The sequence below is a fragment of the Eretmochelys imbricata genome, chromosome 12 (genome assembly GCF_965152235.1).
Source record: "Eretmochelys imbricata isolate rEreImb1 chromosome 12, rEreImb1.hap1, whole genome shotgun sequence".
Taxonomy (NCBI): domain Eukaryota; kingdom Metazoa; phylum Chordata; order Testudines; family Cheloniidae; genus Eretmochelys; species Eretmochelys imbricata.
Genome location: NC_135583.1, coordinates 22,105,808 through 22,177,896, shown reverse-complemented (window position 1 = coordinate 22,177,896; position 72,089 = coordinate 22,105,808).

Below are 72,089 nucleotides of genomic sequence, written 5' to 3'. Positions count from 1 at the left end.
CTGCCCTTAAACCATGCATAGATATGCCAAAATTGGATTTTGCATTTTGTTTTGTTACTTTAATACTGTTCTAGCAATGAGAATAGTTTGGATCTGAGCTTTGCATTTCCCTCACTCCATTCCAAATATTACCTGGAGTGATTCAACAAATGCAAACTGTAGCCACTCCATTGCATTTGTTAACACAGAGTTTCTTATTAGAAGACAATGTAACTTGTAAAAAAATAAGGATTTTTTTAATTTACATTCTGTTTTTAACACCCAATAAAGAAATGTTTGATACAAAAATAAGAAATCACAACATCTCTTTTTAATGGCAATTCTTCATTGCCTTTGGCTGAAGATGAACAGTAACTTGCCTCAAATTGCTCATATCCTGGAAGAATCCACAGAGGTGTGTGCAATATTGTATAAGTATTTTTGCATGGCTAGTACAGACATGTTTGAAGTCACAGTAATTAATCTAATCTTTTTTCTTTACCTGATTTCTGTTGTTGAGAGAATTACAGACATATTTTTAAAACACATTGAAACCCTCAGACGGAAGGTGCTGCATACATGAAAACAAGTATCATTATTTGTGATTTAAAAAAAAATGTTTGAGAAATCACACTTGGAAAAATGACTAGGAGAACTTGTGTGCAAGTAGCCATGAGAAGTCTCTTTATATTATCATTTCTAAGTAATAGGTTTTAGTGCAGCTGCCATCTTGAAATGCATTTATTTTATTTTAAATATCACAGTATTACCTGTTCAGCAATTTCCTTAGATTAATATTAAAAAAACTCCGACATTTTAAAATGTTGTTCTTTGCACAGGAAAAAAGTAGGCACTGCAAAGATATTTTTTCTTCGTCTAATGTTAGTATAATATTGGGCTAATGAAGTTCAGAAAAATATTTTTAGTACATACTCAGCTGCGTATGTGAGACTAATATTGGTCATCCCAATACCTGGAGTAGGGGAAAAGAACTTTTTTTTCCTCTTCTAGTCTGCTCTACTGACCTTTTGCTTAGCTTTTTGCTAATGTCATTTTCACTCTTGGTTGGGCTTTCTTGACAGTTAAGATGGCTTCTTTATGAAGATACTGAGATAAACTAGGGTCATGCATTCATTCACATTGCTAAAACCACTTAATCAGTTACTGCTTCTGTATAAAATACCCCTGATCTAATCAGGAAAACATCAAAATCCTGCAAAGTGCCCTTGTTAATCCTGTCACTTAGTACCTAGCCAGATTTTGAAAAATGTAATCTAATTAAAAAAAAAACTTAATCTTCTTTCAGAATTATTCACACAAATTAAAATGTATGTTTTGGCTGAAGATATAAATAATTCGCATATATTAGGAAACTAAGTGGAATGGTAACACACATTTAAAAACTGGATTGGAGCCTCCATTATTTTATTTACTACAAAACAAATATATATCTACATTTTATTATTGTTACTAACCCCCTACAAAACCTATACCAAAATTCTACTTTCAATAAATACCTACGAGGAGGTTGGGAAAGAGAAATTCTCAACTAAACCATCAAATATACACAGAAGAGTATAATCTCTGCATCCCAGCCTTTAGTTTTGATAAATCCAACATGGCCCATGGACTGCAAATCCTCCAGTTACAATAAATAATAAAAAAAAAAGAGCAGCCATAGAGCACAATAAACTTCTAAACAATTATTAAGAAATATATATAATATATTTATATATATATATATATTCCATTTTAGAAGTGGTTGCAGGAAAAAAGCAAAAATAGCAATGAACAAATGCCAACTGATCCTATTTTAACCCTAGCAGCATTTCAATAAAATGTAGACCTAATTTTGAATGGACTCTTTATTACTATATCACAGTTATAATATCAAAGTGCTCCTAAGGTGTAATTAAAGATTTACCTAGATTTATGAGACTTTATCATTATCAATAGGGTTAAAGAATGCCAAGGAGACCCATTGTGCAAGAATTTTGCTCAGCAGTTTCCATAGCAGTAAGGGCATTACAGAATTACTTTAGTGCTTTAGGAAAACTTGTCTGTTAGGCACTAATATGAGGGACATTATTAGAAAGGGAACACTCTGGACACGTTAGTCAGGCCACCTCTGTGTCTTATGCTCTTCCTTGAAAGGGAAAGAAGAGGGGCCAGGAAAAGGGCACTGTGAGGTAGAATTCTTAGGAGGTGTGAAATGGAATAGAAAAATAATAATTATAACAATCAAATAATAACAATTAGTAAAAATCCTGCAAACAGATGTTGTCAGTCCTCAGAGGGATCCTGACAGTCCAGCTCAGTGTGTTTCCTTAATAAAATTCCTGTCCATGGTAATGTATCAATGCCCTTCAGTCTAATATTACGTAACTGAACATTTGAAATGCTGATGCTGAACACTGCAGGTTCCCAGGCATTCTCCACTTTTATTTTAAGATTGCCAAGCATTTCCTGCTAACTAACTTACATGTGCCCTCCTGATGCAACCTAAACTTTGTTTGGAGTGAGAAGATGAGAGCCATTTTCACTGGCCTTTCACGACATCATTCTATCTCACCTTCCAGTTTAATCTTATGGTCAGATACGCTAAACTCACTTTGAATAGTAGCTTACTCCTCAAGCAATTCCACTGATTTTAATGGAACTACTGAGGCTGTAAGGTACAATTCATTGTTAGGAGTTCACAATCTAGCCCTTACCACGTCAACTGATCATAGCCACATTAATGCATTTAAGAAGTTATAGTATGGTTGGATTAGAAATGTGATTCCTGTATTAACGGTAAACACTTTGAGACTGGATAATGTATGAAATTATCTACTTTATTGTACATAGACCTCACTGGAAACATCTCCGCTCTCTTACACACAGAATCTACATAGCCCAACAGTTTATCGAGGGCAAAGGATGAAATTCCTATCTGAGTTTAATATAATACTAGATTCTGTACATGGACTGGAAGCACTAATTGGTTGTCTTGCCCTCTAATATTAGTCTTTTCCACTGTAGATCTTTGATCCTTTGGGCAAACACTTCAGTTTCTATTTGCTAAGGAAAGGTTCCATTCTCTGCATACATAGTATATGGATGCCTGCTTCTTGTCACTCTCACTGAGACAAGGTAAAAAACCTAATATTTGTTGCACATAATTTGCTTCTTTGTTACTACAACTTACATTCTGTCCTCTCCCCTCTTTGAGAATGTAGGATTCAGATTGCAATGGAAATATTAAGTCATGGAAAAAGATTCTCCTGAAAAAAGGCTGACTCCTTTTTTAGCTAGATAGACTGTTGCTTTGAGGAAGCAAGATGCGGGAGGCTGGTGGCATTGTAGAAAGCAATAACATTAATCTGCTGATTGGGTTGCTTTTCTGTAAGCAACTCATTTTTAGAATTGCTTTCAATAAAACCCTTGCTTGTGTGTGTGTGTGTGTGTGTGTACATATGTATGTGCATAAGTACATACAAAGAAACCTAGCTACTTAGCTATGTTAAAAGAATATTAAGGTTGTAAATCAAGCACTCAAAAATTTAAAAATGCCAGAATTTGTTACCCAAGCAATCTTAATTGTGCCCCCTTTGTGCATATCTATTATGATATAGCCTTTAACTATCTGATCATATTGTAGTTTTTTCCATAGGATTCCTGACTCGCTCAGTGCACAGAGTGGACCGTGTTCTGGTAATGCATTCGAGTTTGTACTGAATTATATTATTTCAGTTGTAGACCCCTACCTCATTTGCTTTAGAATTTGAAATGTGGGTGGAACACAAGGCAGGGAACTGCTGTAAGAGAGGGGATGATTTTGTGGTTAAGGCAGGTGAATTCCACACAGAAGAACTCATTTCTATCCTTACCTCTGCTACAGATGTAAATCACTTAATCCAAAGTTTTGGCAGGTGGCCATTAATTGTACATTCCTTATTTTCGGGGTGACCAACTTGAGACACCAACTTCCGATCTGCACCAGTCCTGAGCATTAACAGTGGCAACTGAAGTCAATTGGAGCTGCTTAGATATTCACCAGCATGGGCTGTAACACTGGATGATCTGAAGACATGAGCACACAGTGCGAGTCAGGAGGCCTTGATTTATAGCCCTGTCTGTGTCACTGCAGGGCCTGGGATAAGTCTCCCTGTCCCAGTTTCCCCATCTGTAAAATGGAGATAATAGTACTCTCAGATCTCACAGGGGAGGGGTGGAGATAATTCATTAATATCTGTGAGACATGCAGATTCTATGCTGATGAGTGCCACAGAAGAGACAAAGAGGAATGAAATAATTTTGTATTCAATGCAATAAAGAAAACAGGGGCCACACATTGAATGATGAGTATAAAAAGAAACACTGAACAGTTGGCTCATTCCCTGAGCACCATCCAACTTGTGCACCAAGTGAGGCACGGTTCACGTGGAAAAATAGCATTTAATTAAAAACTGTATAATTATGGTTTTGCACAAAAGGACAGAATTAAAGGTGGATGGGCATCCTAAACGATGGCATTTCCTAACTTTTAAGTGCTTTGCAGCCTAAATAATACTCTTTACCACTGTGTGTGTGTGTGTGTTTGTTTTTAAGGAAAAAGGTACAAACAAATTCTATTTTGTGCAACTGTAGCAACTCGCATCAAGAATAGGATTTGAACCTTGATCCCTCAGAACACAATTAACTGTTTGAGTTACAGAACTAGTTATGTTAGCTGGTACAGGAGAAGGCTATTGACTTGGAGGGGATGGGCTGCTGAGGCCAAGTGCTGATTCTGAGCTTAGCTCTCTTGCTTGACCCTTTCCCTCCTCCAGATATGTAGGGAGCTCTTTCCCTATGTGGGACCCCCAGAGGTGGGGGATGGGACACTGGGATCATATGCTGAGTCCAGAGGTATGGACTACATATCAGTAGTAGTCCTATTCTGCTCTTTCTTCCTCCCAGAGTTCCAGTCTTGTGTGTGTGCTGCTTCTGTTGCTGCTTTGGCAACGGCATGGCCCTGGCTCTTTAGAAGGTTTGTGTTCATTTATTTTGGCACGGTGCCAACATTTTTGCTGACAATACAAGTGATAGAAAGGAAACTGATTTTTTTTTGTTTGAAGTTTATAACGCAGCCAAACTTGAAAAGAATTTCATGAGGCAAAAAAGAAGATACTTCTGTAGGCCCAAGACTTTTCCCCTTGTCAAATGTCAAAGGATTGCTGCAAACAATTAATTTGTGAGAGCTTCCCAATTAAAATAAAAGTTGCACAAATCTTTTACAAATGAAAGTGTAAATATAACCTAAATACAGGGGTTACCACCAGCTCCCCTGGGATAGATACACACACAGCCAGGTTTCAAAGAAGAGAAGACTGGATTCTTGCAACTTAAAAATAAAGTCAGTACAATGTTTTGCTTCTTCAGTTACAAAACTCAGAGTTAAATAGAATGTGCATGCTGATACAATAAATAAAATCTTCAAGTATTTATAAACCCTCCTGGAAATATGTCTAGCCCCTCTAGCCCTTTAGAAGGCTGAAGACCTGAAATGACTCCAATAATAAAAAGCCAACTTGCAAAGTATTGTAAAGTATAAGGAGTAATGGGAGTATAGTCAGAAGAAAGTCCTGCAAAGACAAGTACAGAAGAGGAAAAAAATCATTTTGATTTTTTCTCTTTATATAATCACTCTAAATCCATGTGAGACGAATGTTTTACCATTTACAAGTATTATTTCACCATACCATGCCTTAAAGAAGAGATATACATCAAAACTTAAGCCATGTCTTTTCCTTCAGCAGCTCGAATTCAAACAGGACAGCTTTCCACAGTGTACAGCAGCTTCTAATACATTGTACTGTGAAGAGATAAAAGTCTTAAAATAACAATGTAACTAAACTAAATCCCGTCATTTGGTTTCTTTCACAGCTGCAAAATCATGGCAGCCCTGAATTGGCCACACAGCTGCTTCTACAAAAACCATTTAGTTACAACAATAATAAAATTCTCCTCTCTGCTAAGAAACCATATATATGAAAGAGAGAGAGTGTCTCACAATGTCATCTCCTTCACCCCTCTGTGAAATACTGTCCACTGCATGCATCTGAGGAAGTGAGCTGTAGTTCAAGAAAGCTTATGCTCAAATAAATTGGTTAGTCTCTAAGGTGCCACAAGTCCTCCTTTTCTTTTTGCGGACACAGACTAAGACGGCTGCTACTCTGAAACCTGTCTTTGACTTCTAAACTTAAACAGCAGCTCTTCGTAAGTAAGGGAAAACAGCAGCATGGCTGTGTATCTGCAAAAGGCTGGCTGGCTGGGTAACCATCATACAGGGTGAACTAAAATAGTACAAACCAGTCCTACTGAAAGCATCATTCCACACTGGAGAGTCAAAGAAACCCATCAAAATGGGCTGTAATCATGCTTGCTCTGTGCACCAACATGAAATGTCCTGGGGCATTTCCCCAGCACAGGGCACCTTACCAACAGCTGCCCCCACAGAAATCGCTTGGATCAGCAGGTGTTCCCAGGTGGATTGAGAACAGGTCTGAGGTGAGAGGGTAGCGCTGCAGCCAGAAAGCAGCACAGCTAGTGCTGTCCTGTTCCCCAGAAACCTTTTGGCTGTTGCAAAGCCCAGAGGTACCATGACACCCAGGATACGAGTTAGAAGAGCCCTTGCTTGTGGCATGGGCCAAACCAAACCCAGCCCTGGGATCAGAGAGGTGCAAGCAGCCCCCTTTCAGGCCATGTACTAACCCTGGTACAGGGGTGAATTAGGCCCTCCTAGAGGAAGTCTGCTCTCTGGTGCCTGATGACCTTACAAACAGTAGCAGATACCTGAGGGTTGAGGTTGTTCTAAAATAGATTCTGTACATTGCGGGAGTTGTTTGGGATCTGGAAGGTGAGAATGAGAACCGTGAACGTAATGCAGAAGGTGAGGAGAAGTCAGTGAAGTGATTCAAAGAGGAGCATGACCTGGGCAGAGGAGCTAGAGAGGTGGAGGATTTTAGCTGCAGAATTTTGTGTTAATTGTAGTAACAATGAAAGCATCCATGGTATTTCATAATAGTAATAGCACAGGGTGAAAACGAGGGCAGGCAGAACTAACCTACTGCTGTACTTCTCTGTTTCTTAAATGCTGATAAGTGTTTTTAATTCCATTCTATCCAGGTTAGTTATAAGCTCAGTGATATCAGACTGTAGCGAATCATGTGGCCAGCGCTGTCATCTCTCACCTTAATGAGCACTGAAAGCGAATAACTAGAAATTCTACTCCGTACTCTGCAGAGCAGTTCATTATATAAGTTCTACATATAGTTAAATTAGTAGCCTCGTTGACAAGAAGGTGACATAGCTCAACTTATTTTTTAAATTGCTTAACTTTATCACTCTATCAAACAGATTGTTCAAGTATTTATAGAGCAGTGTGCGACATCCAATGTGACCTGTAATTAAAGTAAAAATGGTCAAATAAAGTGACACAATCAAGTCGTTTAAAAATTAGTTGACCTCTGATTGTCATCAAACAAAGGTTCAGGCTTGACCCACTAAAGCTCATTTTGAATCTATTATATGTATTATATCAGATGCCTCATTAAAAGACATGCTTTTGCTGCTCTCCATTTACTAGCATGTTGTTGAGTCCCACCAAGGAGACATCAGACTTGTAAATATAGGAAGGACCTAGTCGCCATGAGACTCTAAGCCAAGAATCTGGACTTTCTAAACGTTTCTTGTTCCTTAAGGATGGACGCTAAACTTCAGTTTAACAGAATGTAGGGGGTTAGGTAAATACATTAAGGGCCTGATCCAAAGCCCTTTGTTATCCATGGAAAGACTTCCATTGGCTTTAATGGGGTTCCAGACTCTAAATGGATAGGGAAAGTCTGTCTATATGTGCATATCCCTACCTGCAAATCTGTATCTGTATCACTGAGGATTTTTGTGTATATGAGGCTTACCATTTTTTGGTAGAACCAGTTCACACACTGGTGGGTCAGTGTTGTCCTAAACTGCATGCCTGCCAAATAGCCACATCCTTGAGGCTGCAAGAGGAGTTGTTTAATTATGCAAAGTGATTTAGTAGAACATCAATATCACAATATTTGGACTAGCTGGTTTGGCTGGGCAAGCAACCCTAAGTAGCACACTGAATCACTTGGTTCTGGTTACTCCACTGGCAGAAAAGGCAAAGCAGAGTCAGAGGTTTTAACAGAGAAAGCAGATTGACCCTCTGCTAGCCTATTGGCCATAATCTTAGCCTCTAAAAAGGCATTTTTCTCACCTTTACCTGTGTTATAGGAAAACATCCTATAAACCCTGTTGTATGATTTATTGGTTGCATTTTCCAACCGGAAAAGTCTACTCTTGAAAGCCTCTCTTTCACACAGATTCACTCAATATCGGGGAATCCTACATTACAACAGAACTGTCTGTTCCACTGCAACTCTGTGAGGCTTGGCAGGCCAATGCAATAAAATCACCAGTCACCTGCTGGTCCTTCAGTATCTTTGGCAAAACTTTCCAAAGTTTTGGGAAGGGAAGTGAGAAATAGGTAGAGGAAATGAGGACAAATTCAGGTAATAAAGAGGCATCCATAAATTAGTGCTTCGGAACCTTATGAAAAATGTTAGTTATATGTTTATGTTCCCCATAAGTACCACAACTTAGGGAATGACTTGGGTCCAGAACATTCCCTCTGATAAGGTCTTGGGCTAATTAAACTGTTAGGAATCTGCTGACTAGCTAGACTTGTACTCCTTTCTCTGGCATAACTGTAGCTGGCCTGGCACAACCTGAATAGTTAGCACATGGAGGGAGGGATCTTTGGGGATGGGTGAGGCAGGGAAGAAGAGACGCCGTATACCCTTCTCCTTGCTGTGCACATCACAATAACAGATTTTGCCCGAAGGGCATCTTGACATACTACTGAAATTAATCGTACTGTGTGAAGTCTCTGCAGCCCTCCTCAGGGATTATTATATCCTGGCATGCAAGGGTTTTTGAAAGGATCTTTGCGCTGCTTTTGAGAAGGGGATAGTTTGAGTAGGGAAGAGCTTTCCATCACTGAGAGGTGGCATGGCAAATTGAATTCAACAGCTCACCTTAATTGAGTCAGATGGTGCCTGCCATGCACTAAAACTTCAAATTTGATCTGGTCAGCATGGCTGTGCACTGCAGAGGTAGTTTGATGTTGGATTTATCCTGCCATGGGAACTGTCTCCATCAGTGAAACAGTCTGCGAGTCTCATGGACTGCGGCAGCTTGGAACTCCAAACTCAAACAGGTAGCTGGGAAGAGGAGAGAGACGGGATCCTAGTAGTCAGCTGCTAGCTACTCTTCCTTCTACCCCTTTTCAAAAATTGGTTTTGTTATGTACAAATCCAGGCAGGGGTGGAATAGCAAATGCATGCATCAACCCCAGGTTGGTACACAATGTATTTTTGGGCTTGGCATGGCAAGGTCCCTTTTATGGTAAGTGAACTTTATAAAGTCAGCCTGCCTGGCTCCCTGTACAAGCATGTTAAAATTTTTAAAAGAAGAAGTTCAATGCTCCAGTGCGATTTAGCTGTACCTGTCTAAACTTCCTAAGCTTGACATGTCCGCATCAGAATATGACACATCCTCATCAGAATGATGTGTGAAGCCTGGGGCATTTCAGGCATGTTGTTTAACCACACTACAACAGTTAGCCTTAAAATGTTGTTTTAATATTTTAGTTTTCAGTACCATTCAGAGAATAGTATGCATACAATGGCTTTACACATAGGAAGAATGGCAAAGAATCCATGTCATGTTTCTAGCATCTATCCAGATAATCTAGAAGGAGCCAGATGACAGAAGGAAGAGAGAAGGATCATTTGGACAGGTTGATTTCACACACCCAGAACTCATTCTCTGCATGTGCAGTGTTAGTGTGCACAGGCATTAGTGCCCCAAAAATGTGCATGCGTGTGCATCCGTGCTTGGCTTAGCCCATGCACAAGTTGAGTCCCTGCTGAAAAGAACTTTTTAATTCTGAACCTGGAAAACAATGTGCATTAATGGTAAGATGAAGAAACTAAATGGTGGAGGGAAGGGAACTGACTGTTTGTCCATTACTTGAAGTGGAGCATTCAGGAGGATAAAAATGGTATTTCCCCCCTCCCTCTTTTGAGCTTTCACCTAGGACTTTCCATAGTGGGTCACTCCAGTAATCCATCTAGGTCAGTATTTTGCAGATAGGATTCTAATTCTGGACAAACTAGGAAGAGCAAGTGCCCAAAGAGAAATATATCCTAGTATATCTGGTCCTGAATGGTACCCCCCAGGAGTATCTGAGTGAGTCTGTAGCCATGAGATTTCCAATCCAGTTCAGTTGATCCAAGAAAATGGGATAATTCATATAGAAGGACATTTTCCCTTCACTTGATCCCATGCAGTTTTGCTTTAAAACTGCTCTGCAAAATTCTGCTTGCCTAATATCTCACCCTCAAAGATTGAGTATTTTTGTGTGAATCCTGAGGTTTCCCCTCCCTCTCTCCGAATGTCATCAGATATCATGGCAAAGGATCAAGGCCAGAAGAGTTGTGATAATATAGTCTGACCTCCTTTGTAACCCAGGCCTTAGAACAGAGGTGGGCGAGCTATGGTCCGCGGGCCACATCCAGCCAGAGGGAACCTCCTGCCTGGCCCCTGAGCTCCTGGCCCGGGAGGCTAGCCCCCGGCCCCTCCCCTGCTTTTCCCCCACAGCCTCAGCTCACTGAGCTGCTGGCGCAATGCTCTGGGCGGCAGGGCTGTGAGCCCTTGCTGGGCAGCGCAGCTGCAGAGCCCGGCCTGTCCTGGCGCTCTGGGCGGCGGGGCTATAGCGCCCCCACCCACCGGTGCTCCAGGAAGCACGGTAAGGGGGCAGGATAAGGGGGTGTTGGATAGAGGGCTGGGGAGTTTGGGGTGGTGGTGAGGGGGCAGGGATGTGGATAGGGGTCAGGTGGTCAGAGGGTGGGGACCAAGGCGTTGAATGGGGGCAGGGGTCCTGGGCTGGCAGTCAGGAAAGAGAGGAGGGGTTGGATGGGGCGGCGGGGGAAGTCAGGGGCGGGGGGTCCGGAGGCAGTCAGGAGACAGGGAAGGGTGGATGGGGCAGAGGTCCTGGGGGGGCCGTCAGGGGACAGGGAACGGGGGGGGTATTCGATGGGGCAGGAGTCCCAGGGGGGCCGCCAGGGGGTGAGAAGCACGGTGGGGTGGATGGGGCAGGGACCGAGCCATGCCTGGCTGTTTGGGGAGGCACAGCCTCCCCTAACCAGCCCTCCATACAATTTCAGAAACTGAATGTGGCCCTCAGGCCAAAACGTTTGCCCGCCCCTGCCTTAGAACTTCCCCAGAATAATTCCTAGAGCAGAACTGTTAGAAAAACATCCAATCTTGTTTTAAAATTGTGGGTGAACAGCTTTGGAGTTTGGGCTAGTCTATGTTCATGATGATTTTTCAGGGCTTCTCTTGAAACATCAGCATGGAACAGAAGTTCACAAAGAGTATTTCTGCTTTTTTTAACAAACTGTTCGATAGCATATGTACCACTTACTCTAGCATATGCTAACTTCAGTGTTCTTAAATGATTAGCAGAGTAAATAGACATATATAATGGGAATGATCTGTCAGCAGATAAGTTACTGGTGTCCTGAGGCTGCAGCCAGGTACATACTGTTCTCACTTTTTTTCATCCATGTCTGCCTTTGTTGTTGCTTTTGTTTGTTTTGTTTTGTATTGTAATGTTGAAAAATAAAATCTCTAAATGTCACAATAACCATTCTAACCTGTATTTTTGCCCTCACAAACTGTACAGCCTAATAGTATCCAACTGTAAGGTGGCATTACATATATGAAAAGTAAAAGGATTTCATGAGCTACAAAATATATAGCACAGTAACTACAGGAGCCCAATTCTAAGAGGATGGTATTCTAGTAAGCTATGGTACATCCAAATGTTTGTATGTGAGTGCAGTTGGACTGGGCTGCTGCAGAATTGGAGTGGTGAGCAGGAGTCCTGGAGCTGGTGTGGATGGAGAAGCAGAGCCCACGTGTGCTTGGTTCTGCAGATCCCAGGGATACATGTGGCACATGGGCAAATGGCAGGTCTGAGGTCTAATCCCCTGCTATTTCTATGAAGTAAACCCTGCTTCCCCAATGGAAGAATTTAAAGAAGACTCTGTAAGGAGAATCTTGCAGAGTTCTCTGCCATGTTCCCCTTCCGTAATCTTTTCTACAGGGGTGGAGGCAACCCCAGTGTTAGAGTTAGAGGTTCTGGCCTCGTCCAAACCACTGGAGCGATGATACTGAAGTCCTAATGTTAAAACATATTGGGAACAGTTATTAGCACAGTATACCAAAGCCACATCTCACTATGTAAACTGGCTACACCAAGTGAACTAATGGATGTGAACATAGCAGAAACCACAAAAATAAGCTGCACTTGGAAAATATATTACTCTCCCAAAACTTGTGTTGCTTCCATTAATACTTGCATTAATAGGAGTTCTATGCCTGCACAGGAGGTCTATATGTTCATTGTTTGTGAAGGGTTTACTTTGCTCTGTGCAAATTTAGCTCTAAGTTTCATCAGAAAAATTCAGCTCAGACAGCAATGCCCAACCCTCCTTCCCACCCTCGAAGAATTCCATTTCTGAAGGTGGGTTTGCAGAGTCTGAGATATTTTGCAGGTGGGCCTCTGAGATCTTAGGCATAACTCTTCATATACAACTGTTATTCTTAGTTACTGCTCTATGGACAGCTTTCCTGAGAGACATAATCTAAACAGTTTCCCTTAATCCAATCATTCTATCTAAAATATTGTAAAAACATCCATGACAGCTCTAGATAGATTATTTTAGATACAGTAGGTAAACTTAGTTGTTTTTAACTGATACATGGGACATATTTCTTCACAGTTTTGATAACCTTTATGCACATAGCAGTTAACAGCTGAAAACCATTTTTTTCCTTAAAGTGTATCATCAAAATACAAAACCCATGCAGTAGGACAAAGGCATTAGGGACCAAGGCTTCTTGTTACTCTCTGCATGAAGCTGACCTTGTCTGTATTCTATAATGGAAGTTTTCTACATCATTCCAGCTTTGGGTCTCTCCTGAGCAAATGCTGCCAATCACAAACAATTGTGCCAAATGGTATACCAGCTTTGTTATGTAGACAAATGTCCACTATGGACAAAAAAGAGATCATCAACCCTAACCCTAATAGGATTTAGAATTTGTTTTCTTTCTGGAGGAAAGGCAAGTACATAAGCCTTCAGGGTGCTTTTGTTTTCACAGCAGCCTTTGGTGGATTTAGTAGGGATTTTGTATACTGCCAAAAATAAAAGAAATGAGGATGTTTTATGGGTTCTTCAGAGTTTTGCGGACGCATTGGCCCAAGTCCTGTGCACAATACTTAACTCCCATAGACTTTGGTGGAAGTTTGCCTGGGTAAAGTCCTCAAGTTATAGCCCAATAGGTTTGCTTGATCTTTATTTTGACTTAATATAGCATTTCTGTATCTTTATTTTCTTGTTTGTATTAGTTCTGTGTTAATGAAAAAAATGTGAGGGGGACTGGCTGGCTTAAGGGGTTGGTTATGGTATACAGAGCCTTTCACAAATTTAAATCTCAAGTTTAAATCCTGCTCACATCTCTAGTAACTGATGGGACATTTTCAATTCTATGGTGAAGATGAGGAAACCTTTATTAACCTCCTGCGTGGCCACAGCATAAGATTTCAACAATTATTTCTACAGCAGTTGGACAGACTCAGGATGTCACTTTTGCCCCGCCACTCTACCTTTCTCCCTTATCACTTCATCAGCTGCAGATCATCAGAATACTCTGCTGATCTGTGACAACTAAGCCAGTGAGAGAGACAGCATTTAGCAGCTAGTGGTTGTGGGCAATCTCTGAAGTCCCGAAGTTGATACGTAGTGTTCTTCTTCATTCAGAACCCTTTGGGCTTCCTCAGCTTCCCAGGAGTCAACATCAAAACAGGTCCTTTCAAAACGAAAAGTAAACCCTGATTTCTCAATGCAGGAAGTAATGTTTGATCCATTACCTTCAATCCTATCCTCAAAATCGTAACCAGTGTCCAATCAACGATATCAGCTGAGCCAGGTGTCAGGAGGGATGGTCCCATGTTTGACATGGTGGTTATTAAATCTGGTGTTAGTACACAGGAATCATCACTCATCTGAGCACTGGCTATTCTAGTCTAGTCTGGTCAGATTCTTATACCATGTTTATCACGGTGGTATCATAGTACTGATGTCACCCACAAGGTTCAGGCTGTATAATTTAAAAATAATCCAACTATTTTTTTTTCAAATATTTGAAATCCTCCCCCCTGCCCTCCAAAACCAACATTGTTTCAAAACAAGGGCCAAACTCCACTTCTAGTTGTAGTATGGGCAGTGCCCGCAGAATTCAAGAGAGGCTTTGGCCACTTATGTTTGGGCAGGATTCTGGCTGATTTCTTTTTCTTTTTCAAGACCAGCTGCCTAATATGTAAGTAATCCTTACAGAAAAGGGTTTAGAATGGAAATATTGGCAAATACTTAACTATATACTGGTGCTACCAGGGTGAGTTAGAACTTTCTCTTCTGAACTACAGGCTCCTTTCCAAAGCCAGGGTAAATACATTTCATATACCCTCTTTTTTTTAAAACATTTGAAGTAGTTCTGAGAGTGGAAGGCTAATGGCATTGACTAATGCCAAGTATAATGCAGATAGTTGATGTCTCCATAGAACTTTCCCAACATAACACAGTGCAGATCTGTAATAATGGTGGTGTCCCAACAGCTCTTAACCATTAGCATGGTGATATTTTTTTCACATCATGAAAATTTTCTAAATTTGATCCTTTATACCTAAGTTCCTTTTCTAAAGAATTTTTGCTGTGCAAAACTAGTTGATTTCTCTATTTAAGGGTTTCAGTATAATTAAACTGATTGCTGAAAAAGCCATCATTCTTCTTTTAATAAGGCAATTTACATATTCAATAACTTTAGACTCACTTGCTGAAAGACAGTTTGAAAGTTTATTTGTGTGTTCTTTCACTCAAATGTTTTCAGGGTTTCTTGTCATGTTTCCATTAACACAATGATAAATGAAATCAAAATATAAGGTGGTGAATTTCCTTGTCTAAAGTTATTTTTGTTGGTTAGCAAAACAGGTTACAGGAGGGCCTAAACCTGCCACCAGTCAGGTCAAGGGGAATTTTGCCATTGACTTCCATAGGAGTAGATTCTGGCTCTAACAGTTATAGCAATAAATAGTTTTAGAGTGATATGAGAAGGTAGTGTTTGCAGAGAGAATCAGTAAGACTGAGTCATTATACAGTTCTTCAGATCACGTACTCCATTTTAGGTGTGATTGAACAAATGAAGAGGATAAGCTTTTAAGTTTTTAAACACTTGTTATCAGAGCTCCAATTTTCTAATCATATCTTCAGTTTAATTCTAAAATATATACCTTGATTTGATTTCTGGAAGGATTTTTACCAAGGAGAAATTATTGCATTTGCTCTTATTGCTAAAGCAAGACTCTTAATGGTAGGCAAGTGTATACAGTAGAACCCCATTAACTGGGACACTGGAATGACCTATTTGTCCTGGTTGTGTAGTTCTGATCAGAGCTATTTGCATTAAATAACTTACTCTATTAATTTTAGCTCTTTTTTTGGTGTGCAGGTGATCCACAAATAGTTTGATCTTTATAGATCTGTTTGTTATTCAAAATCAGTTGACAAATGTTTTATGTTAAGAATTTCAGCCTATGCAATATGAACTCTTGTTTTATGAATTACGCACTACAACTCTTTGCTGTTGGTAACTTGCACTTTGATATATCTCTGGAGTCACATAGTATTGTCTCTGCTTCTCTGATTGTCTGACTACAAGCTTTATAAGCAAAGGAAGGGCTTAGGTAAGCTTTTTGAAGATTCCCATGCATTTGAACATTCACACAAATAGATATTTCGATGAGTATGGATAGCTCTTCAATCATGAAAACTCAAGTTATATATTTTAATCATTCAGGGTGAAATTCACACTATGCAGAGGGCCAACACAAGGCCCATGGACCACTTACGTTCAATTTGGACTTCAATGAAATTTAAGTGGAGTAAAAACTTTGTCTGGCCCTGTACTTTGTGCGGCACCTACGTCCTACTAAATGGAGGAGTTTATAATTCTTGTGAAATTTCCTCTACTGAACAAATTAGGGGGAAGTGAGTAAAAGAGGTTGTACATTTGTTCAAAGTGAATTTGAATGCACAGGTGAATAATTTTAAGGTTCTTTACAATGAAATAAAAGGTTAAAAATAATATTTATTGAATTACATTTTAAATTCATCTCTACTTTTTTCTTATTTGGCAACTTCTTTATTAAAAGAACAGAGATTAGAATTTCACACCCATCTAACACCTGGTTAAACATCATTTAACCCCTTGGTACTGGCCAAATGCATCCCTATTAAGCAGAATGCATCCCAATTAAGCAGCAGACACTGCTATTCACTAACATTAGGCTAAATTAGTTTCTTGGGAGGTGCCTTAATAAAGCAACCATCCCAATTAAGCCCATCCTCATTAAATGGTACAATATTACTGTTTTATTGTAATTGAAGAAAGGCTCATAGTCCCACTTCACACAGTTTAGCTACGGAAATATTAATAAACAACAGTCCCATCTAATATATTACTGCTGACTCAATATCTAACAAGAATGACCTATAAACTGTGGTACTTGTATATCACCAGAGGCATCTTGCTTTACTTTTGTGAGCTACTGGAATATAGTGGAATTTTGCCTTGTTGTGATGTCCTTGTTCTTCTCTGTTGACATCATCACATCTAGTCTGTGCAAAAGAAGTGTTGAAAAACCATTGACATTGCTGATTTAGGCTCCTTGGAGCTTTTTGGAGGTGATGACTAGGATAAGATGGAATCATTTGAGCTTATGGCGTTTGCAGTTTCCCAAATGTAATTCAGTTGCTTTACTAACTCTAATTTTTAGCTTTAGCTCCAGTTGTTTTCTAATACAATCCTGAAAGGGCGAATTTGGACAATCTCATCTTGGCCATTTTGAGCACATATGCTAGAACTAAGTCTTTTTGGCTCAGCTGCTACAGAATCTAATGAAAATGACAGATAATGCAGAGCGCTGTGTGCCTGCCAAAAAAGAGGATATTTCCCATGAGATAGCACCTGGTGATGCAGAAATAGACACTATAGATTTGTGATTGGCTGGTACTTACCAGTATTCATATCTAGTCAGTATTATCAACCTCACAAGATCACATCTTGGATAATAACAGCAACAATGGCATGCATAAAAAATTACTGCAGCAAAAAAGGGAAAAAAATAGATCAATTATGTCAATTATATGGTAGCACTTTTTTCCCTCACAGTTTCAACACTGAGAAAAGGTGGCATCTATCTCTGATCTAATTATTCACATGCTTATTCGTTTTTTTCTTTCACTTTTCTCTTTTTTACACACACATAAAAGATCTTCCTTTTTAAAATACACTGTAGAATCAAACATGCATACATTCTGTATGTGACTTACATTATAGCAGCTGAATAGTTGGCTGCTTGAATATAAAGCATAAAAAGAAAATCTTGTGTTGGCTTTCTCTAAAGGGATATATATTGAGATGACCTTACCTGAGAGCAAAAATGCCATCAGCCCGGAAAAATGTCATAAATTAAACTGGTGTTTAAACCCCGGTTCTAGTAAAAGGTCCAAATTTCCAAGGTGCCCCTAATGGATCTCCGTTCAGTGATAGTGGAGCTGTCCTGTGGGGAAATGCAGTCACAAAACACCACAAACACAATGTCAAAGGAAATAGTAACCTCCTTTTATTTGCACCCTTTATATAAAAATTTGAGCAGGTCTGGGTAACTTCTTTCTAGGTTGAATTTAGCTTACTTGGGGTGAGATAATGAACAAGGTGATTTTGAAAAAGAAATACAGAATCATTAAGCAGATCTGTAAAATTTTTACCGAATCATTTCAATTAGATTCAGGCAGCAGCAGATGTTAACTCATTTTGGCATGCCTAAGCTTTGAGGGTCTTAGGCTGATTTCCTTTTTATAAGAAACTTGATGAATCTCACATTTAGAATTTTGCATGAAAAAATATGTGTTTGTGTAAAAACAGATCAAACGGGGTCTTCATTTGCTGATTAATGGGTCAAGCCTCTGTTCTGATATCACAAGGGGGTTTTAATGTAAGCAAGTGATAAGATCACAGAGACAACAAGCTAGGTTAGTGCTGCTGTTGAACTCAGTGGTATTTCTATGGAGTTACTGGATATTTTCTCACTGTAGTCCAGCTGTACTATGTTAGAATTCACATCGCTGTTCATGAGATATCCTTCATATATTTTAATGTAGGGTAAAACATTATCCATTCCCAGTAGACCTGGTGGGCAGTTGAGCTAATGTAATAATCTGGGGGCTTATTTCTCTTAAGATAAAGCAGAATCAAATGAAACACACACACACTAAGTGTTTAAAAAATGTTTGCATTTTAAAAGTCCTACATTTATCGACTGGGAGATTGTGGCATGACGTAGGATTTAAGATTCTTCTCTCATGTTGTTTTCCTTTCTATCCAGAACAGTTGAATGGTAGCTAATATCCCTGGATTCTGTCTTGCTCATTCCTCCCGACCTCATCTGCCATCATGAGAAGGGTACTATTTGTTTTGCATTGAGCAACTAAACAGATGCCTCCATGATGACACTGTCTGCCTTTGTACTGGAAGGGAATTTCTGCTGGCTCATAGCAGTTCCTGAAAGAGCTGTCTCTTTAAGGAGTTATCTCATATTTTCAGAAATTGACTGTGAAAATTCTAAGTAATGGTGTGACATGATCACACTCACTTTCCGTAGTTAATCCTTCACTAGGGGTCAGGCGCTTTCCCTGCTCAATGACTCATTTGATTGTCATCTACCTTGCACAAAAAACTACGAAGCCCCAAGCACTGTCTGGTAAGGATGACAGGCAGTCACAGTGCTGAGCTCTGTGCAGGAATAACTGAGTTAGAAAAAAGCTGCTGGCACTGTAATAAAGCGTTTAATGGACAGACAGCCTCTTTTACCTTCCTTGGGGTAACACTAAATCCCTTTTTATTGTAGTTTGCACAGATGTTAGTGAGTTATCCATTTCTCTAATCATACTAGAAGTTGGCACATCCATCTTAAGTAAGAAGACCAGCCCACTCTGTTTTAGAGAGTCCTTTTTCTAATAAACTTGTGTCAGTTTCAGGTCAGTTTTACCAATACAAATAAAATTCAAACAAATAAAAAGTATATTGTCTCATGATGAGATGTATGTAATCATGCCCCTTAGGTCAGTTGAATTTACAGAGGGAGTTACACTCTGTATAACCCTTGCTGCAATCTGGATTCTCCTCTTGTTTCAACTGCACCTCTTCCCTTCCTGCCCCACAAATAACAAAACAAAATACCTCCAATATTTAGACAACATACTGCCATTAGATGGTGTTCTCATTGCTGGAGCTGGGCACTGAACATTAATTTTACTTTAAAATTAATATATATATATATATATATATATATATATATATATATATATATTATATTATAATATAGTATATAAACGCAGCATCTTGTTCTGGGAACAATCTCTCCCCTCCTCCCATCTGTAAATCTTCGTGAATGAAATCCACTTGTTTGTTTAATTCCTCTCCAAAGTGAAGCTAATGGGCTTATATACAGAATATGTATATTTGTTGTAGTCTTTTGCATGGAGTAAAAGTAATTGTATCCCTTTGTTGAAGACTTTATTTATCTTCAAATATTTACTCTGAAACGCAACCCTTTTATTAATGAAATAAAATAAAAGCAACAGTTTGGGGAAAAAACAGATTGTACACAACAAGGTGCTACATGCTTCAACTTTCTAGCATGCTTGCAAAGGTCAGCTAAAGTTCAGGGAGCGATAAATGATTGCTAGTTTGAGGGGGTCCATGGTAAGCCTTGTTCTTTTTTTGCACTGAGTTGATGGGTTCACAGCGGTGGCTGAATTTTGATAGATTGGCAGACACTGAAAGGAAATGCTAAATCTGCCACAGGGACTCTAACTTCTTTTTCTAGGGGCAAAGGGTAAGAGACAAGGGGTACTGTTCAAGGGCAGGACATCATATGACCTGATCAACAATGCTACCAGTGTTGTTTGTTTGGAGCATTGCCTTGTTGTACCTGGCTTCTTAACAAAAGACCTTACCAGCAGGGTGGGCTATCAAAATAAACATGAAAGGTTCAGGGGTTGATGCTAGTCCTTTGTGTATGTAAATTTACAGCTCTCTGGAGTCTCACTGTAAATGAGAAGGCCTGTCTCTGTTTTGTTTCCTGGTAAAATACTTTTAATAAATAAATCAAAGACTACAGAACATTAACTATTTCTCACCAAAATGGAAAGAGAACAATCAGGCAGTTATTACTTCAACGGTGTCCCCAGACATAACTTTTAAAAAAGAAAAGAGTTGTGATCTTCCAAATACTCAAGCCAAGTTATACAGACAATCTTGAAAAAGAAACATACACACAAACAAACAGAACACCTAACCTCCTAGGTTGCCTTTTGAGTTTTACACAATGCTAAGGCATTAAATAAAAAACCTCAGGTTTTTATACATTTTTTTCAGACATAAAATAATTAATCAAGCTGAAGGCCACATTTCAGAAAGTTTAGTTGTGCCATTGTACATGCAAAATATACACACAAGTAGACATCCAGTTAGCACCTGCAGCTGGAAAGGTTTCATCCATAAACTGGGTAACTGTGCACACATGGTTAATTAGGTGCATTTGCCTGTTCTACTAGCCAGATTGTGTGCACAGTTGTGGTAATTGTATATGTCTACATTATTTTTCTTTTCAATCTGGCCCCGATGTTTTTGATTTAAGTTTCTTTGTCTTGTGATCACTTAAGAAAATAATCTATGATTCCAGGTAACATACTAAAATGCTAAGTGAGAAGTGTTGACAAGGGAATCCGAAACCACATGAAACTAGCCAGTTTTCAGGTTTTGTTACAAATTCATACTTTACACCAGTGGTTACTCCGATTTGCAATCTATATGGCAAGCATTGATCTAGCATTCAGTGAATATAGGTTGATGTATAGCATTGCACGGAAATTGGTCAAAATTTGTGGCTTCATCCAGTCTCTAAATAAGAAACCAGGTGATACTTGGTGATTTGACAGATTTTGGTGTTTGGTGTGAAGTCAAAATTCAGAATGGAATATGGTTGGAGGTTGAGCTTACACAACTTCCAACCTTGCCCGGCTGTGTTACAGATACACTAAAACTATAACAATAATTGCCACACTAGCCAACTGCAATCAGACCCATTGGTTTCGTCTAACATTGTAAAGGTTATTTATTTTCCTACACCACTGCAAGAGGAATAAGAAATGTGTTTCATTTTGATTGTTGCTCACAAGGCAAACGCACACCACATCCTAGATTCAAACACTGCATAACTTTTGATTAATTTAGCTTTGTTTCCATTTTGGGAATTAGACAGGTAACTTTACTTTGCAGGGATTTTTTTCCTAGCAAGGAGCCGGACTCACAGCACTCTGCCACTCACAGAACAGATCCAAGAGAGATTTCTTGAAAGACTACACCCAGCCGGGGTCCAGCAGCACAAATGAGGCCACACATAGGTGAACTCTGTTTACTGGGATAATTGAGAACTGGAGAAGGACAAGAAGGTGAGTCAGAAAGTGTTCTACATGAAGAAAAGACAAATGACTCACCGTAGTTTGATCACTTCCCCCATTTCTCTCCATGAGTAGACCATGCTTTTGAGTGGAAGTATTACGTGTAATATTGGAGCCAAAAGTGATATGTAAATAAAGCAAGAAAAAAACTACTAAACTCACCCTCATATCTTTGCATGTTGCATATCTGCTCTGTACTGTAGCTAGTGAGTGCAATGAATTTTGGGCAGAGATTTTTGATAAATTATTTAGGGGGAATTTTAGAGGTTATTCTAATCTGATATATATTTGGTTTATTTTAAGTTAATTTTGAGAAACGAAGTTGGATTTCAATTGAACATGCATTTGTACAGTCAGTTCACCTGCTGCAGTTACCAAATCTGTCGAGCTTTTGTCTGATCTTTCGCTGAGCTATATTGAGATCTCTTATCTCAAAGTTTTATATTTGGATCCAGATACTTTATCCAGATCACTATGTTTCATTGAATGATTTTGTGCACAATACAGCAGCTCGGTCATACACAATGTAATTGGCAGCTATAATTCATGTATTATTTCAGAATTAACCTCAGTGATCAAAAAAGTCACAAATATGATTAACAAACCATGGGTGAAATCCTGTATCCTTTGAAGTCAATGGGAGTTTTGGCATTTACTTCAATGGAATCAGGATTTGATCCTCTGTGAATACTTTTCAATGCTGTATCTTATGTTGTGGGCTTGTTGGATCCCTAGAGGCTTCTGCATGCTCAGCTAGGACCAGGACCGTCTGTACTTGACTCAGGAAGGAGAAAACCTTTGTTTTGATATGCACCTCAACACAATGATTTGTAGCTTTGTCACCTTGAGACTGGGTTATTGCAATATGTTCCACGTGGGCCTACAGCACTCAGAAACTTCAGCTGGTGCAGAATGTGGCTGACTCACTCTCATTCCCCTCCAAGATCTTATCAATGGTAGAGCCACCTATCTTTCCCCATTTGCTTCATTTTCCCCATTTGTTGGGATAGCTGTACAATTTTCTACTCCGAGTGGTGCAATAAACTTGGAGCTGCTGCTTGAGAATGTAGAGCTCCTTCAGTCAAGCCAGCTCATTTATTGAACTAACAGTCCAATTTCATCAGAACCCATTAGGCTTAACTCACAAACGAGTGCACCTTGCCTTCTAACAATAATGTTAAAGAAATTCATGAACCACAAAACTTTGACATTGTTAAAATCATGAATAATTTTTCAAAGGAAAGAAATTGATGATCTGGTTTTAGTACACCCTTTCCATGAGTCCTACCTCCTAATAATGGTACTTCTATAAGCACAGAGCCATTATTTTTCCTTGCTTCCAATGTATTGGTGGATAAATATATCCTGAAGTAATAAAGTCTTCTGGTTATTCATTCTGGAATACCTTGAGTATTTGTACATTCCAAGAAGATTCAATATTGTTTCAATTGGGAGGGAGAAACAGATTTAAATTGAGTGACTCTGATAAGCTTGACAAAAAGAAAAAAATTATGTTGGCTAGTAGAAAAAATATACTAGCCTGATTTTCTTTGTGATATAAGTGTATTGAGAGATAAAAGGGTATAACTTATTACATTTTAGCCATTTGAGCGAACTTGAGAGTAAGATGATATAACTGACTTTCACCAGTTCTTTGTGGTCAATCACAATTTCCTGGTATCCCATGAGGACACAATTAAGAACTTGCTAGTCCAAATTCAGAAGTGATGTCAATTATGGTGTGAGTTGGAACTTGAAATGTAGGCCCCCCAATAGTACAAAGTCCCGTCCAGATGGGAAGGCTTGTATTGGCACAAGGTGTTCACTACCACATTACAGCCAAGAGACCAATTTCCAGCCAGTGCACCTCAAAAGCAGATGGCACAGGCTTGAGGGGGGCTTGGCCAGAGCACCTGGGAGGAGTGTGGATTCAGTGCATAGCACACCCTATGCAGGCAGGTCCTGGGTAGACCCCAGACTGTATTTTAGTTGGTGCCCTCTTCTGGTGTGGACCTCTGTAAACTGCACAGTCCTCCCCATGGGGTGAACCCCCCTGGTGTAGAGTGTCTGTACTTGCAAGAGTAAATCAAGGCCAGTGAACATATGCGGGAACCGTTTGCATGCTGAAAGGTGGGCTGCAGTGATTATACTATGACAAGAAATCATCATGAAAATGAAAGATAAAGAGCAAGTGGTGCTTTATTTTATAACTTCCTGTACTTTCTTCTCTTCATGTCTCCTGTAACAATCCTAGCCTTCCACCCCTTTGGCTTGTAAGTTATGCTGATTTACATTCACTGGACCAGATGGCACATATTCCACTTCCATGCAGCAACTTGGCTCCCTTCTACTCCTAGTGAAATTCACCTGAGGGAACCCCCATTTGCCCTCTTTTGCAGACTATGCTTGGGGAAGGCAGCTTGACTTTCTGCAGATAGCTCCATTGGTCTCCTGTTTGCCTTGTGCCACTGCAACACTCTCCAGAAGGACTTTTCACTGCAAGAGGCCCTTTTCTAGGGTATGTGTAGATGGATCAGACCCATTTATCAAGATATGATTTACTCTTCTTCTTACGTTACCTCTGAACCTGCCTCTCTAAATGTACCTTTCAAAACACCTCCCCAGATTAAGAAGGTCAAAGTCCAAGAGGTGTTTTGTGAGTGGGAGAGTAGCTCATTGGAAGCCTGAATGCTGAGCACATGGGTTGTGATAGCTCATTAACAGAAACATTACGACATGTGTTCTTTTTAATTATTAATTTTTATGGGGTGGCCATCTTTACATGACAGCAGAGAGACACCCACTTTTAATTAACTGTGAATCCATTCTTTAAAAAGTGGTCCTAACAGATATGTAAATAGCTTCATTGGGATTGGGAATTGATACAGTAAACAGCACATTAGAGTTCTTTCTAGTAGAGCCACTGAAGTTTACTTTTGTCGCGTTATTGTTACATGTTTTCAGCCACAGCACTGGAGAAAACACTAAATCATGTCCAAAAAGTCCCCTGGAAATAGATATGGCATAATATCACTGAGTTTTAATTCTTTGCATGACATTTTTGGAACATTTTGAATAATAACCAAGGATCACCTAGATGTTCCTAATCCAGAAACCCAGGTAAAATTGCTTACTTGCTGAATCCCTAGACGTGTACATTGTGATGAGACCATAATACACAAAGTACAATGATGTAACAGAAAGATCTGCACTTGTCTTCAGTGTTAAGGTTAGCTACTGCGTAATATGTATTTTACTTTAATTGTTGTTCTATTCAAAGGCATTAGGATTAAAATTTCCTTGGACAGTCATAATCCTTGATTCAAACTGACATCCCCTTCTATTGTTTTGTTATAAACACCACACAAGAGTTTCCCCTACAGGAGTCTCTTGACTATGTACAGTCTAGATATGGACTAAGATGCTGATACTTTGGAGTCATTCAAATACATGTCTATTCAGATGTAAACTTTTAAAGTAGGCTTCAAACATAATTTTCTGGCTCATCATAAATTATATTTCTTTTTATTTCCCTTTCAATATTTCTTGTAATTCAACAAGAGCCTTTGTGAGACGTTTGGAACTAGTTTAGACAATCCTGAGACCCACTGTTTGAGGACATGACAACTATGACCTCCATTCTGTGCACATATAATGGGCTCACCATAATCTGTCTCTGGTAAATTCTGTTCTCCACCCAAACTGTAATAAGAATAGGGTGAAGAATTCTTTCTTTGCATACTCCCAAGGAGAAACTTCTGTAGCAAATTGACTTCTTGTATCTACAAAAACAGCATGGCAAGATACCGTACATGGTAATTGTATGTAGTGTTCAAAATATTTTAAATGAACTTGTTCTTACAAAGAAATAAGTTATGAAGTTAACTTTTACTTGTGTGTGAATAATTAAACTATTGTCACTACTCTAAATTATCATCCATTGTTAACTTACATCATTAAATCTTGCCTCTTTGCTAAAGAATAATGAAAAATACACTTAATTAACAATTATTGCAAGCTCCAGGCCATTGATAACACAGTTCTCAGACTGAATTTCACAAGTGTGTTTTGTACTTGACTTGAAATTACTTGCTTTATACCAAACCCCTGCTTGGTGATGAGGGCATAACAAATTTTGTATCAGAAGAACAAATTCCCCTAGTAAATTATGTCACTATTGGTTAAAATTAGGTTGCTATAAGCAAACAACACCAGTGTAAATTTTTCAATGCAGAGGTGGAGTTATGGTCTGAATCTGCTGCTTTAGTTCCTTTGAAAGGCCTAAACTATCTGCAAAATCTGACAAAATCCCACCTTCTCTGCCTTTTAGCTTCATTGTAGCAGTTCATCCGATGATTTTGGGGAGGTTTTGTAGCAGCTCCCTGAGGAACAAGCCAGAGTTTTCGAGAAGATGACTGTTGTTAATTTCCTTGTTGTTTCGATTAAGGAGGTGATAGATTTTTTTTTCCTTGGATATTGTTAAAGAGGCTTGCCAGCACTGTAAAGAATGTGCTGCATTCTTCAGATGAAATAAGGCCAATCAGTGGAATAATGAGGAAAGTAATATCTCCCCAGAGAGTCTGATTGGGTTTTCATCAAATCAGCCAACCTTTTCCAGTCATTTACACCAACGTTCACTCCATGCAGGGTGTTATGCTGTCTCAGATCCTTACCGCTTTTTAAATCCCTGATGATTATTACTGATAACTGAATAATTGGGATGAAGTCAGTTTATGTATATTGTATATATTCTCGATTTTAAAATTAATTATTTTGGTCTTATATTTTTAAAAATATATTTAAAATGTCTTTCCTATCCTGGAAGCAATTTGAAAGAGGAAAGGGATATGCCAGGGCTCTGGAGGATTTATCCCTTTCTGACAGTGCATGCCCTTTTTATTTTTAATGTGTGGGGTTGTCTTCCATAGACTGAAGCTTATTTAGCACTAGGTCTACCATCCTGTGACAAGACACCCAATTCTTGTTGTAATTAGAGACTGACACATTTATTTTTATTTATGCATTAATTTGGCTCTCCAAGATAAACCTCTAAAATGAGCCATTTAATTTACCAGGGAGTCCGGGAGAACAGCAGTTACCAGGATGTTCCATTATTTCACTTTTTTTTTTCCAATCAAAATCACAGTATAAAAGGTATGTACAGCACCTTGCTGTAGACAGACACAAATGTGCATGCACGCATGCACATGCATCTATTGTGCAAAACAAGACCTTTAAATATTGATAATGCTAGACTGGACTGCTATGTCACTTTTGCCCCCCTTCCTGGCTGATGGTTTCCAATTGCACCTGTGCAAATCAATAATCTTTACTGACCAATATTCAAATATGTAGCTTTAAAGGGCAGATCCTAAGATTGTATAAATCAGCATAGATCCACTGAAGTCAAGGGAGGCGTATCAATTAACAGTAGCTGATGATCTGCTCTGGTATGTGTCGCTTAGTGTATATGTAAATGTATGGCAAATGACTGGCTCACCAGGGCTACACTCACGGAGGACTACTCTGCCATTTCCTATGAACCCATCACTTCTTTGCTAGCTCCAGGAAACAGATAGTAGCACAAAAAGGGCAGGATGGAAGAGAGCTGTGCCACTTAAATGCATCTGTATACTGAATGTTGGCATTCTTACTGTATGGCTGACAATTGCATACATTGCTACACAATGTATTGTGAAGACGTTTCTTTTTCTTCTGAGATGGTAGTCACTATATGCAGGACATGCAGAGTAGCTGAAAATCCAGCATCCTATCCAAGCTAGCTTCCTTCTATGGACGAAAGAGTCAGAGACAGTGTGGAATCGTTATATACAAACACGTTTATGGCATATTTGACAAGCTCCTGGACCACATCAGGCATGATCTGATTACATCACTAAAATTAATGTGCTCTTTGGATATTTCATACAGCGATCTGGGAGGCATTTATTTCCTGCATTGGGGGAAACATGTTTAGCATGTGAAAGTTTTCAAAATTAACTGAGTTCCATTCACACCAGTCCTCCCACACTGCTCAGCAAATGATTCAAAGCCTTCAGCGTGATTTCATCTGTGCAGGCTCTAATCCACTTACTTAATGAAATACATAATTAACATATTATAATTGCAGTAAAGATGGTTTTGACAGAAATCATTTCCCGTATCTAATACCGTGGTAATTTAATCTGTTCCCCACTCCCTAACACGACCCTCCGTGATTAAGTTTCATAAGAATTTTTTTGATTGATTGATTCATCTGACGTGCCTGGGCCCTGCTAAAGGAGTGTCTGTCAGTTTACAGAGCGCCATGTGATGTTGTGGCAGATGGCTGTGGAGAGGCTCTTTGCGCTGTCTCCCTGTGTGGTCGTTTTTTGGGTTTTTTTTTTTTTTCTTCTAAATGCCCTGATAATCCAAATACAGCTAGCCTGATCCATTAAATCACTACATGTTTTTATATGCTGTCTTTTTAGTTCTGTGTATGGTTATTAAACTGGGGAAGGCAGGATGTGTTAAACTAGGAGGTCTAAATCCTAATGCTGACATTCACTTCCACAATAAAACAACCCACACAGATACTTTTCATTTGATTTTTCTTTCTGTTTGTTTTCAACACAATCTCTCTAGTCTGTCATTCATGTGCAAGCTGTTACCTGAGTTGAAAGGGCCAGCAAGCCAAGTCATATAGACCTTCTCAGCTAAAATATCACTTGTTACCTGCAGGAATGTATAGGAGGTATTATCAACTTTTCAAGTCAGACTCGAACTGCTGCTCTCTTCATATGGGTCGGGGGTAATGCAAAGGGGCTGTGGCAAAGGATCATGTCCTTTCCATGGACTGAAACCCTATCCTTTTTTTAATACTGTCTGTCTCGAGGAGGTTATGGCCTGATGGCATTGTGAAAAAAATGACTACCACTAAAGTGAAGGGATGTTGCATGACTTCCAATTAAATGTTTGAGAATACATTGCATCCTCCCCTCTAAAGAATTCTTCAAGCTATGGTTTGCAATGTTGTTGTTGTTAGGGCTCTCACAGTAACATTCTCCTCATGCAGCTCCTTCAAAAACAGGCAGCAAGCAGCTCGCCAGTCCTCTGACACCAGCCAAGTGTGGTACTGTCCAAATGTACAGCTGAAGAAAATGGGACAGAGGGGCTGAGCGACCTGACCCATAGCCACGAGTGGCTCATTGCCAGAGTTGAGATTAGAAGCTCCTGGCTCCTCTCATGTGCTAAATGCTTTGAAGCATCCCGCTTGCTAGTGGAGTCAGACACTTGAATCATCTAGTTTTGCCTGTCTCAGGAGTAGCATTCTGTCATCCGTCACTAAAATGTGCCTGTACGTCTGAGAACAGTGGCAACATTTGCCCCTTACCCGCCTCTTGCTTTTCACAAAATATCTGCATGCAGGTTTAGTCAAAAGGGAACATGAATACTCAGCAATAATACAGCAGTTCTCAGCAATACCTCACAAAGCACTTAATAAAGATGGTTATACATTATTATCCCCACTTTACAAAAGAGGAAATGAGGCACAGGGAAGCACCCCAGTGACTTAATGGTTGGGCCAGTCCACTGCAAAAAGTAAATCCACTGTAGTCCAAGTAAATCAGGAAAATGTTTGTTTCCAGTTTTGTTGCATTATTTGGTTATATCATTTAGTGCACCAGTTCTCAAACTGTAGGGTAGGGACCCCTTTTTAAGGGGTCACCAGGGCCAGTGTTAGACTCGCTGGATTTTGGAGGTGAAGCCAAAGCCTGAATGTTTTAGCCCAGTGCAGCAGGGCTCAGGCTCTATCCCTCCTCTCTGCCCCGGCCCATGTAGTAATTTTTGTTGTCAGATGGGGATCACGTGCAATGAAGTTTGAGAACCGCTGGCACAGAACAGCCAGCAGATGGGTGAAACGCAACCCTGGAGAATTCCCTCTGCATGGAATTGCCATAGAAGCTCCTACGTCCCCCATCACTCATGGCCTGTTGAGTAGGTGTTGCGCCAAGGACGATGGGTGCATGGCTGGGATGTTACTGTGCCCAGGATTTCCCCAGCTACTATAACAGCCTAGAGGGACTGGATGTGGTCACAAAGTACATACTTCCCTCTGTGCTTGGGATGAGCCCAGCAGCTGACAGCTGCATGGGTGGGGGAAAGGAAGGGATAAGATCTACCACCCTTTACCCCCCTGACCCTGCCTGCCACCTTCCTTAGCTGCACCCAAATACAGCTCAGATGCAGCCCAGGATTTGGGCCCATATGTTGGTCATAATGCACCAAAGTGAATATTTAAAACTAGGGATAGGCCTAAACTCGACCCCCCCCCCACCCCCATCTCTAAACAGTGGGGAATTTGGGATTTGAACTAAAAGTCCCTGACTGAGATTTGCCTTTATAAGGGGCAGCCAGAACAGCAGATACCAACCTCCTACCACCCAGTTCTGGGGGCATTCAGAGCTGGATCAAATTCTGAACCTCACTATAACCTGTTTAAAGGCCAGCCTGGACCACCAAAGCTGAACATCACTTGAGTCTATGACTCAGACCCCTCTCTATTAAAGAGTGATTTATTTTAGTCCAGTAATTTTTGGCACATTAAAACCAACCTACGTTTGATTGTGTCGCTTCTATGAACTGAATGACAGGGAATACTTGAAAGCACTCCATCTTTTGTGGAATGCACTAGATGAAATGTGACAATGTAAAATGCAATGCATTAATTCTTCCACATCTGTGCTTTTAATACAACATACCCCAGTGTTTTCTATATTGCCCTTCTGTGTTTGTTTGTAGACTCGATTACGGACTTGTATACTAATGGTGTTGTGTTCATATAAGAACTTGGGCCAAGATTATCCTGAAGACTTTCCACTCCATGGCTAAGTCTCTCCCATGAATGTGCTGATCTGTGCCCCTGCTAGTGACTTGGAGAAATGTACATTACTGTTAACAAAGACTCTGCCATCCCAATTGTAATGTGAAGTACTTGCCAATGAGCAGCTCCAGCACAGAATGCAAGACAAATTAAGGGCAGGAGTTTATGTGAAAGGAGAGGAGCAAAGCTTAAAAAAAATCAATGTGAATGGCCGGTTGTTTAATACACTCTCACAGACCCACACAGCGTACCTGCATCTCCTTCTGCAAACCCACACAGAGTTGTGCATCGTTGTGTGTGTGAGTGTGCGTGCGCGCACGCCTGCATGCACACATACACAATGATGCACGACAATTCTCACCTCCAAGTCATTGAACTTGAGTCACATTTCTTTTGCCTGGGAGTGTGCGACAGAGCGGGAGGCTCCTTTGTGAGTGGCAAGTGTACAGGAACACCACCACATCAACTGCCAATACGTTATGAGGCCTTGGTAACAATCTGGAGTCTCTGGGGAGCTCTGCTGCAGTTCAAGTGAGTATCAGACAGAGAGAAAACAATTTCTGGTGCCAATAATGCAGCACAGATGAAAAATGTTTTAATATTTGAAGCTACTTTATGGCAGAAGCAATGACAGTGATGGAGTCAATGTCAGCTTTTTTCCTTTAAATGTCATCTTTCGTCTATGAGTTTTTCCTGCTCTGGAGGCATGCAAGCCTGATGCCGACTGTTGGCAACCATTGATCATTGATTTTATTCTAAATGGAAGCTTGCCAGAAGACTAGAAATTCTGGAATTTATTAGGATTTCTTTAAGAGGCACTTTAGCTCAACAGTTCTCATTACTGTCTTTACAATGTTACTTATTTTTCTTTTTATGTCATATGATTTGTAAAGGGTTAGTACTCAGAGAACAATATACGATTAAACCATTGTGCATGCTGGAGTTGCCAGCTTAGGAGAAAAAAGCATTCTTACGAGAGCTAAGCATGTATTTGAGTATTAAACAGCAACTAATGTCTGTTTCAGAAGCAAAAGTGCTATTTTGAAATTTGTAGACATAGATTTTGATTAAACTGCAGTTCAATTGCAGCTTTGATGAAATAAGGTCACTCTTAAATTAATAACTCTTAAATACATAAATAAAAAGGCTAAAACATCTTTATATTTTGACATTTGGTACATAAACATCGTACTGTATGTACCAAATGCCAGAATATAATAAAAGTTTGTCCTGTTAAACTAATACTACTGATGGGCAAAAATGTCTTACACTCTAATAGCATTTCAATGTATTTATTTACAGTGACATTATTCTGAGCATGCCAACAAGGAGTGGTTTAAGGCTTTATTACATATTAACATTTAACATATTTGTGTGCTTATGTATAGGTGATTATTCTTCATTTGGTTAAAAAGAATCCATTTACGATTATACAGTAGGCTAAATGTTTTCAGTTTCTGACGTGTTTCCATTGGCACAAGACTAGTTCAAACAGGTACGTTAGCTCTTGGCTGAGATGTCTGACATTCAAGCTTTATTACAGAGCAATGTATCCAGGGAATGTGAATTATAGTTAATATCAACCTTGGCCTACTAAAAGCATCATTCAGCCTAGTTGATTATGGAATTTACTTTGGGGTTTGGGCCTGAAGATCCATCTACTGAACTGATATTGTTTATTTGTGTAGTCACAAATACGTTGCAGCCCAGACAAAGGAAAAATCATAGAGGAAAATATGCTAGCTGAAGAAGGATGACCAGAGAAATACATAAGAGTAAAGAGCCGGAAGTGAAGTTTATTGCCGCTGTTTAGATAAAACTAATTCTGGCAAACCCTTTAATAAACCATCAAGTGCAGCACTTGAAATGTTAAAAAAAAGAAAAGAAAAGAAAAGAAAACTTTCCAGAAAATGAACTGACCATCTTGGAAGCTGTAAACTGAGTTTCCGGTGTACTAGGACTGTTCATATCCCATTGACCAAGCTGCTTTTAATGTTTGTAGAATATGAACTGTCATAGTCTGGAGTAGCATAGTCTGTGTAGCATACTGCCTGAACTGTAACTGGGGATATAGAAACATCAGAATATTCTCTGCTTGCCTCACCACCATCCACTTTTCAGGCAATATCCCCACATATCTCATATTTGTTAACAGGTGTGTTTCTGGGTCTGCACTGGTGATGCTAAGGTAATAAAAATGGCATATTTCCTTGTTATTGCTGGATAATTCTGTTTACTTCTGTATAAATTGCTGACAGAAAGCCCATTTAAAGTTGTTGTACAATCCATGATCTGTTATTTCTGGCAACATTTTATACATTCTCATACAAGATCCTATACTTTGACTAAGTGGGAAATACTGAATATATACTCCATGAATGTTCATGCAGCCATGTTCTTGAGAGCACCATTTAAAGTTCACTGGTACTAGGAATGTCTAAGACCACAAAGAAAGGCATCATTTGCACTCATAGCTCATGTACTTTTGGAAGACAAATCTTTAAAAATATTTCATCAAATGCCCTGAAAGTTTAAAATTTGAACTATAATTTGAAAAGTAGCCATACATTTGTCCTAAAAAACAATTGGGGCTGTACATTGCAATTTTAGTATTTGTTTGTGAACTAGAGCATCCCATAAAAATGGGTAAAATATTGAGCTTTGAAATTGTTTTATGCATGCACATTGCAGCGACCCTCATTATTATTATTACAACAGCACCTGGAGTCTCCAACTGAGATCAGGGCAATTGTGCTACATTCTGTAAATACACATAATAGGAGACTGTTCCTGCACCAAAGAGTTTACAATCTCAATAGACCAGGCAGAGCAGAAACAGGGATGCAGAAAGATGAAATGACATACCCATAGTCACACACTCTCTCGGGATTAGAACTGAGGTCTCATGAGTGTCATTCTAGTGGCCTGTCCAGTAGACTAACATTGTCTTGCTCGTGTATTATATGTACCTCTAGACTTCCGCATTGGAGACCTGGGTTCATTTACTGATTTTTGGCTCTCCTGTCACCAAGTCTGTGTAGTGATATGTAGATGAGTCAGCACGCTAACCTCCACAGAAGAAGGGCATCAGTGATCCCCTCCAGCTGACTGAGGAATAACATACATGCACTATGAAGAGAGTTTCAGACATTCCTCTATGGTATTATTTGTTACTATTTGATAGATGTTTACTGGGCTGTAGTAGGTGAAATGAGCTAGTGGCATCAGACTTGTTACTGAAAACTATCTCAGCATAGAGGCCAAGAACTGTGGGCCTGATTCTCTGCCCATTGAGTTCAAAGTTCCCATTGACTTTCAGTGTTGTGAGATCAAGCCCTGATTGAAAAGTGAACACTGAATTATCTCTTTACATGCAGGCATGATGCTTCTAAGGTAAGTCTGTGGCACATTATCAGGGTGGTGCGGCGATACTTGCACAGCTATGACTTGTCCTGTGATCCAGTCCCCTTGTTGCTCTGAGAAGAGAGTAAACTACATGGGTCTATACTCAGTGCAGCAAACATTCGCTTATGTCACTGGGTACAATGCTCAGCCCACTCCCTACCCCTTCCTGCACTGCCCATCCACTCATGTGAGACTGTGCATGGAGGGGGCTGCATCTCACCCATGATGTGAATGGCAGTAGGGTGCACAACCATGCTAGCCAAGCCCCTGCCTGGTCCTAAATGAAAAAAAAAATTCGGCTTCCAGGGCTTATGATCTGGTACCTTTCACTTAAAACAAAATCACTAATTGCTATTTCTTTTATAAATGGCTTATATATTATGACATAATTTAATTTAATACAGCAAAGTATTATAGTCACCATAAGTTTTACATTTCTAGTTTTCATAGTGTTGGTTCTATAAAACATCTAAAATCTATATCCCTACCACCTAATAACAATAAAATGCCTTCATTCACATTTACAATGTAAACTAGGGCAGGCTCATGTTTGTAGCTTTCAAGCTCCCTGGAATTTCATGGGCTTAACACCTTCCGATGGAGCTAACCCTACTAAGGGTCATGTTCCACTATGAAGGCTAGCTACTTAGGGACAGTGCCAATTGTCAGACACTAGCATAGCTTGGCGTTGAGGGCAGGGGGAATTGGGGAGGGTGTGGGAAGATGAAGAAAGTTTGGAAGGAACAGAGTGAATTTCAGCAAAGTTAGGCTGGCCTGGAAAAAGAGAGAAAAATACCTAGATATGACAGGATTGTCTGGATAGAAGAAAAAGATACTTTAGTGTGAAAGGATTGTTTGGATAGAAGAGACAGTAGGTCAGCATTTAGAAAGACAGAGATCATGCAAGCAAAATGAAGAGAAATGATCTTTAGAAGTTAAACAAGAGACATTCAACGTGTGTATTACAAAAAAATCCAGGAAAGGTGAGGGAACAACAGATGTTTTATAATTCAACTCATTTTCATATCACAATATAAGCTACAGTAGCAAGTTTTGTTTGCATTTAGAAGAAGTCCTGTTTAAAAAAAAACAGCATTGCTTTTTAAGTTTAACACTTAAAATATAAATATCTGCAACTTTTAGGAAAGGAAGCAAAGTAATTATTTACTTATTTTAGTTTTAAAAATCTTCAAAGTAACTTAAAATAACTTTGTATCAATAAATGCAATAATTTACAAATCAACAAAAATAGAACACGAGAACAGAAAATCCCTGCTTATTAACGATCACACTTTTCCTATTTTTGCAACACTCCGTTAAAAAGTGACCAAAATATATAGTAGGTGTCCTATTTGTTTCAGTGTTCCCCAACCTGAACCTGAACTCAGCTTAATGATGTAATGATTTCTGACCTAGCACCCTTGTGAATAACCTTGTTCTGGAACCCCCACTTAAGGTACTGTGAAATATAAACTACCACCATATAATTGCCTGCCACAGTGCAACAGAAATTTACAGGGATTCCTAATCAATACACTGGTGGAAAAGATTAATTCATGATTATCTGTCATGTTCATGTACAATAAATGCAAATATTTATCAAGGAAAAGCTCACAAACTCCATTCATAAAGGAATGAAAAATGCTCACAGAAATTTTTCAGGACTGTTTTGGGTATAGCTGGGTCAAATTTTCAATTGGGTCTTCTAAAATGTGTTGGCTGACTTTGCAAAAGCACCAGTTTGAAGAAACAAAACCCAACACTTCTATGGAGAAGGCAAGACACACATTTTTGTAAGCAAACTAGTCTTTCTCACAAGTACATGAATACTTACATATTCCTAATAGGCAATTGTGTGGATGAGTTTCCATTTACATGTGAAAATACATGTTTTCATACATTGGCTTCACTTGTAAATCTGACAGCCCATTTTTGGAGACACCTTTTGTAATTTGGCCTAAAATCTAATAATTTTTTTGCTGCATGCACTGGCTTTGTGTGTTTTTAATCATGAAGCACTCCTTATCTGTAAACCAATCATATTTGCCAACTGGATTGCTTGTGAAGACCTCTTATTGTAATTAGCGGGCCTCAGATGAAGAGTAAACAAACATTCTAACAAGCTACTATGACATAAAGGTTGATTTTTCAGTTACTCAATCACTACTACTGTGAATATGGGAAATTTTGAATTAAATGCCTCTCTGAGATTTTAATGATCTCAGTCAATAATGTTTTGATTAAAGCTACTAAAACGTTTTTTTTCTTTAAAAGAACATGAGTAGACCAACTAAAGGGAAATATAGTACTGTGAAAAAGATTTGTTACAATGATACAGACCCAGGCAATGTTAAGAACTGGACTGTACATTGTGGACAAAGGAAAAGAGTGGATTATTTACCAATGGCTGCTGAAAACATAGCACAATTCAAAATAGTCATTGTGATAAGCCTAAACACACTACAGAGCTCCATAGGATTAGGCTTCTGATTGTAAGGTCATGACTTATACCAGTGACAAAACCACAGTTCTCTCATCTTAATGTCTGAGGTGACACTTACAAACTTATGAGTATTTCAGCAGACATATTAACAATGTATTGAGAGGTCTAGGTGGTGCAGTGGGTTGACTGACAAGCTTTTCATTTCAAAAGAGTTGGGTTTGAAATCTGGCTGAGATCACAAGTGAACTGTTGGAGGTCTGCAACTAGTCTTTGCTCCTAGTGATTTTCAGCCACAAACATTCATACCTTATCCTGGTTCATTCAGTGTGCTGTACCACCTCCTATTTTAATAGGACCTGAACCAGGGCGATAATCAATTCTGTATACCTCAAGCCGTGACAGTATGAAAGAGTATATAGAAAATTGTATAGCTGCTATACTTGACTGTAGCTGGTAGTATCCTTTACTTACAATTTACACTAAATTTTGAAAAATGTGACCATGCGTGCACACGCACACACCCCTTTATTGGTCAAAATATCTGAAAAATACGTCTTTTAAAGTGAGTTTATTGTGAGTGTATTAAGAAATAGAAGCTTACTACGAGTGTCCCAGCTGACATCTCTTCGGGTTGAAGAGAAGATGTTTTCAAGGTAAAAGTGACCCGAGAATCAAGTTTTTAGATGTTCATGTATCAGACAGTGTCACTGTTCGTACTCTGTAAACCACAATATGCAACTGTCCGAATCTTATCTCTACTCTTCAGAGCGTGAAATGGCCAAAACATGATAAACCAAATACACAAAAAACTGTTGCATTTTCAAAGCAAGTCCTTTACTTGGATATAAAAATAGAGGCATGACTGTTTCTCATCTTAATGGTGTCCAGCCTCCTTAACCTTCTTGCATCACCCCACTTGCCAGACCCTTAATGTTTGTTTTCACAGGTGAAAATAAGGCCTCTAGAGATTAGACTCACAATGGGTCAGAAAACTGGGCTCCAATAACAGATGGGCTCATTCCTAAAATACTAAACAAAACTAAAAATTATCTGATCTGCAAATGGAATTATGTGACTAGAGTGAAATCTGGGATGGAGTGAGGAAGGCAGAGAAAAGAGCATATTTATTCAGTGAAGGGAACAGCAAACTGATAAAAAAAAATTGGTGTGTCCTTGACACATTCTTTGGAAGTCTTTTCTTCTTTCACCTCCACAGCTGCACCAAGGAAAGTGCAAAATCCTTCACATCTGGGCTAGTTTTCTAGAGAGCGGACATTTCTTCCAACTGTCATTTAACTCTAGTGCAACTCTATGCAGATCACCACCAAACTGTCATTGTTATGCTGATACTTGCAGATCTACCTCTTCTCTCCTGGTTTGTCTACTTTTATCCTTCTGGCAGCTCCTCACCTCATGGATGTCCAACTGTGGGATTAAGCTCATTATGGTCAAAACAGAGCTTTCCCCCATCCTCTTTTTCAGTCACTGGACAGAACATCATCCTCCCTGTCACTCATAACCTAGGAATATTTTGTGTCTCAGATCTCTCTTTAAATCCTCAGTCAGGTTGTGGCTAAATCTTGCTGCTTTGTCCCCCATAACATTTCTAAAATCTCACCCTTCCCTTCTGTCCACACAGCTAAACCTCTTTGCCAGGCCCTCATAATTGTGTGTCTCATGTACTGCAATCTCCTCCAGTCTTGCCAAATCGGATTTTACCCCATTTGTGTCTATTCAAAATGTTGCTGCAAAAGACCAGTTTCCTGGCTCCTCACTTCAATCACCTCACCTCTCACATTACATCCCTCCTTGGACTTCCGCTTTCTACCACTTCAAAAATAAATAAATTCTCATTTAAGGCTTCTTGTGGCCCATTCCCACACTATGTATCCTCTTGGAGACACCATCTATATGTTAACCCTTGCCATAGCTCTACGAATTATTCCCATTTTGATTGACCATTTAAAAAATTCCAACAAGCATCTTTGCACTTTCTCCCATGCTGGCCTTCACCCACGAGAGGTGCGCCCCATAAAATTCTGCATGCCACCACATTACCCTCCTTCACATCCCTCTTTAAAACTCTTCTTTACCATGATGGCTGCACAAATCTCAACAATGGTTAGGCAGCTGGTGTGCTGTGATCACTGCTTTTTGTGCAATCCACAAACCATTTATTTCCCTGGTCTCCTGTCTGCCTGCTGCATCCACCTGTTGTCTCTTATCTTCTATTTAGATTGTAAATGCTTTCGGGAAGGGACTGTCTCTGTTATATGTAGTATTTGTTATAAGTATCTAGCATTATGGGGCCCTGGTCTATAGGCACTACTGTTAAATAATAATAATTAATAAATAATTAATAATAATAATGGAGTAATGAAAGTGGTTTCTCAGGTCCCAGCCAAGGACCTGCTCCAATGCCCATTAAAGTCACTGAAAATACTCCCATTGATGTCAATAGGCATTGGAGCGGGCTCCAAGCTAACAGCCACAAAGCAGCCAGTCTGTGGTGGAGAAAGGGTGGGGGAAAGCTCCTTCCCGCACCAGCAACCTCACAGCTCCTGTACACCTTCAGATGGGCTCAACTGATCACATACCTCAGTGAGTTTCAAACCAGCTAGCAGTGTGAAGTCAAAGTCTAGAGAGAGCCTTGCCTGTCCCTTCCACAAAAGTCTAATGTGGAGGGCACAAGGGTTTTTAAGGTTAAACAGATCCTGCATGCTATTGGCAGGCTCTGAATATAAAGCCAGGGCATCTTGCCCTGTGAGATCACACCAGTGCAAGGGAATTCTCTGGTGGCATAGGGCTGGCAGAGGTAGCATGGCCAGAGAAAAGGGAGCACGCCAGGAATGTCCCTCCCTTTTGCTGAGCCTTGCCTGTGAGTTCAACCCTTTGAGACCAATGGCATCCAGTGTGAGAGCAGTCCTCCTCCCCGTCAGCTTGTGCTGTATATAACTGGATCCCAGGATCTAGCCAGCTGAGGTTCCATGCAACCCCAATCTGGAAAGGCCAAGTGATCGTCACTGGGAGATCAATACATACAAGTGTTTTCCTGAGGCTGCATAGCTGGTTATAAACGCAGGCAGGAGGAATGACACCAAAGAAGAGGACCAGCTGTGTGCTGAAGGATGGCACAAGATACCTGATGATACAAAGCCCAGAAAATGGAAACTGTAATCTGTACAGAGAGGTAGTAAAAAAACTGGAGGTGTTGTACCTAAGAGAGATCTTGTTTTGTACACATTTTTCCAAATTTGTAGAAACTCATGATTTTGCCTGTGGCAAAATTTTTGCATCTTCATACGAGAAAGCTGTGCTCATTGGTACAAACAGGGACAGCTCCTCAGGATCAAATTCATGAACACTCATTAAATTCTCAGCTTTCACTCAGGAATACTTACAAAACAAATATCAGTGGCTTTGCCCAGCTCTCCTTAAATAACGCAAGAAAAAGGGACAACAATATTCATGAGAGAGGCTATTAAGTATGCAAAGGAAAACGCTATAAATATTTTGGTTAAAACACCAGAGATGTTAAAAATAAAAGTTCAATGGAAATAAAGGCAGTCAGATGGTGGTTATATGTTGCTATAAAATTCAAGAGCTGTTAGAAAAGGGAGATCAGAATTTGGTTTTAAAATGACAGGGCTGTATGAATGTAATATTTATGATTGATATAAATGTTAATTGTTCAGATATTTATTGGGATGACAGTTATTAGGAAATGAAGTAGTGATAAGTGATTGTCATGAGGCTTGAGGCCAGGGGGCATTTTAGCTACACACTCCCCCCCGCCCCAATTTTTTGTTTGTGTGCTTATCAGAGGCTTATTTGAATGATCTTACACCTTGAATACTTAAATCTGGCTGAAAACCTTTCTTGGAGACTTCTAGTCCTTCCCCCTTCTGGTGAGGTGAGAAATACTGTGTTACTGAAACGCTTTGTCCTCCACTCTCTTTCAGCGTGTATGCAGCCTAGGATAGGCAAGAAGTACCCTCCAGACATTATGTGCATACATAATTGTCCAAGATGATAGATTTTCAGACACAATTCATTAGGATAATGCACATGTCAGTCAAACCAGCATCTTCCTTAGAAGTTAGCAACTTTGGGGCCATTTCCACTATCACTTCAGGTCTGCTTTTTAAGGATCTTTATCCAGCCTTCAATTATGTGTACACAATTTTGCATCACCAATAAATGGTGAGCTCTGGTCTTTGCAGGCAGAAATGTTAGTATTTAACCAGCAAATTACTCGATTTCTGTGCACAATCAGGCCATAGAGGACCCAATTTTAAAAAGTGTCCACTGAATTTGGGTGCCTATATTTTCTGTGGCCCAAAATAAGTCCTGGGTACCCAAATGGAAGCAGTAGGTGTTCAGCACTTCTAAAAATAAGGCCATAGATGCCTGAGGTGGGCCCATCACAACCCAGTCTTGTGGATCTATACATCGTTCTGCTGCATGTAGAAATCAAATAGTTTAGTAAAATAAAAAAATCTGAAGAAATTATATCTATTATGCACCATTCTTATTTCTTCTTCTTTTAATCTTTATTTAGCTACTTCTACATTAAAAGGCAAGTGATTAGAATGCCACACCCATTTAATCACTTAGCACTGGTCAAATGGATGGGAACTTTTTTGCAAATCCTGTCCCAGTTATGCAGCAGTCATTGCCATTCATTATCATTAGCTAAACCAGCTCCCTGGGGGATGCTCCAGTGAAGTGTTTGTCCTAGTTAAACATTGATTAAGTGGAATATGTTGTATAGTGAAGGTTGTATATAAAGTCTTAGAACAGGTAAACGTGGCAGGGAACATTTGTGTGGTTATTTACCTTAAAATATTAGGGTGATGTATAATTGTAACAGCTGATATTGTTGAAAAATTATTGGAAAAGGTTGCAGTAGGAAAGCCACCACTGTTCCGCTAAGAACTGAGGGTTGGAAATGCCAAAGATCAGATCTCAAACAAGCTGTAATAGCAGCATTCTATGCTCAGCTCTCTTTAGGGGTTGGCATCTTCGCAGAGAATGATATCAAGACAGGCTATGGTACACTTTTGATTTCATGTTCCCAATGTGTATATTTGGGAGTTGTATATAATCAACTCCACCATAAATCATTAAGGAAAAATGTGTAAGAATCAGCGAAACAGCGCTGTCAGCAAAGGTCTAAGGGTTGGAAGGAAATGGGGAGCAAGAGGAGCTGCTGGGGTAGGGGAGGAAGGATACAACAGCTTGTACCCTAATGGCTGAAAGAAAAGGAACCAGATTCGTTCAGAGGCACTGAGGGAAAGGAAAGATGGGATTGAGAAGGACAGAGAACAGATCTAGTTGTGTTGAAAATAGGAGGCCCCTGAAGGTCCATTAAACTTTCAGATAAGCATGCAAGCTTTGGAGGGCTTATCTCAAATAAATTTCTGCACCTTTTAAATGTTGTTTGCCCACCACTTTCACACAGGGACTCTCTCTCCACTCCTCCAGTCTCTGAATTCTTTCATTAGAATCCCTCCATTCTCTTCCCTCTCTCCATTTTCTCTCTTTCCCCTTCCCTCATTTGGCTCTTTGCCTTCCCCTACTTCTTTCCTCTTTCCATACTCCATTTATTTCTCCCCACCCTTTTTGTGGGCCTTAATGCTTGGAAAGTGCTTTGAGTTTCTGCTGTGGAAGAAGTACAGAGTATTACCATTAAAACCACATGGAATGGAGCGACAGTAGATAGCTGTAGAACAGATCTGGAGTACTGTGTATGCCATGCTGTCAGGTCAACTTTTGCTATTTGACAGCTTGAATTTTAATATCAAACTTTGCACTGCAGTTTTGATTTTATTTTATTCTTCTCATGATAAAGTTAGTCTAACTGTAGCTAATAATTATGAATGTGAAGAACCACCCCAGAATGGAGAGCCAATAATCCAGAGAACTTCTGTACATCGGATAACCTCCAAATTGTTAACAAATTTCTCTTTGATAACAGAATGTTTTCTTTCACACAGGTAAGATGACACAACATAACCCCTGGCATTTGGGTTGAACGTTTTTTTCAGATGGATTAGTTCAGGTAACCAGATCTCATTCAAATATTTAACAGATTGCTCATAAATCAGACATTCATGGGAAGCTGGTAATTCTGAAGTGATCATAATACTTCACAAATGCAGGTACTTCAGAGGGTACATAACTCACTAAAAACTGAAATGGTAGATTGACAAATGTTTCATTGACGTGTGTGCCTAACCATCAAAAGATGAACAATGAGTCCGTATGTTTCATAAAATACATTCCCTATTTATTTTAACTCCTCTTTAAAAGTATTTGGCATCTTTTAGATTAGTGCTTACGTTATCTTTTTCTTATAATTGATCTTGAATCAACACAATTTTCTCAACAAAACATTTTAATAATAAAGTAATTACAACAGTACATTTCTGTAATCAATGAATTTTTTCAGTGTATCCTTTTATTCCAGTATTCTTTCTTCTTCTTGGAGCAGACACTAGCCAGGTATTTGCTATTTGACCACAGAAATGGGCTTGGCTCAGATTACTTGAATTTGCACCTATAAATCATGGACATTTTTTTAAAGGTTAAAAATAGTTTAGTTGAATAATTCCCCAGAATATTTTTTCTTGACTCTGTAGTTCCTGGTTTGGGTTAGGAATAGTAAGAGAAGTCTGTTCCAGCAGGGTTTCCCGCATGCTTTAGGAGCTCCAAGACATAGCTGATGTAGTTTGGATAATGTTTGAATAACAGGTAAAGCCCCCTTCTGGGGCACCCTGATCCCCTAGGGTAGTGGAGCCCTTACTCCACTCTCCTCAAGGACTTTCTGAGTCCCCCTTTAGGTGTTTGGTGCCTCCACCTAGTGGCTGGGTGCATAAACCCAAACCTGTTACCTTAGTGATATTCTATGCACAACTAAAAGCCCACAAACTAAATCACTAAAATGAGAAGCCCTCCCCCACAAGTTTTGTCTGGGTGGTGGGGCTGGAGCATAATGTCAAGGCCTGGTTTCCTCCCTGGGAGGCCAAAAGCTCTCCCTTCTAGCTAGTTGGAGTCCCTGCCATCCCTGGGCCATCCCTGGGCTCCTGGTGGTGGGAAGGCCTCTGGGGCTCAGCAGGTTTTCTTTCCACACTGGCTTGGTGTCTGTGTTGTGGACCTGCAAGAGTGGGTTGGAGTTTGACAGAGAATCAAAGTGGCCACCTCCCTACAGCAGAGAGTGACCCTCAGGCTGGGTCTCCAGCAGCTTGAGTCCCTGCAACCAGCTCTCTCCTTGGCCATATGGTCTCTGCCAGGCTCAGCTCACATGGCTCAACCATGTGTAGGCTCTCAGAGGTCACCCAGACATGCCAGTGACGTCCCTGACCCAGCCCCAATAAGCTGTGTGTGTTATTGGATTTAGTGTGAGGGTGCTGGGCAGTGTTGGTGACCTCTGGCATACAGGAGGTCACACTAGATGATCTGACCTTTTGGCTTTAAACTCTATGTGTGTCCCTCCAGCACAGGACAAGCTGTCGTTCTCAGATGCAATCCCAGTCTCTGCTTACATGATGATCTCTGAAGGAGCTGCTTCTCTGAAGCCCCTGAGCTGGAAAGGGGACTACATAAGTATTTGAACTTTTGGGTACTTCACCAAAGGAAATCTTTGATCCTTGTGAAGTTCACCCATCACTAATGAACAGCAGCCTCAAATGGTCCAAACTAGACCTAGTTAGACAGTTCACAAGCATTGCATTTAGCCCTTTTCTTCTGTTGTGAATTGTCTCTGAACAGACCATGACTTGTTAGCTACATGCAACTGTTCAAATATATTTTGTGAACAAATTTCAGTCTGCAGGTTTCATGTCAATTGCTTTCTGTGATGTGTTCCCTTTTTATATGAATGTAGGTGAAATTCAGCCCTGTGCAACGAGACAGTAGAAGGCCTGGGTGCTCCTTAAATCACTCTCAAGCCCTCAAAATAGGCTCTAAGTAGGACTAACATGGTGCAAAGGCCTGTGGCTAACCCTATGCCCAGAGGTGAATTTAATCATATGGTAATGTCTTTCGTCCTTAATTGGGGACCTAACCTTTAATAAACTAATCGTACTTCCTGCGGAAATAGATTGTGTTTAGTCATGATACAAATTGCAGTTTATGATTAAACAAATCTTGCTAACATGACTGTTTACAAAAAGTAAACAGAGATGTGAGCACAGCTGAAGTTAAATTCCATCTCAAACTTACTGAACTGTTCATAACTGATTTTCCCCATATGTGCTCATCTTTAGTCTAAACCGATCAAACTAAAGAATTCTAACCTGCAGTAGGGAATAGGTAGCCATACATGCATTGGTTCCCTCTCCTGGTTTTTTCCATCACTCTAACCTTATGTCTCCTGCTAAAATGACTAGAAGCCTCCATTATGTTGTCTGAGCAGTGGTATTTTGAAAGAATCCAGATATGCAGGTGCAACTAATGAGGACAATAGCATGGGAGAAGCAAACTTCGGAGCATTTAGAGATTTAAAAAATACTATAGAATTAACCTGTCCAGGCTTTGACAGATGAAATCTGAAGACAAATGATTTGTTTGTCTTTGGAGCAAATGCATTTTTTTAAAAAGAAAATCTAAATATAATGCACGAGGAAGGGTTTTACTGATCTGAGAAGAGGGTAAACTGTTCTGATCTTGATTATAGGTGCTTTATGGTGCTACTTTGAAACAAACAAAAAAGTTAATATGAGGGGAGGGAGTGGCTTTTAGCAGCTTAGCCCATTAAGAGAAAAATGTAACAGACAGAGCTGAGGAATGTTTGAATTGTCTTGATTGTGCAAGATTTATGGGCTTTATGGGGAACAGAGGGCCACATTACATTTCTATCTACTCTTGCTGTCTGCAGAGCTTGGGGAGGGAAAGCAGCTAGAAGCAGCCTTCTCCAAATGTTTCCTGGAGCAGTGGCTAGAGTCAAAAGCCATTTTGTTTGTCTCTTGTTTGACTAAGCAATCAGGTCATGCTGAATCTGTGACATTCCAGTCACTTCTACAGCAGAAGGCTTTGTAAAAAATGTGTCGTGAGATTGCTAAAATGTGCTCATCCCACAATTTCTGAATGCTGCTACCACAGCAAAACGTAGAACAATACATGTAAATTACTGACAAATGTCAGCCTGATAGTCTCCCAGGCTGGAGGTGGAGGGTGGGAAGTGATACATTGCCCACAACCACTCTCTCAGGCAAAAGATTGAGCAAATACAATAGATGTGGTGCAATAAACCAAGATTATGGCACTTCACTTCCCAAGTGTGGCCTTAGGCCCAGGCTAAGTAGGCAGTTACCTAGGCGCTATATTTAAAGGGGCACTAGAATAACATGGGCAGCTATGGTCACCCACCAGTACTCCAGTTCTGAACATCTCGTCTGTGGCTGCAGAACTTCAATAGCACCTGTATTCCACTCTGGGTTTTGCTGCAGCTTCTGCGTATGAACTGGATACCTTTGTGTCTTAGGTCTTGTCTACACTGGGATTTTAGCCAAGGGTGTAGTGCACCAGTGCCAACCATTTGTGTAGACCAGTGCTGCTTATTTCAGTTTCAAACCAATGCACATCATGCTGCACTGCTGTAAACCATGTCTACACTAGGGGTTTGCCCCAGTGCAACTACAATGGTGGCTAAAAAGGGGGAATTTTAATATGAAAGGACTACAAGTCTGGCCCTGAGGGCAAGTTAGATAGTAGAAGCTGCCTGACAGAAATTGCTGAAGCCCTTATTGAAGCACAAACATCTTTAATAGTAACAAAAGGTAAACAAAAATACTAACCAATTAAATGTGTTTGTGTACAAATGTGTTTGTGCCCACTTTTCCTGATGTGAAAGTCCCTCTTAGAAATAATTTGAATAGGAGGTACACTGTATAGCTGTACATTGTGTATTTAGTTATTGATATTTACATCATGGCTCAAATTTGAGGAAAAGATCTTAATATGAGAACATTTGGTCCTCAACACTGTTATCATTTTGCTTTCAAATAAATGGTCCTAATCTCAGAAACATGCACACACAAGGTTTTGGGTGCTTTTCAACATAAAATTCACTGAATCCCCAAAGTCCAAAAAATATTGCTGTTTAATACTACCAGAATCTCATTAAACCCATGCTGTTAAAATACATACAGAGTACTTGGTTTGAAAATAACTAAATTACGTAGGGAAAGCATAAATCACATTCCCCCCCCCCCCCCCCCCTTACTGCTGTTTTCCTCAGTATATTCTCCCATAATGCTTCAGTGATAGCTGACAGTTGGATACAGCACAAGACCCTGCTGGACAACTGTCAGGTTTGCTGAAGGATATTAAAGAGAACTTGATCATGTGTCAGCTCTCTTCAAAATACACTCACAATGGGAAAGTGATATATCTGTCAAAGCAAGGACTTCAGCATTTGGCAGAACAGGCCATTTCCACAAACAAAACTGTCCAATTACATTAGGGGGCATGAACTTCAGGTGTGTGTGCCAGGGACAGAAAGATCTGTAGCCACACATCACAGAGACTGTCTCCTTAAACCATATGGTTGGATGCAGGCTGAATCTCAAACATTGTTTCTTTATTCTTCATAGATTAAGAGTTAATTTAGAACTATCAGAAACATAAATTGGAGCTTTGAACTTCTACATTAACTTTTTTTATTTCAGTCAAGGCTGCCAAGAATTCATTTTGGGAGAGAGTGGAAAATTTATGGGGTTTGATTAGATGATTAAGGACCAAACTATGGCACAGTTAATGCTTGTTTTGTTTTTTAAATGCTTTTAAGAATGCTAGTGTGAGTTTTGATTAAATATCATCATTGGTTGGGAAGCAAATTATGCCTGACACAATAACAGCAAAGACTTTTCCTGGAAATATGTTATAGTTGAGTTGAGGTCTTTCTTGTCTCTTTCAAAAAAATGCAGGCATTTGGTGGGAGTGAGCTTTCAAGTTAAAACTGTTTGTTTCACGTACAGTATGTTTCTGTGGATAACTAAATTCAAGGAAGCCATCAAATTTTATGGCTGAGGGTGGAAACTGTTTTGGTCACATTGTCTGTGCCAAAATGCTCATTTTTGTGTACATGAAATATAAAATTTCATCTGTGTGTAAAGGTAAAATCCTGCAGTTTAATATACTGCCCATGGAGACCTTGACTGGGAAAATTAGCAAAGAATATGCTCATTTTCAGTAGACACTCGCTACTGTAAAAGTGGGTGCTGCTGGCTTTATTTGATTGTGTACAATTTTGTTAAGGAGCTGTAAACATTTATTTAACCCTTTAAATAAATGGCATTAGGAAACAGAGAGGAACAGAGAGGAAAACAAAATACAAAATCCTCCTCTGAAATGGAGCATTCCACTCTAACGTTTGCAGTTCCTGTTGTACAGGGTATATCTTCTTCACTTCCTCTCTTCCACTGACTACAGGTTTGTCTACATGATGCACTAGAGGGGTGTAAATTCAAACAGTAATACATTAATAGTCACTAGGGAACTTTTAGAAACACCATCAGGAGCCACAAGGGCCCCTTAGTGTGCACCATGTTAGTGCACATTAGAATTGACACCCTTCATTGTGCAGACAACCCCTTAGTTTTCCAAACTTCAGCAAGTTGACCCCCTTTCAGGAATAGGAAACCAATTGTGTCACCCCACCATGTGCTGTTAAAGCACTACATATTTTAATGTATACACCTTCTCTGCCTCCACACCACTCCCACTCCTCCCCTCAGCCATGGCTTCACTCCATTCCCCATCAGGAAATACTGGTTTCAATCTGCAAAGGCTTTGTCTTTGCCACCTAAAAAGGTATGTTTTCACAGGAGGATAATGGTAGTTAACCATACATTTCCCATAATTCTGCTCTTCTGGGACTACTTCAATACTCCAAACTTCTGAGCTGCTTCAATAGCCGCCATTTAAACCAACCAACCAGCTGGTGGCTTCATTTTTTGGTCATGCTGTGTGCTGTAACTGATCAACTGTTTGAGGAATAGGGAGTTATCTGTATGGAGACTTTCACTAAGGGCTCAATCATAGGTCTGTCTGCTCATCTGCGCAGGAGAGTGAGGGGGCATAAGAAACCCCTTTAACCATCTGTGTAGGCTCCTTGCATCACCAGAGTTGGGGGGTAGAGGAGGGGAGAGTAGCTGCATTCTTGTGCGGATAGGTAGAGTGCGTGGTACAGGCAGCAAGTAGGTGGAGCTTTGGTTCTACCCAATGCTCCAGCAAGTGCAGCTGAGCTGATGCAAAAAGAAAAATAAGATGTGACAGCAAAAGGGCATGTGCAAATTCCTGACCCCTGGTGGCCAGGGAAGGAATAGAGTTCAGAGTGAGATTGAGACCCAGTTTGGTTCCTAGCCTGACCCTCAGACAGCACAGTTACGTGATGCTCCTTATGTGGGCTGGAAAGCACGGTTACAATCCAGATTTATGTGTATGACTTTCTGAAGTTGAACGTTTCCTACTGTAAAAAGAAAAGGAGTACTTGTGGCACCTTAGAGACTAACCAATTTAACACGGCTGTTACTCTGTTTCCTACTGTAAAATCCAAACAAACAAAACAGACAAAGTTTCTTGCTTTCACTGAAATGCTGAATTTTTTAGCAAAATTTCACTGCCTGGGGCCTGGGCAATAGTCAAACCTGGTCCAGCAGCAGGTTTAATATCTCACAAACCATCAACTGTAATAACTGGTGCTTTAATAGACAGGAATCTCCTCTTTCCATTGGTATTTGGTTTTGTTTCTAGCCTGGTTATATCACAAGATACCATGTAAGACCCTCAAACTATAACGTTATTATGTATGAAAAAGGGTCATGTTAGTGGTTTTTAATATACCCTGGTTATAATTTTCCTCTGACTTCAAGGACTGAACAGTTGGCCTCATATGGAAGCATGGCTTTATAGATGGATGGAAACACACTATAAGAACTATAACAAACCTTTCTATTAAAAAGAAAAGGAGTACTTGTGGCACCTTAGCGACTACTCCTTTTCCTTTTGCGGATACAGACTAACACGGCTGCTACTCTGAAACCTTTCTATTGTTTGCTATTTGTGTTCAGCACCATATATAGCACATACAGACTGCATGCTAGGGTTGTGTGGTACACGTATAAATGGGTTTTTTTAGTACTTATTTGAGTTAAATTGCATATCACATGACTTTGGAACTCATGAGTCATATGGCCTTCTGAAACTCACGCTGATAAACCTTTTTAACTACATGGCATGTATTCCCTCTCTCACTCATCTTTCTGTTTGTACAGTAGGCACAACAATAGAGGAGTTATTTACACTGCCAGTACACTTTTAACTTTGCAATAACCTCAGTTGACATGATGGCTGTGTGGAACATTCAGAGTTACAGGTACAGAAGCCTTCACAGGTTTCAGCTGTTGGAGTTGCTCCTTCAATTGGCAGCTCACTTGCCTGAAAATGCTGAAGGATCTGAAATTCTAGTTCCCCTTTGCCTTCTCCCCATAAATTAATCTCTTAATTGGCAAGCACAATATGCTCATTTATTTAATGAGCTGTGTGGTGGCCGATCCTGGTTCTTAGAAAATATCATGCAGCATTTGATGCCCAGCTTGCAGCCTAGGGTAAAGACCCACCATGTGAGAGAGCTCATGGACAAGGGCTGTTTTAGTTGCGAGAAGAATGTAAGACATTATGGGTAGTATCGATTAGAATCTTTAACAGGCTTTTTGCTGAAGCTGACGGACTCTTGGGCTAATGGTCTTGGAGTCAATTTCACCCAGGTAAACCTGGGTGAAATTGACTCCAAGATGTGAGAGCTGAATTGGATCTCTTGTTTGGGAATGCTGGGGTGACACATTCTAATGATACCACAAAACAGTGTTCAGTGAAATCATTGTTCCCCCAGGCGCAAATTATTGACCAGCATATCTGATTATTTGATGAGAGGTGATTTCCTACTTAAGGCCAATCACCTAGCAAGTGTCAAGGGTGTGTGTGTGGGGGGGGGGGGGGGGGTTTAGACATTTATACAGATAACAAGAATATCCAGAAATATAATCGTTAATATTTTTAAAAATGGAGAGGTTTGGAATAGATATACAGTCTCAGGCATCAGGCACCAATCTCTAACTATTTGGGTCTAGGAAAAGACAGCCCTTTATGAGGACAGAGTATTCCACATTGGCCTATTGTGTGGTTTCTTGCACATTTCTCTGAAACTTCTGTTGCTGGACACTGTCAGCGGTATGACACTGGACTAGACAGATCATGGGACTGATCCTGTTTGGAAATTCCTATATTCCTTCAGGTGGATGCCAAACATTTCTTATACATCCAAGGCTACATGTGTTTGAGCCGAAGTCCATTAAAGTAAGGGAAAGCCTCCCATTGACTTAAATGGAATTTAGATCAGGCCCTGAAAGCACAACACACAGTATAATAAGTTTTCTACAAGATGTGGTTTTTTTTATAATTCTTGCAAAGTTTTGTTTTGTCTTTAAATAATTAAAATTGCATTCAAATGTTCACAATATGCAATAAAACCAAGCAGAAGCCAACAAGAAAGATCAGACACTGTTTGTGAGTTGGTGATAGTTGGTATGAACTTGCATGGTAGGATCAGCGCTTGATCTAGGCTGTGCGTAGCACTGTGATGGCAATGTGAGAGAGATCAGAACGCTACTTGCCCTTAGGCAGGTCTATCAGACAGGTCTGAGCCTATAAACCATATATTCAGAATGGAAAAGCAGGGAGAAGGAAGAAAAGGAAATCAAGTGTTCTCATGTTTGTTGTCTTTTTAAAGCTCTGAAATGCACAGAACAGTTGGAGTACCAGGAATAACGGGACAAAAATCATACTGGGGGTGAGATTCCATACGGCACTTCTTCGGGGACGTCTACACTTCAGTTGGGAGTGAGCTTGAGCTAGCACGCTAAAAATAGTAGTGTGGCCGGGAGTAGCATGGGTGGTGGCTCGGGCTGGCCTCCTGTGTCGATACCCCAGGAGTCCGGTTAGGTTTGTACCCAGGTGGATTGGCTAGCCAGAGCTGCCACCCACGATACCCCCAGGTACACTGCTATCTCCAGCAGAGCTAGCCCATGTCTGTCTACCCTTGCTGAGGCACAGCACAGCACTTGCAGCCCACAAGAAAGGGGCTACTGTGGCTTTAAGACACACCTTTGCTCCTGGTCATGGGCTACTTTGGGGGCTGGAGAGGCCTTTGGTATAATGTAGACAATTTGGGGAGGGCTGTCGAAATTACAGCAGTCTTTCTGGGTTTTCCAATGAGCTGCAACATGGCCTGGAATAGCCACACCACTGAGTGGTGTGGCCCTGCCCTGGACACAGACCTCTTCCAGCCACAGCCCCACCCCCTTTATACTTCTGTACTGGGACTTATGTAGGGTGGGAGTCCTCAGAGAACAGCAAGCTGTCTTCTGCATTGCCACAGAAAGAACTGGGGCTTTCAGAGATCCTCTACATTGCTCTAGCCCTTTTCTGAGTGTAAAGGGTCCAGACTGGAGGTGAAGATTTCATGCAATTAATACAATAGATCTTACAGGCAATTTTCCCTTTATTGAGCAGTCGCTGTTACACCCATGAATCCAGTGCTTAAAACCAAACCAATGTCACTAAGTTTTAGATTTACGCCCACAACTCTGAGAAGTAGTTACCTCCTAAAATGTAGGTTATGATCATAGCTGCGAAAGCTTGGAAAAATTTGCTTGGCAAGCAAACATGCTTAAAAAAATTCAAAGCACTGAGTGTTTAATTAGCTTAATTTACTTCCTGTTACTTTAAAATATGCCCATTTGAGCTTGACATTACAGTACTTCAAGAGGCTCCTGCTCTGATACTGCATCAAAGCAATGTTGAAGCAAGAAGGGCTGTATTTTAAAGTAGCAACTCTAAAAATTACTGTTCTCCTTTTGCCCTCCTCAAGTCCCAGCAGCAAAATCTCAGCCCGATTAGCAAACTGATTTATTTTACATAAAAATAGTAATCTCCTTTTTGCTCTTCTCCTCCCAGTTGGTGAATTTCACTTGACATTTGCAATTTTATCTGGATGCTGTACTATGAGTTCTTCACTTACCATCTTAAATTTAGATAGTGTTGCTGGGCGCTGTTAAATATCTGCTTCAGTACACCTCAGAAGTGGGTGCAGTTCCACGATGGATGAAGTGATTCCTGTACATAAATAACTTGTAAAGTTTTATTTTGTATCCTTCATGATGAAATATACTCTGATGCTACCTTTTTTATTTATTTTCATTGTATAGTATAATCTTGTTACATTATTTCCATTGAACTCATTTATTTAAAACAATAATAATGATGTGACTTTGCTCTTTCTCTCACAGCTACAGAATCTGTGCTAATCCTTAGTTAACAATTGAATTTAATTAAGTGAAAACAGCCCACAATACAGTTTGTGGGTCAGCTCTTCACACCTTTGCACCACCCTTGCATCGAGGAGCCCCCTGGTCAGATAAAGTCAAAAGGAACCGGTTCTACTCCACTCAATCCTCCCTCACATAACTGGGACCCAAGGGTCTGTGAGTGCAATCCAGAGCTGGTGGAACAATCTCCAAAAGGCCGTTCCAGCCAGCACAAATTAGAGCTACCCTGAGGCCAAACAGACCTCAGGATTTAGGGGGCAGCGGAGGGTTGAAAGCCACCCATTTGCCACTCACGTGTGCAGAACATAGCTCCCATGCACCCAAGGAGCTGGCCCTGTAATTGATGGATCTGGTTTTCCTCTCACTTATATCAGAGTGAGTCAGGAGTAATTTCATTGAAGTCAATAGAGTTAGCCCTGTACCAGTGTTACATCAGTATGAGACCCAATATTTCTAAGTCTATCGGTGGTAGCCATGGGGCTGAGAGTAACCCACTTTGTGACACCAGTGGAGTGGTAAATAGAGCAATACTTTCCTGTATGGGTTCCAGGTGGCTTCAGTGAACCAAACCATTTTGTTCAGTTTACCAGGTTTTCCATCTTCTGATGTTGATTCAGAGTTTAAAACTTGTGCAAAACCCCCAAAACTCCAAAACAATCTCAACAAACCTTGGCTAACCTAGTTAGTTTCCTAATGAAACGGGTGAGTTTTGTTGCTCCTCCGTCCATAAGTTCTGACCCCTCAGATAGCGACAGGTGGGATTTGAAGGCCTTCCTTCTCAAAGGCTACAAAGGGTGATTAGCAAGTTCTATTCCTCATGGACTTTGTAAAGAATGACCTGTTGGTTTGGTCCCACCAAACTCAGTCTTCCGGGAGACTAAAAATGGGGCCAGAGCCTCCATTCTATAGCAAGGTTTTCTAGAGAAGTAGATGATTTGCTACCCCCATTTAGCAGCAGGAGTGAAAACAATCCTGCTTCCACTGCAGCCAGTGCTTTCCTGGATATTACCATAAGGTGAGGAATGAGATTGTCCCATGGCGATAGGTGATATAATGAAATTCTTCACATTACTGCCATGTGACCTTCATGACTCAGAATGGACAAGAAAGGCAACAACTATAAATATTTTGTTAATATCATATGCACCTCAGTTTACCTGTCTGATATTATCCTGCCTGACTATGAGTTAAATCAAAGAAGGCTGTAAGGGAAAACCACTAGAAAACTAAACAATGGCAGACATAAGGTACTATCATAGGGAATACTAAGGGTCCTTGGGGAAACAATAGGGAAACTATTAATTGGGGATTACCCTCAACCTGGCTTCAACCAGGCTGGCAAAGTTTACGCTTCCCAGGTGGACCCTAGGATCAAAGGAGGTGCTGAAACCTTAAAGATGCGGGCTAGGGAAGAAGGAGGTATGGGGAGGAGAGAGAAGTGACTGAACTTGTCAGCAGTTGCTCAGGAGAAAGAGAAAGAGAAACTGCAGCAAGAGGGCTATCCCTCAACCTAGGGATGGAGGTAACTGGGCTGAAGGGAATTTACAAAAGCTTGAAAGCAAAAATGATGGTGTAGGTAAGAGTTATGTGCATAAACCTTTTTCATTCTAACTCTTTGCTCTGCATGCTCTGTACCTTTGGGTAAATAAATAATCCTTTGGTCTGAAGAAGCTGTTTTTGAATCACTGTAATCAGCCCCTTGGTCACAGATTCCAGGAGGGAAAAGCGCTTACAGGAACCACACTCAGTTGGGCCTGTTATATTGATATTGTTGGTAAACAGGGGGCTGCAGCCCAGAAAGTCAGTCTCAGAGCGGTTGGGCGATATGGGTTCACCCTTGAGAGAGGGGAAGGAAGTCAGGCCTGTCACCAGAGGGAAGCACCTTACAGGGACTAAAAGTGATCTAAAGCATAGCTTGCCCTATAACCCTGTAGTATGGACTGTAGTAAGGCTCAATGGCACATTGACCACAACAAGGGCAAGACCATGTCTTTGTGCCACATCTCAATGGGTGAGGAGTGAGAAGGTAGCAGGCTCCCCTGATGACTCTATGAACTGAAAGGGCAGTAGGTTTGCCTTAGGTTTGCCTAAAACCTCTGTTCATCCCCTAACTGCCAGCCTGGCACAGAAAATGGGGATTGGGTCAGCCACCTGTCACCAAAGATGTTGGGGAGTAATGAAAAAGACCTTTTTTACACCCCTCCCCCAAATGATACCTAGAGGTATGTGGAGAGGGGTTTGTGTGAGGGCTCCTGGAGTCAATTAGGTAGAGATGTGCTCCTTTGTGGTTGAGGGGAAGGAAGGATGTATAGGGGAGAGTTAAAGGTCCTGAGTCAAACCAGGGCTGTCTGAAACTATATGAGGTTTGTGCATCCCTAGAGAGAGTTGCTTTTACATCAAAACCAGAAGATCTTCCTCTGCTTTTGAGGTGAAAGTTTTGCTCAGTATTAATCACACTGGAAATCAGTTTTCATCCTGCTTTGTTACTGGCTTAAGGGGAGCAAGAACTCGGCAAGTAGGAGAATTAAAAGGAACTTAATTGAGGTATTTAAGACTATGAAATATGTAGTGAAAACTGATCAGTCCTTCCTCCTCTATCTCACAGTACAGCAACAACTTGTCGCTTGACAAAATTAATGGCAGGTAAATTTAGAACAAATGAAAGGATCTGTTTCTTCACCCAGCATGTCACCTGCCTCTGGAATTCACTTGCACAGCAGGTCATAAGGACCAGAATTGTAGCAGGAAAAGAGCTGGATAAGTTTATGACCAAACAATACCATTCATAGTTATACTTGCTAAGATAAGTGTATCCTAGCCACAACTCAAGTACAGCGCCCAAGATGAACTCTGAGCTGGCCAGTAAGGAAATTGATCCCAGAGACAGTCCAAGGTGGCAGACAGTGTGCTTGTTCCTGTACTCTTTAATTTTTTCTGGTTTTGTTATTTTTGCCGTTTCATGGCTTTCATTTTTACATGCCCATTAAACTAATAAAATGATAGTTATGAACAAAATAGTCTGAGATACACCATGAAACTTCTACTTGCCAGAAAGTTTTTAGTTCCACCACGGCAAACAGCTGCACAAAAATTGAATATAGGGTGCTAAAGATCGATGGGCACAACTGATTGCTGTTCCAAATGAAACGACAAAGCACAAAGACATTCAGAAATCAAATTGATGACCTGTAAAAGATAAGTTCTGATTAAGAAATATTGAGTTGATAGAAATTCCTGAAGGCAAGGAGACAAGGGAAGATGAAATATTTTTGAAAGTGAATGATGAAGCTGTTCAGTATGGATGATTTTTGAGCTCCCTTTACAGTGTGTTAGAGCACATCAAATCCATGGCTGATCAGACAACACCTTGCATAATGCGTGTTAGTCTGTATTCCAGTTTGTTTAGGCTGCAATTCTGAATTGGCAGCCTGTATAGCCTATTCCCCTCAACAAGGAACTGTCTTTGACACAAAAATACCCTCACTGCATATAAACATATATCAGAGTATTCTTCAGTAATAACATCGGTATTGCAGTAGCACTAATTTGGACCATTACTATAGAATGTCACAGTGATTTTTTAATCAGGGTATTTCTGTCCTCTGTAAGCCAGTGCACTCCCTGCGCAGGATCAGGCACCAAATCAATATGCAAATCCTTACTCATGCGATTAGTTCTTAGTCAAGCAAAAAAGTCTGTTGACCTTCATGGCACTACTCATATGCATAAGACTCATCTGAGTAATGATATGCAGGATTGGGTCCTCTGTTTGTAAACTCATTGAGGGCAAGGCACTAGTCCCCTCTTTGTCCTGTGCACACTTTTAACTCTCTAGAAGCCAAATGCAAAATGGGCCAAATTTTCAAAAAGCAGAGCCTGAGGTTGGCTTGTCCACATGCACCCACATTTGCATTCATGATGGATAATAGCACCAGCAAATGCCTAACTGCTTTTATAATTAAGTACAAATATGGGTTTCTTTTGTTATTTTACATGATCCTACTTTTGAAAATGTCACTCCCTGGGGCTGATTCATTGCTGAGTTTTTCCAGGTGTACACCATAGTAACTGCATAGCAAGAAGTGGAGTTAACACCAGGGAGAATCTAGAGTAAGGCAATGGTGTATCAGGCCTTATGGGTCTTTCTCTTACAGAAGAGATGATGTTTCCAGAAGAGTGGAGCCAAACTGTACCTGAATTTTGTGAGCCCAAAGGATATTAGGGGATCCAGACTCATGGAAAGTTCATCTTTCCTGATGTGGATTTTCATTTGCTTTTTCTGTATGTTTTCTAAAAGTACTGTCACTGTGTTTGTTCAACTGAGTATATACGATGTTATAATTGTTTTGTTTAGTACTGTAAATAGTATGTGTGATTAATATCTTGTCCATGCTGGAAAGATATTTGAGTTTCTTACCAGGCAGTATGTGTTTAAGGTTCTGCTTTATTTATGTGTAACAGAAGAGGACAAGTACTGTACAGGAAAATGAGGGATGTGGACTAAAATCTGTTTTGTTTTTGTTTTTTTAAGGACAGAGAAAGACTGGTTTGGAAATTGGGCCAGAATTATGAGCTCCTGCTGTGCTTCAGGTTGGGGGTGAAGCTGCTAGTGGGGGCAGGGGACTGGCGATTGCTGGCATCTGTCACACCCAGGATGAGATAAGAAATAAACTGTACGGAGCAAGATGAGCAGGGCACAACCCTAAAGTCTGAGGAGAGTGAGCCAGTGAGGGCTTGCTCACCAGAGTTTAAATCTTTTGTAAACATCTTGTCCCAGCAATGGGACTGATACCATGACCCTGAGCTATCAAAGTTGCTGTTTTCAGTAGATCCTAGCGGTTCCATTAATATCGCTAGATTATTCACCCTGACTCAGGGGTCCTTATTTTATTTATTTATTTATTGTACTGCCTGAACAGTGGGTGGTTTTTTTTTTTTTTTAAAAAAAAAACCTTCTCCAAAAGAGCATCTACTTAAAATGCAATAATAAATTGTACCCCATTAGGGTTAATATAAACATAGCTACAGCCCAGCCATACTTTTGGGAAACACCGCTGTTCTATTTTATTTCAGTACTGCAGGAGTGTTTTGATCTCACTCCACACCAGCCTCACAAATCACTGGTGCAGTGCTCTCACTAACTTGTCTGTATTATGTTCATTTTCTGGGTGGCAATAAATATTAGAATAAAATAAACTAAAGACTGCTGGCTGGGGCTCTGTTAGCTATCTTTATGGTTTCCACGGCAGCTGAATGACAGCTCAGGCTGGAAGCAAGCGGCCCCTTTTCACCAAGTAAATTTAGCCTTGGGAAGGATGAACATCATCTAACTCTTGAGCTGTGATGGTTGATGCCAGTCAGTAAATCAGTCAGATTTTAATTATCGGACACATGACAGGGAGCAGTGACAGGCTGCAGTCCACTGGAGAGCATTCCTTCAAAGCAGCTTTAAAAACAGAACAGCACTTGAAGAGGAAAACCAAGTGAACAGAACACAGTCACAGCTGAATTGCAGGACATTAATAGCATGATGGAATTACCTTCCTCGTAATGTTAACTGTTTGTTGGCTGTAGCCCTACAGAGTGAGTGGATCTAATGCAGCATTACTGGGAGGTTTTGGGTTTTTTTTTAAACCCTCTTCACAGAGACCTGTGGTTTTTAATAGTGTTTCACACAGTTCTTTGCATAAGCAGTTGTTAAGTGCAATGAAAGCAGTTACAGATTTATAATGCAGAAGATGCCCTTATTTGGTTAGATGAAGTTGCGTTTCTGACAGTGGCCCCCTTATGAAAATTGGTAACATACCTTAAAATGACTTGAGTATGTAAGAACTTTAGTATGTATGATTGTTTTACATTTTTACGATTAATTCTCAGATAATTATCTAAAAACACCTTCCCGGAAGCCTCTTTAGATAATAAGGCCTCATGTTAAGAAAAGGTTTTGGGAATTTCACAAAATCTATTTGGAGAATCCACAGAATTTAAAAAAAAAATACTTTTGGGTGTTTTGGGGTGAGAATGGGGAGATGGCAGAATGGCAGCTAGATTACTGTCTGAAGAGTCTTCTAGGGAAGGGTTTTTCAGAAATCGTCACTGAATTAATAATATGAATGTCGATGACAAAATAAAATAAAAAATAATATTAATTAATTAATAATATATCATACAGTTCATAAAAACACATTAACTTTTTAATTGAGCTCTCCATAATGCGTGAAGGGGAACTTGAATGTCTGTAATCTTAAAGCTGGTCACATCTTTTTCTCACAAGGCATAGGATCAAGTTGAATCTTTGGGCACATGCATACACTGGAGTCAATAGGAAGTCCTACATAAAGCTCAATAGCAGGACATGCTGTAAAATCTTTCATAAAGTCAGCATGTTGCTATTACAGGAGTTCATACTGTGGACTCTTCAGACATAATATAGCCCAGTTCAGTGCAGTGCTTAGTCTCTGCTCAGAATACATGAAGCCTTGGAAACAAAAATAATGTTCGACTTAATCTCAGTAATTTTCCAATGGGTAACTCACAGCAAATACAAATGAGTCCTACATCAAAAACTGGATCTCTCTTCTTCCATGAAGATAAACACTTCTTTCTTACTGACACAGAAATCACCTGGTGTCTGAAAATGTCTTCCATTTTCCAGTGGGAATCACACTATGCACTCAAACTGTGATTTGTGTTCGATGTTTTAGGCTCAAGCTTAAAAAATATTTTTAATTTAAAGACTTCTGTAGGGAAAGCTTTATAATAGGAACACAGGTCTCCAAAGGATATAAATACGTCTCTCTGCATCCTTTCTTGTAGTTATCTTCACAAATCTAAAAAAGCATCAGATGTATATGTATATAGATGTGTGTATGTAAATTCCATAAATTAGCAAATGTTCGGGTTTTGTTGTGTTTTTCTACAAGAAACAGGTAGTGTTTCTTCATGTCCGCATTTTATAATTTATAAATCAATTCAACAAATACCAGCCAACTAACTGAATAATGAGATAATCTGTAACTTTCTAAACCAGAACAGTATTTCTCTGTATTAGGTCAGGACTGTGAAGCACTTAATTATTAATTAATTATTAATTATTATTATTACTATTATTGCTGTAATATCTAGGAGCTGTAGTGGTGGAGCAGGATCTCATTGTGCTAGGCACTACTTGCTGGTAGCATGTGGACAGCTAGATGGTCGCATGGACCCTCATCCTGCACTATTAAAATCAATGGATGCTTTCCTATTGATTTGAATGAGTGTGAGATCAAGCCCATGGTGCTGGCTCTCTACCTGTTTTCCAGCTAATTAAAAATTAAAAATTAAAAATTGGAAGCTAATTAAAAATAGATTCCTAACGCTACTTCCCCAATTAAAAAATTGCTGAAGTTGCCCAAGGAACATTATTTGACTGTACATGGGAGTGGAGATGGTCTTTGTGACTGGGAAGGGGAGGTTGTCCAAGTGACCATCAATGGGAAGGGAAATGTTTAGGACATAAATTTGTCTGTTAATATGTGGTTGAAGCTAAGAGAAATTGTGAACATCTGGCTTACATCAGTTAATAAGAGAGAGATTGGACTAGAGTGGGATTTCAAATACACCAGTTGTAAATGAGGTAGTCATTATTCATGGAAGTCAATGGAGTTATTTTGGAGAGATTGGACTAGAGTGGGATTTCAAATACACCAGTTGTAAATGAGGTAGTCATTATTCCATGGAAGTCAATGGAGTTATTTTGGATTTACACCAGTGAAATTTAGAGCTGAATCTGGACCAGGGTATATTATCATATTAATATATTTTTCTACATTGTTTAGGTGTATACATTTAGTTACGCAGGTGAATTAAATACTTGACTGTATTTTCTAAAGCAAACAGATTTTAAACAAAACAGAGTGCAATATATGTCAGTGTTTTACAGTTATTAATGAATGTTACAGGAAATATAGTGCATAATCTACACCTTTTATGCTTTTTCATTTATAGATGAACAAGATATAGCTACAAACAAAAAAAAAGAAGTCACCTAACACTAAATTTGATATAAAAACAAGCCTCAAGAGAAGCCACGTCTATAAGGCAGTCCCTCCCTGCTAGTGGATAAAAACCTTTAAACAAAGGAAAGCGCATATCAAAAGGTGAGAAAGTAATGGAACAACACAAAACCAAGAGCCAAATCATCAGCTGGTATAAATTGGCATAGCTCCACTGAAATTTACACAAGTTAGGAATTTGTTCAAATTTTTCTGGTTCTGAGAAAGCAATGGAACTATAAGGAGATTCTATATCTTGTCAAAAGCTTGCATCCTGCCAATGTCAAAGGGTAGGTATTAAAATTTTGTGTTAAGAAAAATGTATGTAGTTCTCTATTGGAAACATTCTACACTGAATGGAAAATCTTACACTCCTGATCATGGAAAAGATAAATAAAGTCTTTGATCACCCCACTCTCCAATCCCTTAAAGTATTTTCAGAGCAATATTCTTCTACAGTAGAACCTGAGAGTTATGGACACATCAGTAATGGAGGTTGGCCATAAATCCGAAATACTCCTAACTCCGAATAAACATTATGGACTTCAACCACGGGATCTATGTGTGTGTGTGTTATCACTCTGGGGGTGGGGAAGGTGGGGGGGTGGTCAGGGCTTCTGACCCTTGGGAACACCAGGGCTCAGGGCTTTAGATGTGGGGGGAGAGCTGGGGCTTGTGGCTTCAGCCCCACAGCTTCATTCTGGCTTCTGCCCCAGGTCGGGGAGGAGGGCATTGGGGCTCGGGACTCCCCAAAGCTCCGCTCTTTATATATATATATATATATATATATATATGATTTGGAAAAGAAGGGCAACAGAAATTTTATATAACATGTTAATTAAGTATAACATCACATAATAAACTAAAACCATTGGCTACAAGAAACTAAAATCATTGGTACAAAAGTTTGCAAGGAATGTGTATATGATGGTCAGTGAGTGCTCGTGTGCGTGTGCATGGGTGGGAGGGGAGGGAAGGGGGCAGTTAGAGCTACCAGTAAATTGTGTCTGGGTGGGGCTAGAGCCATGATTCACACAGCGTCTCCCCATCCCAACTCCCTAGTCGTGCATTGGCAGGGCTAGCATGAGGGCAACTGTGTGGTACTTTCCCTCCAAAGATCCTAGGTGGCAGTCGGCTTATCGGTCTGTTCCACACCTAATGTAATCATTTACACCAATGCAAAGTGAATGAAAATGATGCCATTTTGATTTGATACTATTTTAGAATGACTTTGCACTGTGTAAATGGCTGTCCAAGGTGTCAAGGCAATGGAGAATCATGCCCAGTCATGTCTGGCTGACAAAATGTCTCCAGACACTGCCACTTACCTTGTTCATCTCCTTGTCTACTACCTGGAGAATGACAGGTTTCAGAGTAACAGCCGTGTTAGTCTGTATTCGCAAAAAGAAAAGGAGTACTTGTGGCACCTTAGAGACTAACTTGGTTTAACTTGGATTTAAACTTGGAGAGTGGTCAGTTTGGACGAGCTATTACCAGCAGGAGAGTGAGTCTGTGTGTGTATGGGGGTGGGTTTTTGGAGGGGGGTGAGGGAGTGAGAGAACCTGGATTTGTGCAGGAAATGGCCTAACTTCATTATCATGCACATTGTGTAAAGAGTTGTCACCTTGGATGGGCTATCACCAGCAGGAGAGTGAATTTGTGTGGGGGGGTGGAGGGTGAGAAAACCTGGATTTGTGCTGGAAATGGCCTAACCTGACGATTACTTTAGATAAGCTATTACCAGCAGGACAGTGGGGTGGGAGGAGGTATTGTTTCATATTCTCTGTGTATATATAAAGTCTGCTGCAGTTTCCACGGTATGTATCTGATGAAGTGAGCTGTAGCTCACGAAAGCTCATGCTCAAATAAATTGGTTAGTCTCTAAGGTGCCACAAGTACTCCTTTTCTTTTTACCTGGAGAATGAAGGGGTAATCATTAGCAGCCAGCATGGATTTACTAAGAACAAATCATGCCAAACCAGAGTGATTTCCTTCATTGACAGGGTAACTGGTTTGGTGGATGGGGGAATGGGGTGGACATAATCTACCTGGACTCCAGCAAGGCTTTTGACACAGTTCCACATGACATTCTGATAGGTAAGCTGGAGAAATGTGGGCTTGGTGGAACTGCCATTAAGTGGATACATAATTGGTTAAACAAACACAAACAAAGAGTAAGTGTTAATGGAATGATGTCAGATTGGAAGGAGGTTTCAAGTGGGGTTCCACAGGGATCTGTTCTGGGTCTTGTGTTGTTTGATATCTGTATGACTAGATGTAGGAATAGAGAGCATACTGAGAAAATCTGCAGATGACACAAAGCTAGGGAGGCTTGCCAACACTTTGGGTGATAGAGCTAAAATTCAGAGGGATCTTGATAAGTGGGAGAACTCAGCTATAGACAACAAAATGAAATGCATCAAAGACAAGTGTAAGGTGCTACACTTAGGGAAGAAAAAACAAACGCACAAATACAAAATGGGGGATAACTGGCTTGGCAACAGCACTGCGGAGAAGGATCTGGGAGTTGTGGTGGATCAGAACCTCAACATGAGTCAGCAATGCGATTACCAAAAGAAAAAAAAAAAGAAAGGCAAATGAAATTTTAAGTTGCATTAACAGAGGCATAGCATGTAAGTCCCAGGAGGTGATAGTACTGGTCTACTCGGCGCTGGTTAGGCAAGTTTGGTCACCACTATATAGAAAGGATGAGGAGAAACTGGAAAGAATCCAGAAGCGAGTGACAAAGATTATCAAAGGGATGGAATGCAAGCCATATGAACAATGACTGAAGGAACTGAGTGTGTTTAGTTTGGAAAAGAGATTTGGGGCAGGGGGGACATGATAGCAGTCTTCAAATACTTGAAAGGCTTCCATGGAAAGATGGAGAAAAGTTGTTCTCGTTTGCCACAGAGAGAACATTCTTCTACTACTGCTACTACAGTTCAAACTAAAGCATGCACAGAAGGTTTAGTTTAAATCTCAGTGAAAACTTTCTACCTGTAAGAACAGTAGGACCCTGGAAGAGACTGCCTAGGGAGGTCATAGAAGCTCCTTCACTGGAGCTTTTCGAAAGGAGGCTGGATAGCCATCTTCGTGCATGGTTAGACACAACAAATCCTGTTTTCTGGCAGGGGGCTAGACTGGATGACTGTTGCAGTCCCTTTGAACCCTATGATTCTCCTCCCCTTTATCTATATCTCTGAAGAGGCACATTTTGTCTTAAAGTGTGTTTCCCAATATGAATTCATTCATTAAAGCTCACAACATCCTTGTGAAAGAGGTAAAGGCTCTCTTCACCCATCACTGACATATAGCTGCTCTTTTAATAGCGCACTACTGAACAGCTTGGGGCAGGAAATGAAGAACAACTGTATTCAGTTTAAAGTGTAGGTAGGCAGAATGGAGCTGGCATGTGGCCAGGATGCTCAGGTTCACTGCAAATGGGCAGGAATTCTGCTTTACATCTCATCTGAGAAATCACTCTTCTAGTAGAAGAATGCCTCCTCACACACCAAGCAGGGTTGTTTGCTCAGTGTGGACTCAGAGAGAAGCATACAACCCATTAAATCATCCTCACAACTTCCAGGATCATTTAGGTGCTTTGTGGAGGAGTTCCATCCAAATCTTGACTGAGCTTGACACTGCTTAGTTTCTGAGTTCTTACAGGGTCTGAAAACCTTACAGGTTTCCTGAGTCAGAGCTCTCCAATCCCCTCATAGCCATATAACAAAACTCTGATCAGTCTCTACTATATAGGGCTCATTTGCTAAATGAAAACTTTGCTTATTACCAGGATAAGTGAATTTATAATGTAGGGAATAATAAGGTGCTTCTACTATTGTGTCTCACTGTGAGTGCATAGATCTGAAGATCACCCTAAATATTGTGAAAGATTGGATCCGGAGCTGAACTTTAGAGAGAGAACTATTTCTGTAATGAGACGAACACCAGACCCCAGACCCAAACGGCACAGAACTTATGGGAAGTTCAGACTCAGATCTATACTTTGTGGTACCTCTAGTTCACTTTGGTGAGAGGGTTTATCTCATGAGAACTTTAGACACACAGGACAGCCAGCAACAATTGCGTTGACTGCAAACTCTTCTGCCCCCTCCCACTCCACCATGCAAAAGACTACCTCTGATGCAGTCAGACACCAGAGCTTAAGCCTAGGTCCAGGAAAGCATCCATTCTATGGGGCTGTTCCAGACAAAAGGAACAATGTTCAAATCCTTTTGACAGTATTAAAACCAAAACTTTATGGAAGTGGGAATAGTAACACAAAGCTTATTAGAGTCTTGAGCATTTGAAAAACACTGGGACAGCTGTCTGATATATTTTTCTAACTGGTAGGATCACATTAGATTTACTTGCAAAAAAAGGAATGATCAGGTGGAATCAAATTACACACAGCAACTGAAGAGGAATGAGAAGGACTGGAATGTATAGTATGACTGGTTGGATAAACTACAGCAGAAGGTTCCATCCTCCCCCCCCATTACAATTAATTTTAGTGGACTTGGGCCTACAAGTCCCTGGCCTAGGGCACTTTTCACATCATAACAGTTGTGGGGAGGGAAATTGCACAGATGAAATGCAGCCATTGAAACCTAGCCCAAAGCTGTTCTTGAAAATAGACAGAATTTTCTCATTTTCATGAAACCAGTGAATATATAAATTTCACTGTATTCACTTTTCTGTGACAAAGAAGTTAACGTAGTTCAACTTGGCATGTTCAAAATTGGAAAGATCTGATTGACAGAAAAGGGAGATGGCACATTTACAATATTCAAATCTTGCTGTTGTACACTTCACTACAATACAAAAGACGTACACGCAGAGAACTATTGCTGACAGTCCACTTCCCTGTGCCATACACACTTATACTATACTCCCTTTAAAATATTTCTTGACTATTTCTTGTTATATGGGCTCTTTGTTATCTTGTTAACCTCAATATTATATTTTCACATCTTTTAAAGATTCTTTAATATATACAAATCTCATGGGTCACCTGAAAACTAGAGTCTTGCAATTCTCTGTTTCCTTCGGCTTTGCAAGGGCTTCACCTAAACACTTTTCACATTTCCATATGTTCTAGGTCTTCCTGAGTTTCACCTCTAGTTTTTGGATAGAATGGAAACAAAACTCACCCCCCCAAACTGCCAGGTTTTCCATAAAAAATCATGTATGACAGACTGACAGTAGCCTGCCATGTCCTGGACAAACCTTATGGAATTAAAATAAACTTTACTGATTTAAGTTAAACCTTATTGAATTAGGTTTAATACCTTTGGGGTCCATTGTATAAAAAAAGCAATTGTGTACATGGGGGAGGGGTGTGCTAATGCAATTCCTCTGGTATCAGCCCTTTTGAAGACACCCCTGGAGAAGTTCACATATACTAGTTCAAACTTGATTCTCCAAGGACTAACAGATAAAGAAAGAATTTTTGGATAAAGAGCCTGGTTTTACACAGGACAAGGGCCTGCCTTCTTCCAGTCCTTAGGGAAGGGTTAGAAGGACTTGGCCTACTGAGGTCCCATAAGACTGAGTGCTTGTTCTGAGAGGAAGCTGTGATGAACTTGAAACCACAAGGACTCCCCTTAGGTAGGGTTTTAAAGGACTGCTCTTGCCAGAGCCCATGTTAGTGTTGGGGTGGTCTTGGTAAGCTCATTAGCATGCAGGCAGGTTCTTTTATTGTTTTTAATATTTTATCTGTAGCGCTTTGTTCTTAAGACTAAACAGGTTGACACAGGAAGTGCCGTGTGGTACGTTATAACTGCGAGGAGTCACACTTTTAGCAGTCTCTGAACAGAAGACAGGAGAAGCTTGCTTAGGCAGCCTGCCTTTTGCTGGGGATACCACAGTGAAAGCAGGGTACTATTCAGCCTGGAAGTTCCCTGGTTGAGAGGGAGAGAGACGTGGGTCTCCACCCAAGAGAGTCGATGACCAGGGGAGCTGGAAACCTGAGGGTGGGTGCCCTTGCTGGACCACTCAGGGGAAAGTTGTCCTGAACGTTGACGCCATGAGACAATACTAGGTTTTGTATGGTGTTCTTTCCAAGCCATAATTCCCTTCCTGGAACCAACAGGAAGCAAATGTTCAAAGTGCAGGTGATATCCCTGACCAAGCCTTTCAAATGGCCAGAGAAGAGACTGACAGAGAACTTATTGAGGTTATTCCCTGAGACCATGCATGGTGGAACAGGACATTGGGAATGCAACCAGTAGTGTGTGGATACTTACGCTGTGAAAACATTGGGGCAGATGTTACTCCACTCAGACAAGGGCAGTTCCCATAATTGAGAGTGTGATTCTGTTCTATTTCTATTCTTCACCTCACTCCTCGCTATAGTATCTGAGTACCTTCCAGTAGTGCATTAAGTAACATATTATCTGTCATATGGTGCCCAAAACTTAGCAAACAATGAGCAAGTCTGGGTTGAGTTCTGGGTTTGTAAGGAAACCAGGTTAGTTCGGGCAGAGTCTGAGTTTTGTTATGCATTCTTCACACAGCTCTGGTTAAAATGCTTTCTTACTCCCTGCTTTATTTGCCACCAAGTGATAGTTCATCAGACTTTCTGTGTTTTGCATCATCACTCACTTCTCCTGCCTATTTCTTTGGCAGGTTTTGGGATTTTCAAACACTGGTTAAAAAAGTTAATGCATGTGGACCTGGGATCTCATTTTAACATGTGCTCTATCTGTCCCTAAATCAAGCAAGGTTTGTCAGACCCTCCGTGCCATTTATTTCATGTCAATCCCGTGATTAAATGGTTTTACCCCAACCCCATTGAAAAAAAATTCCTTACAACACAAAATAATCTTCACATGAAAAGTTTTCTGTCAAAAGGAGATTTCTAGGTATGAGACATACAATTATTAATGCTGCTTGGTAGAATCTTTAAATGTACATTGTAACAATGCTATTTGCTCTAGGCACTGCTTTAAGCAGGAAAAAGCAACGGATTCCCCCTTCCAATATCTGATTTCATGTTTAAGAGCTAATGAACTGAATTCTTCGTAAACAAGGCAAAAGATGCAAATGAACAGACAGATTCTCCAAACGCAAAGGGACACATGAGAAAGAGCTAATTTTACACAATTGACTCTCTAACCTTTTTGGATCAGTGGAATTAGAGGCTGATTAATCTGCCATGATTAGCATTTATTGAAGCTTTTTGACACTGCTGCATTGTTTTTCCTTTCCTATTCTTTTGTTTCTCTAAGAGTTAACAGTTTATAATACATTTAACTGCCAGTCCATCACCCTGACAGGGTCATAGCTTTCCTTTATGGACTTTTAAAATTAATAACAGACAGTTCTATTTTGACATGCCCTTGCTTCTGCTGCAGAACTTGGCTGTTTAATTGTAGAGCTGGCCTCTTGTGGCCAAATGCTCCCAATGTTTAGCAAGGGTTGAAAATATGGATGTTAGGAGAAAAACTGGCAGATGGCTGACAAGGCATTTTTACTCATAACACACCAGTAAAACTTTAACTCGGAAGATTTAGTGCTAGAGCTTTCCAGTCAGCAAGCTGCAGCCATATGCAGATTTTTTTTTCAAACTTCTAAACTGATGGTTTTGCAAAGTGTGCATAAGCAGCCTTTATTGATTATGATGTTAAAAATTGAAAGCGTCAGTATCATTTAGCTTGAGACACTTTTAAAGAAAAAAAATGAACATTCATTTTCATTATGAACTCCTGATAGGTCAGACACTAGAGAGGGCCATGGTCTTTATTTTTAAAATGAAAGCAAGGAACTCTCTCTACTCTGGTTCATATAAAACAAACAAACAAACAAAAAAACCCAACCAAACATTAAATATACATTGATGCATATGTACATAAGAATATGAATCAAGCAACACCTAGCATGCATAGAATAACTGTTGGTTGTTACATGGTCAAAGGTTCCAGATGATGTCAGAACCCATGAAAGTGACTTGTTAGCTGGTTATAAAATCACAGACACCGTAAGCCTGGGTGAAAGCTTCACAGCCCAACTTGCAGACACAAGCTAGTATTTATAATGTTCTCAGTACCTATCTATCACCACAGAAAGCAAGTTAAATAATAAAGTCTGACAAACCCACAAAACTAGCAAATTCAGATTTAGGGGTATTCTGTGCACAAATCTGTGTCATCATGCCAAGGTGTTTCAGTGGACATAGACATGACATACATTCTTCGTATGTAACTGTGAAGTAATGAAAGGGTATTGGCACAGATAGCCTGTAGTGGACTGGCACCTCTACTCACTATTTTTGTATTGAAAAACAACACTATTTTTGCTTGTTAGCAAAGAATAGTATGAAGTAGCTGGTTATTTTAGCTTCTTATCTTTTTTCTATATCCAAAGGCATTAGCTCATGTTATAGGCTGTCATAAATATTTTTGTTTAAAAAAGGGAAATATGTTTAAGTTAGAACCTGCACAAAGAAGAAAATTCTCCTTGTCTCTCTTCATTGTGAAAGGACTAAAATGGATTATTTAAAAAGTTCTTAAATAAAGAGAGTGAGAAGGAAACACAACTTCTTGCCTATAGCCTTGTGGGCCAAATTTTCAGCCCTGATTACAGTGTTGGTGAAAAAATGCATTTCTATTCCTTGCTGCTGACAGGCCTCTGATTTGTGCACACACAGCAGCATTTGTGGATAAAAACTGGGTAAAATTGTCACCTGACTAGCCAATCTATGATTACAAATGACAGTTTGAATCTTCACATGTGATGTTGTGGATGCAGTGGATGCAGGTCCCTTTTTTGCTGATTCCCCTATTGCACCTAACTTTGGCCGCTTCACAGCTTTTGTCAACATTTAAACCAAAGTTGATTTTTACACCTGAGTTATAAACTTCTAAAAATAGAAGTTTGTAATGGAAATTCTGAAAGACCCTTAACTCTAATGGTGCTAGCAGGTGCAACTATATCATAAGGTGTCTTAATCAAACATAGTTTACAATTTACCAAGGGCTCTAGAAGTCTTGACAAATTCTGCACTACCAACAGAAAGATTTGATTAAATGTTAAGGAGAGAGCTCGCCTCGCCCAAACAACCAGAATCCAGATTGGGATTTTGGAGTAAGAGGCTACCTCCTTTGTCCCAGAGATTCTGGAAGAAAGACAAGACACTAGGAATGTGGGTTAACTAGGCTGCAACTTTATTAAGTAATACATCTGGGAACTATCCGGCAACAACTCATCCTGGGCAGGTCATCCTTCCTTTGTAATATGTAACACCTGGTGGAAATCTACTATCAGCCCTCCATTCCACCTGGTGGGAGGCTGCCATCAGCTTTTCACCCCATTAACTTGATTCCAGCACTGTTGCTGGGATCCTGCTCTCTCCCCTCATCTGAAGGTTAATGCAGTGGGGAAGAGAGGGTTGTGTCCTCAGTGTACTCAACATTAGGAACACCAACCTCATTCCTCAGCATCTTTTTGAGATGCCTCTTCCTAATCCGCTTCCAACTCGAGTTTATCAGGAAACCAGACCACCTAGAGAATGAATACTTGCATTGGACACTGGCCAGCTTATGATAATATGATTTTTACAACCTAACCTAACCACCAGGATCCTGGGCTGCTGAGAGACAGGCGAAAATACCAACAATACCCAGGATAGTTTGGCAGTGAGAGAAAAATTCTGCCTATCCCCACAAAATTATCCCAAAGAGAGAGGGGAGTGTTTTTTCCCAGTGCAGAATGGCAGTAGCTGAGCAAGGATTTTGAGGATCCTAAATATTGGATTTAAAGTGGGAGTTAGACCCTAAGTCCTTTGTGGATCTGGTCCCAGGGGTTTTCTTTTCCTTGTAGGCCCACAAAGTCTCCCCACCCCTGAGACTGATGGGGTGGGGACATTTTTGTATAAACCAAGCAGGAGGGTGAAAGGGAAATCTGTTTGATGGGAGACAAGATTCCCAAAAGAAAACATCAACTTTAGAGTAAAGCTACTTTATTTCATAAATTCCAGGCTTGTGGTTCTGGGACAATAGTATTGATGTCATTGATGGAACAATTGGGTCCATGGCCCTATCTTCCCAATTATTTTGTCCTTATGAACATATTACCACATTCCAAAGTGATAATAATGGTGCGAAGTACTTTGCTATTACTATTGTTAGAGTTAGGGCTACATCCTCAACTGTGGGCTGATTCAACAACCCACTGAACTCAACAGGATCTTTCCGCTGACTCTAAAGGACATTGAAGCAGGTTCTGGTGTACTTATGTGCAGGTCCATTGACTACATGAGCTGAATCCAATTGTATTAGCTGGAGATCTGGCCAATGATGTTTTGAACCATTACTATATAAAATAAAGATTATTACAGTACTCTTTAGGAGTAATTACATATATTACATCATTTGCTTTTTGAGCAGTTTAAAGGGACTACAAGAATAATTATTGTGAGGTTTAATATGGAGGAAAAGTCAATGTAGCCTGACATAAGAATGAATAACACAATTACATATATGGGGCAGCCTTTAAGTGACGAAGGTCCGAACCCTTTCAAGTAATTGTGAGTCAGAACTGCTGAAAAACTGGCTGTGTTCCCTAATTTAGGATAACTTGCACACATTTGCTCCGCCCATTGCCATATAGGGTGTTGAATTATTTCCGTTGAGAAAGGACTGGAGTCCATTTTGCAAAATAAACGTTCCCCAATACCACATTCCCAAGGAAGCAGTGGTGTTTGTTAGCATAAACCACAAAACCCCTTTAACACCAGGAGTTGGGATTCCTCAGTTTGTATCCTATTGCCAGCATTGGGATGTGCCAGAGCCCACCAGTGCCAGGGGGATAATGAGGTAATGTGCCTGAGTGATAAAATTTTGTCTTGCTGGCTTGCTGCCCAGTACATATGATGGCACACACCTATCTTCATCTGGAAAAGCTAGTGTGGGACATTCCAGCAGCTTTTCAAATAATTCATCAAAGAATGAATGAATCAGGCATCTGACAGAGAAAAATGCCTTTAACTATTTATAAAAACTGAAAGAAAACTGAACTTGCAGCAGACAGGTCCATTTCTAACCCCAAATCCGCATTAACTAATGCTTGTTGGGTATTGAATTACAACAGAAAGCCTGTGTTAATGCATGTGAGAGCCACATGAATATCAAACAAATTCATTATGATTAGTGCTATTACAGTGAATACCAAATGAGTTCATAATGATGGAACAATGAAAGTGTT